The sequence below is a fragment of the Equus asinus genome, chromosome X (genome assembly GCF_041296235.1).
Source record: "Equus asinus isolate D_3611 breed Donkey chromosome X, EquAss-T2T_v2, whole genome shotgun sequence".
Taxonomy (NCBI): Eukaryota; Metazoa; Chordata; class Mammalia; order Perissodactyla; family Equidae; genus Equus; species Equus asinus.
In genome coordinates, this window is record NC_091820.1 from 45,735,159 (window position 1) to 45,806,179 (window position 71,021).

The window sequence follows — 71,021 nt, forward strand, 5'->3', positions numbered from 1 at the left end:
ATATCAGAGTATGCTTTTTTTTTAATATGCATATTAAATATCCATATACTTATATTAATATCCATATACTTGGTCCGTAATTCAAGCAATACAAAAGGGTTTATGGTTAAAGGTAAGGTCGCCAGCCCCATCCTCAGTTCCCCTTACTTCTCTTCCTGAGAGGCAAGCCTGCCAACTGTGTCTCGAGCCCCCTTCTAGAAACACCCTAGGCCTGCGCTGTCCAATATGGTGGCCACCAGCTACATGTGGCTGTCGAGCGCTTGAAACGTGGCTATTCTGAATTGCAGTGGACTGCAAATATAATATACACACTGGATTTCCAGGCCTTGGTGCAGAAAATAGAACGTGAAGTGTCTTATTAATAACTTCATACGGATTATATGTTGAATTGATAATATTTTGATATATTGAGTTAAATAAATAAAAGTATCTTACTAAAATTAATTGCACCTGTTTCTTCTTACTTTTTTGTAACGTGATAACTAGAAAATTCGGAATACCGTCTGCGGTTTGTGCTACGTTGCTCTTGGCCAGAGCTGTTCCACGCATATTGAGGTGTTTGTTTATGTCTTCCCCTCCCTTTTATTTACCCAAATGGTGGCACTTCAGGCCTATAGCAGGAGAAACACCCAACCACGCCTGTGATCTGTGCATTGCTGGGTGCCTCTGGGCCGCCCCACTGGCTGAAGCTAAACCTCCGTGGGCTGGGTTGCGGGCAGGGAGCAGAAGGCTGGTCACCAGGGCCACCTGTCCCCACCCAGGCTGGAGCTTCAGGCCTGAGCTGCAATCTTGCCTTTGGAATATCTGTAACATTTAGCTGCCCTAACTCGTGCCTTTTATTTAAAAACAAAATAACTTTTAAATCCGTATTGTCCTCTGGGCCACTAAATTGTCAGCCTGAGGCTCAAAGTGTGGCAGGTAGGGGACTTCCTGAGCCTTCTGTCTCACAAGGAGAGGTTTTGTCAGGCCAAGTCGCCTACATCCAGGGAGGCCAAAGTCAGTTTGGTCTAGGAATATGAGGTGAGCTGTCTGTCAAGATCAATGAAATAGAGAAACAAATGATTTTTTTTTATAATTGTCAGTGCTTTGCTGCAAGGTTACATTTTGTCCTAGAAAATACGGCTATTGATTTTTCCCTCTGTATATACAAATCCATTTATAATCTGACCATTGCAGAAAAGTAAAAACTTTGAAAAAAAAAGAAAAGAAAAAAGAAAAACAATTTGACTACCAGGGAAAAGATACAGGAAACTAGAATGTGAGGATTCCTTTAAGTTCCAGGGTGAAGCAGGGCAGGTGTGGAGTGTTAAAGCAGGAAAGACTGGCAAGGAAAGATCAATTGGAACCATCTGCTTCTAGAAGCCAGCCAGGTGCCACCCTGACAGTTGGGCACGAATGCTAGCCTGGCACAGGGCCAGCTGATGCTCAGCCTAATGGCAGAGAGCAGAGTCTCTCCTCAGCATGTGTGGCGACCACCCAACCCTGGTCCAGGGAGGGCCACAGGGGCCCGTGACTCCCGTCCTTCTGCTTTCTGAGGCCGTAAGTGGAGGTTGCTAGAAGGAGACAGGCAGGAGAGTGCTGTGGCTTGTTCACCTACGTGTTGTCTATGAAAGGGTACACTTGAAAAGCATTCTTGCTTCACACTCTGTCAGAATTGCGCCTTAGAGCTCAGTCAAAAATTTCCCATGACCTTTGGCCTAGGAACTGTTCCAAGAGATGGGGATGGGAAGTGGGTTGGCATTAGCTTGGTGTCGCCAGTTGAAAAGCTTTTCTCTCAGAATGGATGCATGCACTGATGACATTTCTTGTTTTTGCCCTTCCTCTCCTTTTCAAGAAAATTATTCGAGCCACAACTAGAAGGAGCTGCAACTAAGATATACAACTATGTACTAGGGGAGATTTGGGAAGATAAAGCAGAAAAAAAAAAAGATTGGCCACAGTTGTTAGTTAGCTCAGGTGTCAATCTTTAAAAAAAAAAAAAGAAAGAAAATTATTTGAATCCCCTCTTACCTGGGGTAGCTCACACAGACAGCCACAAACTCACCCCTCCTTTCATTCATGCCCTTGGCCATAGGACCTTGCAATGCCTTCCCACAGTGGGTGAGTTGATCCACCCCAGCTGTGGACGCCGGCTCAGCCACGTGACTTGCTTTGGCCAACAGGCCATTAGCAGGCGTGACACAGAGGCTCAGGATGGCTCGTCATTGGAGATCACACGCTCTTGGGCATGTGCCATCTCCATGATAATATGCCCAGGCTAGCCTGCTGGACCATGAGAGACATGTGGAGCCGAGGCCAGCCTGGATAAGCCCCGGACTAGCCATGAGTGAGTCCAGCTGAGATCAGCAGAGCTGTCTAGCCAACCACGCGGATGCATAAGTACTTATTGTTGTGTGCCACCAAGCTTCAAGTTGGTGTTAGGCTGCATTGTCGTAGCAGAAGCTAATATATCCAGAATGCTAGGGCTGAATTTCCCTTTGGTAAACATGGGAAGGAAAATCCATTTTTCACATGTTTTCCAGCCAATGCTGCCCCGCTGATAATATTTATAGAGGAATTGGTGCAAATTTGTCTCCAATTGCGCAGGCCCGACAGCAAAATCCTGGGAGATTTCGGTGACTAAGAGTTGTCATAAATTATGCCGTATTGGCCCTCTGTATGATTTTATAATATGATCACCCATAAAACCTTAAGAGCTCTTTAGAAAAATGTTCAAAAATCACGTGTGGGCAAAAAGCTCCATATGTGTAACTAGAGCCAGCTAATGTTTGTTTTAGCAACTTCCCTCTTTCCTGACTTGCAAAAGTTCACCCTTGCAGACTCAGCGGGGGAATAACACTGGCATCTGCGTTAATGTCCTGTGCCCGCAACGAGAATCTCTTGCCTCCACGTAGAAGTAATTTCAGTAGCTCTCACAGCAGGGTCGTAATTCTTAAATACTTAAAATATTATGTACATTGTCTCTCCTGATGAACAGAACATTTTTTCATCTCGCTGTTAACAAACTTAGATTCTCTCAAGTGATTGAAAAGCACTCTGCCAGCCTAAAGTTCTATAAAAACTCTAAGTAATAGCAACAATAAAACCTTATTAGCCATTTCGGGCTCTGAATCAAGATTTTCAATCCTTGGCATCTAATTAAACGTTTTACATTCTAAAGGAACACAGCATTTTACCTCTCTCCAATGCTTCCTTTCCTGATTGGGATTAGAAAATTGGTCAAGAGTGTGTGCAAAGCCCACAAATGCAACTGGAAATTAAAGATGTCTTTGGTGTTGCCTTCAGACATCGTGAGCCTGGGTCCTGGCTGATGTCGCTCACCCCTCCAGCGGTCAAAATCATTGTTTTTGGACACCCTCCGAGCATGCCAGCTGTTGACGGATGTTGCCTTGTGAAAGCTCACAGCTGCATCGCGAGGCAGGTATAGCATCCTCCCTAACTGATGGAGAATGAGAGGTGAGGACCAGCAAGAACCTTTGGGTTCAGGCTTAAAACTCATCAGTGCTAGAAGCGAAAGTGCTCAGCTTTCAAATCCCAGATTCTCAGACGCTGCAGTCTGCAATTCTCTTCGCTTACAACCTGTGGCCCTCTGTGCCTGCGCTGTCCAACACGGTCACCACTGGACACTTGCAATGTGACTAGTCCAAATGGAGACATGCTGTGTCAAACACATGCCAGAGTTCAAAGGCTTAGGATGAACAAAAAGAATTTCAAATACCTCATTAATTATTTTCCTATTGATTACATGCTGAGATGATAATATTTTGGCTATATTGGGTTAAGTAGAGTATATCATTGCCATCAATTTCACCTGTTTCTTTTTACCTTTGTGTGTGGCTTCTAGACAATTTAAGATTACATATGTGGCTTGAATTTTATTTTGATTGGACCGGGCTGTCCTATAGGAAGAGATAGCAAAGGTCAACACTGGACAACCTCCAACGGGTGTGGACAACCCCTCAGGCCTGTCTCCAGGTTGGAGGGACTGATGGGGAAATCATTGCTCAGAATTAAGCAGCAGGTGAGCTTGAAAACCAAATACAGCCGAGCCCTTGGAACTGGGGTTGAGAGCTACAGAATCCCAGTGCCGCTCGCTCGCCTGCCTCAGGGAGCAGCATCTTCCATGTGTGAGGACATCTTTGTGACTGGGTCCTCGGGCTTCTTTGATGGGTCTAGTTGCCAAGAGCTGGTGGGATCTGTAGCGGGCAGCTGTGAAAAATGAGCACCAGTGGAGCCCAGGGGTGGCATTAAACACAGCTCCCCAGCTTTCGGACAACCTCCTGACGCGGGTCGGAAAGGGTATTTCCCTTCCCAAGGTCACTGTCCCCTGCTGGGAGTGTCTCTCTTTAGGGCCTGAGAGCTGAAGGTTGTCTGCTGGCAGCACTCCCCACAGCTGGAGGGACAAAGTCTTTCATTCCTGATGGCGGATGCTGCAGTCACACTGCTGGCATCTGAATCTAGTCCCCTAATTCCCTGTCCAGCACGGCTTCTCCTGTCCTGCCCAAATGGCTGTCCAGAGCAGGCCACTTCCACAAAGCAAAACAGAATGACCAGGATCTGGAGCCAGAGAGGCCTTCACCATGAGACAAGCTTACAACTCAGCAAAGATAAACATTGCAGTCTCGACTGCCGGAGAGCAGGAGCTTGGGCGTCTCTACACTTAGGACAGTAGCCTGTTGCTGTTGAGCTGGGCCCTTTGCCCTCTCATTGTTGGCATGGTTTTCCAGCGAGAGCCCCCACCAATATGCCAAGTACATGTCCAGGTCAAGGGCCCTTCGCGACAGCAAGGCTCTCAAGAGAGGTCAAGAAGGTGGTCATTTCTGGTCACCGCCTCATGCTTTCTGTTCGATGTGTTCTGAGCTAATGGTGTTGGCCTAAAGGGTTGTCAAAATCTGGCAGGGGACGGAGGTGATAGTGTCCACTGCCAGCTTGGAAAATGGAGGATTGGATCCACGAAGCCTGACTCTGTCTACTTCTATCATTGTCTTTCTCAGGCAAGTTGCTTTGTTTTTTACAGTTAACACAGGAGTAATTCAGCCTTCGCAGGGCCCCAGTGAACCTAGATGGAACCATATCTCTCTCAGACAGACGGGAATGGGAGCTGCTGTTTCCGATAGCGCTCTGCACAGAGCCCTGACTGGGGGGTATGGAGAAATGCACACAAAATAGAAGCCGGGTAATGAAAATTCCAAGCATAGCAGCAAATAATCAGGCAATTATTGAGCTAAGACTATAGCTTTAAGTCCTGAAACTTCTGAGTCAGAAAATTCTTCTAATAATAGTTAATAAGAACATAATCCTTAACCGTAAGAAGCAGGGAACGTTGTCTAGAAGACGAACTGCGGGCCATAGTTGAGTTAACAAACAAAAATGCAGATTTGTGACGACTTTAACCAAAAAGAATGGAACAATAGTAAGTGCACTGAGGCTTGGCAAAGGGGGAAGGCAGCTGCAAGAAACATGAAAAACCCGCTTCACCTTGATTAGCTCTTAATGAGTTTTTGACGGAATGGAGGGCCCACTCTTCTACCTCCATCTTGTGGTCAAACACAGAACTGCAGCCTACTCCCCATCCTTTTTCGCCCCCTTCCTCCTTCTCTATTTGCCAAACATTCCTGTTCCCTCAGTCCCCAAAGTGGAAGCTGGCTGATTGAATCTGCCCCACGGTTTCACCTCTGTGGTTTCCGAGTCCCAGCTCTATTACGTGATAGAACCATAGGCTTTTTCACTCGGTCCTTTCTTCCCTCTGTCGGGAGATAACTCCCAGCGTGCCGGGCTGCAGAAATGGGTGTGGAGGGCGGTGGGTACCAGAACGCAGGCGTGGCACACACCTGTATGGGGTCAGGTGGTGAAACCAGAGGAGGATCCAGGCTCTGTGGGCCCTGAAACTTGTACAATTTTGAAGTCCTTCTTTAAGTAAAAGAATATAAGATTACAGGTTCAAAATTCGGTATGACAAGAAATCACAAGAAATTCCGATTTTTAAAGAATTGACAAATACTTAAACCTCACAAAATCCAGACAATGTAACATAATATTTTTATTAACTGCCTACCACACCTCTATAGTACTTTTTATCTTACAAATTTTGGCTGCATACTCATTGATTGATTTTTGGTTTGATCAGTAATTCCGAAAAAATTGATAAAGTTCATCTCAAATTAGGGCATACAAGAGCAATTCAAATGCCTTCTTAAATTGCCACTACATTGTATTGGGCTACATAATTATATAATCGAATTACTCTTATGGGATAAAAATTGACTCTTTGATAAATATGTTTCTTTAGGGTGTTTTGCTGTGTCAGTGGCAATTTTCCCTGCCGTTTCGTCGGGAACTGCCAGACTTCATCAGAACAAGTGGCATCAGATGCCTTTAGATGCGGTCCAATTCACCGGGGTGGATAAAACAGGCGACTTCTCATACAGACTTCCTTACCATTTGTTGTGCTGCTGTGGGTTTGTACCCTACAAACGGGGAATTCTGGTAAGTTCTATTCCATGAGAAAGGAAAAAAAAAATATATGGTACATTCATAATTGTATACATCACGTTGTGGAATATATTCCCAACAGGAGAGAATTTCTTTTGTCTAGGGAAGAATAAGAACGAAATCCCCTGCTGACAATTTTTCATGTCTGATGCCTGGAAGAATTTTCCACAGGGTAGCTTCTGCCTCCATGCCTTTGAAACCTTGTTTCTCCTCCACTCCCCATGTGCGTCTGGTTTGGGGCATCATGGGCTGTGTTTACATTAAGACACAACCTCTGGGCCTGAATCTTCATGTTATGTTCCCCTGGGAGTCAAGCAGCCGGTGGTGAGAGCGCCTGGAAGCTGTTCTTACACTGGGATGGCTAGCAACAGTTTAAAAAGACACACAAAGTATCCCACTACACCCCAATTAAATATATCCCAAACTCAACTTCCCCTTAGCTGGACATAAAAAATTCCCCTAGGGGCTGACCCAGTAGCGTAGTGATTAAGTTCGCACTCCACTTTGGTGGCCCGGGGTTTGCAGGTTCGGATCCTGGGTGTGGACCTACACACTGTTCATCAAGGCATGCTGTGGCAGCATCCCACATACAAAATAGAGGAAGATGGGCATGGATGTTAGCTCAGCAAGAATCTTCCTCAAGCAAAAAAACGAAAAAAAGAGGAAGAGTGGCCACAGAGGTTAGCTCAGGGCCAGTCCTCCTCACCAAAAAAAAAAAAAAAAAAAAAAAATTTCCTCTAGCTACTCCAGTGCTACGAGATCTGAGGGGATGTATGGCTGACAAGAAGTAGGAGTGGAAGGAGACAGCAGTCATAGAAGGATAGGTAGACAGATGAATGAGATATAGTACTGCCGTCAAGACCAGCAGGGCATTTAAGAATGGCATGTAAATGGCTACAGCACAAGATGAAAACTGATGAGGCCCTTAAGAAGGGTAAAGATAAAAAACAACAACAATAATGAAATGCTAACAATCATTGGGTACTTACTATGCACCATGTACTTTTTTTAGCATTTACGTGTGCAATATCTTTTAAACCTCACGGCAACTCTAACAGAGTAGGCACTATTACTGACAGCCCATTTTACAGATGCAGAAACTGAGGCTAAGAGAGACTCGATGAGTTATCCAAGGTCACATGGCTAGTGGAGGGCAGAGCCCAGGAGTGGGGAGACTCAGTGGGAGTGGAAGGTGGGACAGGAAAGTGCTAACGGGCCAGAGAGGAGATGGGTAGGAGGTTGGGTGACTCCCAGGGAGCTGGCTTTGGGGACCACACTGTTTGTGAGAAGGGAAATGTAGGAGGAGAAACCGGCTTAGAAAAAGGCAATGAGGTCAGTCCTACCAGGTTGATTTGAAGATCTGTGGGGCACCCACGTAGAGATGGCAGGGACGCAGGTGGATATCAGAGTCCAGAGCTCGAGTGAGATGGGGGCAGGAGACAGACAGTGTGGGTCAGCCCTGTGTAGGGGTGGTCGACTCCAGGGGAGTGACTGAGGTCCTCTGAAATGTGTTGGATGTGGGAGGAAGGCAAGCTATAATCCTGGGAGTGGGCAGTGGGGCGGGCAGCGAGAGGGTAGGAAACCCAGCAAGTCAAGGGAGGAAAACATTTCCAGAAGAGCTCATGGTCACAGAGGCACACGTTGCAGATAAAGCCTGGGGCTCCGGATTTAACAAAAAAGTCGCAAGAATCCTGGTTTCTGAGTTTGCGGTGTCTCCAAGAGCAGGACTTGAGTGCCAGTAGATTTGAGAAGATTCTGAGAATAAGGGGAGTGGGGAAGTGAGATGGGGGAGGGAAGGGAAGGCAAGCATGACCAAGCCAGTTCCCACTGTGGGCAACTAGCGCTCAATCCCGCGGGGACCTCTGGGAGACAATATGGGACACACAGCTCAGGGGTATCTGTCCCAGGTTAGGTTCTCTGGAGGCAGAAACCGAAATGGAGTTTCACATCCAAGATAGTTATTTGGGACAACACTTGTGGGAGGAGGGGAGGAAGTGGGACTGGGCAGAGAGGGCTGGGACTGCGAAGCTGGTTTGGCAAAGCCTGGAGCAACCCCCGAACGCTGAAGCAGATCTGGCCGGTCAGAATTGTCCCCTCAGTGGGTGGAATGAACAGTCATTGTTTGTGGGCTATCCCGGAAGGAAGGGCCTTGGGGCGAGGCGGTTCTCAGCAGTTGGAGGCTGTTGACACTGGGGCAACAAGTCCCTCCTTGGAGGGGACCTGGGACACATCTCTGTGGCCACCACATTTTCCCTTGAGGAGTGAGGAAGCTGGATTATTTATACGCCCCAGGGTCATGGTTGAAGTCAGCTAGAGGGGGCTAATCTCAGCATTGCTCCATGGCAGATGCTCCAGGCGAGTGGCACTCCATGGCTTCAGGCAGGCGGGCAGTCGGAAGAAGCCAGAGCACACGAGGAGTTGAGGCCTGCGCCATGTCAGGGGCTCGAGCAGGTGGACGAGAGGACACAGTTTCAGGCAAGTGCTGTGGTAAGGAAGAAGCCAGCGGAGAGACTGGCTCACGATTCCCCTCTTTGAGGTTTCCGCCTCCCATGGCCGTGGCTGATTGATCCATGGAAAGATGCCTGACCCAGGCTGGACCAATCAGAATCCTTCCCCAGGATTTTCGAACTGGAGCTAAGGGGAGCCACGGGGTACAAGGCTCTGGAGCAGTTGGGAGCCATGTGGAGGAAAGAAGGACATCACTCCAAAGGAGAAGCTGGGAGAAGAGAGCGTGGGGGCCACAAGAAAAAAGGTCCAGGCGTTCTGGTGGCCCAGCTGCATCCCTTTCCTTTTTTTCCCACAGCCCTGAGATTCCCAGCCTCCTGCCAATAAAACCCCCATTGTGCTGAGCGAGGCTGGGCTGAGTTTCCGGTCTTGGAAGGAGAGTTAAGGACTGAGTGGGACGTGAAGAAATACCGCAAGCGCACATGAGTCCCAAAAAGCTCACAATGGAGAGGAGGGAGAGAGAGGGAGAGAACCCGAAACGCGACAGGAACGTGGGGTCAAGGAAGGGGTTTTTATTTCATTTTTGTAAGCTGTGGAAAACTGAAACATGTTTATGTGCTGAGGGTAAAGAGCCAGTAAAAGTAGCATAAATCCTAACAACAGAATATACTAAAATGAGGCAGAGATACAAAGCTATAAAAGCCTTAAAGATAAAGAAAATATGCCCTCGATAAAAATAAGAAGAAAAAGCAGAAGGAAAATAGCCTTGCAGTGGAAAGCAGGCGTTGGCGCCGGGACCCCAGGTTCCCACGCGGTCCTAGGCGCCAGCTCTCTCTGGGGTGGGAGAACAGAGAGCCCCTTGCTCCTTCCACCTCTGGGCACTCGCCAGGGCACTGGGGAGGGGCCCTTGAGAAGCAGTGACCTCATGTTTGGGATGAGACACGTCCACTCAGGGCAGTACCCACAGCCTTGAGTGCTTACTCAACACCACAGTTGGGAAGGGGTCGCTGGAGAACAGGAGATGGAAGATGCAGGAGAGAACAATGAGCCCTGGGAGGTCCCTGCAGAGGAGAGGGGCTGGTGTCCAGAGCGCAAGGGAGAGATCAACCTCAGATCAGATCAGAGACCCTCAGCTGTAAGACAAGAGGGAAGGGAGAAAGCTTGTGTGTCAGTGAGTGGTGGGCAGGAAGTGGACTCCATTTTCTCTGCAAAGTCAAAAGCAAGGGCATCTACTGAGTTACCAGGAATGGGCTAGATATGTCAAGAAGGCTTTTGGCTTGGAGAACCCCCAAACCCAATTAATAGTGCCTTAAACCTTAAGGGTCTTTACTGCTTAACTAGCAAAAGTCTGGAAGTAGGCAGTTCCAGGGTTTGTCCATGGTTTGTTGATTGCATGGAGGACCCTGTTCTGTCAGCCACTCTGCCCTGCCATCCTTAGCTATTGGTCTTTTCTCTGGATGCTTGCCACCTCGTGGTATCAAGGTGGCTGCTGTAGCTCCAGGCATCAAGTGTCTGTTTTAGGAGAAGAAGTTATGGACAATCAGGCAGTGAGAAAACTCTCCCACTCTCACTTCTTGGGGAGAAAAATTCTCTTCAGGGGCTTCCCAGGAGACTCCCTTATTAGCTAGAAGTGGGTCACAAACCCATCATAGAACATATTACCTAAGCTTAAGAAATCTTTGCCTAATACTCAAATGAAATTGGGTTCTGCTGGCAGGGCAGAGGTTGGGGGACGCCTGGAGTGGACAGCCCCAGGGTCTGCTACAATTTGGTAGGGAGCTCCAGTAGAGGGACAAAGTTTTCAAATAGCTGGGAAAGGGAAAGGAGAGAAACAGAGCACCACTCAACAGCAGAAGGGGTCCTGCCGGGGGTGAGGCCCAGTGTGAGGGGGCAGGGCGAGAGTTGGGCAGACGGGAATAAATGCCAAAGTCCCCTTTTATACAGAAGGCCCCCAGCACAGCCCCAGAAAAAGTTGAAGATGTGGCCTCTATCAGATGCCACCACAACCTTGCATGCTGGAGTGATCAAATTCCAGAGCATCCACTGCCTTGCCATCACGTATGACTGATGCCCAGGGTTCAGTTGCAGGAAAAAGAAATCACTCCAGCTATTTGAAGCAGAAAGGGATTTAATTCAGGGTATTGGGTATTTGCAACATTGTTGTAAGGACGGGAGAATGGGGCTTTAGGTTGGCCCTCCAGGAGTGAGTGACTCTCAGAACAACCGCGCGGAAGCACTGGTCTGCCAAGAGGAGCCGCTCTCCCTCTCCCTTAACCAGGAAGCTTGGCAATTAGAAGGCTCTATGGGGACTGGTGGCTTTGAGAACATGCTGCCGTGGCTGTGACCCAGGGGTGGGGAAGACTCTTATGCTGTTGCCTCAACTGCTGGTTGACGCCTGTGAGGCTGGTGTGGGGCGCCGGGGAACGGCTGCAGAAACTCACTGGCCCCCATCCACGCTTGTCGATGGAGCGTGGCCTCTGCCTCCCCCGGCCTCCAAATCATCCACGAGAGCATCTCATTGGTAGAATCCAGTTCGTGCTCAACCCCAGCTTTCCAGGCTCTGCGGCGCAGAAAGACCCAGAGAAGGAGGGTGGAGGAGATGTTGAGAGAGCCAAGCATCCACGTCCACGACAACATCCTGGTAACTTTTCCTGCCCCCGAGGCTGCTTTGAAGAGCTCGTTTGTACTTCAGATCACAAAAAGCCTTGGCAAGTGATTCTTTTTTTAAAATTTATTTTTGTTTTTAACTGGTGAAAAAACCCCACGTAACATAAAGCTTATTATCACAAGCATTTTTAAGTGTACAGTTTGGTAGTGTTGAGCATATTCACATTGTTATGCAACAGATCTCCAGAACGTTCCATCTTGCAAAACTGGAACTCCATACTCAGCCCCTGGCAGCCACCTGTCTACTTTCTGCTTCTGTAAATTCGACCTCTCTAGAGACCTCGAATAAGCGGAATCGTACAGTATTTGTCTTTTCGTGACTGCTTTATTTCTGGTGAATGATTCTTTTAAGAAACTCAGGGTATGGAAATTGGCCATGAACAAATACGCCCCCAGATTCTATTACAAACCTCTGTTGTAATGAGCCGAAGCAGACAGCTTCCACAGTCAACAGCATAGCTGTAATGCTTCAGCCCAAAGGCAGCCCTTTAGGCAGATTCTATAATGATCTGTCTGTTTTTAAATTTTATAACCTGAGATGGGCGTGGAGCTCTCAACACAAGTGGTCAGGGCAGCCCTCCCTTCAGTGAGGAGAATGCTGCTATGCCAGCACACTTCCTACGTTACGCAGGATTCTGAGACAGCCCCCAGGGGTCTACACTCTGTAGAATCCCCTCCTCTTGAGTGTGGGAGGGACTTATGAATATGATGGCATAACACTCCTGGGATTAGGGGATGTGGATTGCACAACTTTAAGAAAGGGAGATTATCCTGGGTGGGCCTGACCTAATCAGGTGAGTCCTTAAAAGAGACTGGGCTCCTCCTAATAAGAAGGATCCAATAAATGAGAGACATTTGGGGTCCAGGAGATTCTCCATTCCTGGCTTTGAAGGTGGTGGGGGCCATGTGCCAAGGCCCTGAAAGTGGTCTCTAGGAGCTGAGAGGGACCCCTGGCCAACAGCCAGCGAGAAAATGGGTACCTCAGTCCTACAACTGCAAGGCACTGAATCCTGCCAACAACCTGAATGAGCCGGAAAGAGGAGCCTGAGCTCCAGGCGAGGCTGCGGGCCTGGCCAACACCTTGCTTTTAGCCTTGTGAGAACCTGAGCTGAGAATCCAGCCGTGCTGGGCCCCAGCTTCTGACCCGCAGAACATGAGCTACTAAATGCCTGTTACTCTCAGCTGCTAAATTTGTAGTCATCTGTTACACAGCCCTAGAGAACGAATACATCTCGATTCTAACACTGGTTCTGCCTGAGGTTTACTGTGTGACCAAGGGTATGTCGCTTACCCTCTCTGAGCTTCAGCTTCCGCAGTTAATGAAAACAATAACTGCTTTCCTGCCTGCAGGATTAATGTGAAAATCAAATTAAGTAATATATGTGAAAGTACTAGGAAGGTTATGAAGTGATTTATAAATGGAAAGTTTATTATTGTCATATAAAAAATAAACCTCCAACTTCAACCACAGGAAATGATTTAGAATCAACCAACCCAGGGCTTTGGAGTTAAATGATCGTGAGTTAAAATCCTGGTTCTGCCACAATTCACTACGTGGATCAGCTGTATAAAATATTTACAAAACACTTAAGCGTTGAACAAGATAAACGCTGCGCAGTGATCCAATGGGAGCACAATATAACTATATCAGGAGCGCGGGGCAGAGAAGGGCGGGAGGAGAAATGACAAAAGTTTAAAGAAAGAAGATGGATTAGTGGATTAAGTACTATGCTCTAATTTGATCATCATAAATGAAAGATATTTTAGTCTGTTAAAGATCTTAACTTGTAAAAAGAAGATACCGCGATAATCATATATTAAGAGGACAGCCACCACAGGAGTTGGGGTGAGCTCAGAGTCATCTAGACAGGGCAGTATTTCCGCGTCAGAGGGGGAGCTGCAGGCCTAGAACTTTCTAGCAAGTGAAAAAGAAAATTCCTGTGTATTTTACTTTGGGAAGGTGAAAAGAAATAGTAGTAAATAAAGGTGAAGGCACCTGCCTGTGTCAAATCTGTGGCAGGGACAAAATGGGACGCAGGCGGCAGTGTTCAGAAGGAGTGCGTGTGACATCATTCGGTCCCCACACTTGCCAGATCCAATGCTGAGCACGCCCACATCCAGCTGACATGGTGGCTGAGGGCCTATAACAAAATGGGCGTCATCAGCCCTGGGTTGGTTGATTCTAAATCATTTCCTGTGGTTGAAGTTGGAGGTTTATTTTTTATATGACAATAATAAGCTTTCTGTTTATGAGCTGCTTTATAACCTTTCCAGTGCTTTCGCTTACATTACTTAATTTGATTTTCACATTAATCCTGCAGGCGGGAAAGGAGTTACTGTTTTCATTAACTGCGGAAGCTGAAGCTCAGAGAGGGTAAGCGACATACCCTTGGTCACACAGTAAACCTCAGGCAGAACCAGTGTTAGAATCGAGATGTATTCGTTCTCTAGGGCTGTGTAACAGATGACTACAAATTTAGCAGCTGAGAGTAACAGGCATTTAGTAGCTCATGTTCTGCGGGTCAGAAGTCAGGGCTTCCCCTACCCCCCCCCCCCCCACCGCGCTACTAACGTATAGTGTCCATGCAAGAAAGCACAGATCTGAAGTGGATAGCTCGCTCACTTTTTATATGGGTGTATACCTATGTGATCCGCACTCAGATCAAGATACGGAACATTTCCATCACCCCTAGAGAGTTCTCGTGTGTCCCTCTCCGGTCAACACCACCCCACTTCATCTCCCAGAGGCGAGTGCGACCATGACTTTTACTACCGTAGATTGTTTTGCCTGTTGTTAACCTTAACACAGCTGGAAGCGTGTAGTATTTACCCTTATATATCTGGCTTCTTGGCAGAATGTCTGTGCGACTCGGTCACATGTTGTGTGCAGCCGTACGTTGTTCTTTTGTGTCCCGTGGCGTGACTATCCGTTCTCCGGTGCCTGGACGGGTGGGTTGTCTGAAGTCTGTGCTCTTCACTAAGCTATGTCTGGGGTAAATCTCCTCCTCCTGTCGACCGTCTTTGCTTCGACTTCCCTTTGCCAAGGCCGGTAGGATTGCTGGAGGGGACTCACTCTCAGGGACCAGGCAAGGGCCTCGGGGATCGCAGGGAGCGGGCCCTGGACCATGCTGGCCAAGGCAAGAGGCCAGACACCGTCGCCCACTGGAGACAGGAGAGCCGGCTGCATCTGAAGGCTGGCTCACCCCTCAAGGGCAGCCATAGCTTTCCCCTGGGGCGAATTGTTTTCCAGTCTCCGCGGAGGCCCCCGGGAGCCCCCCCAGCTCCCCAGGAAGTCCCTGAGCTTCCACGGATCAAGGAGTCAGGGTTAGGAGGGGTTGTCTGGCCTCAAAAGCCATTTGTAAAGCTAACAAACAAATCACAAGGCAAATTGAGTCCGGTCTGTTTCTGGGTGAACCCAGCAACAGTTTTATTGTGGGCTTAAGGGTGGGATTGCTAAGGCGCGGGCCCGGGGGGTCACCCGCACAAAGCCTCGGGAAGTTTTATGGGCCCTTGGTGGACTTGCGTGCCTGCTACAATGAACATGCCCAACAATGGGGCCCTTGAAAGAAGAGAAGTTTTATGGCCTTCGACAGCAAGCTGGGGCTTGTTCTCTGACTTCGGGGAGGAGGCAAGGGAGGGGGTGATTTACAGCAGCTGGGCCACCTCCCCTCCTGTGAACTTCCCCGGGTGAAAACATACATCTGGTGGTCTCCAGGAGCAGCTGGGGGTGACAGCTTACAGCCGCGAAGATGATTAAAAGCCTGGAAAACGGGGCTGATGGGCACTCTTTAAAAGAACCTGGCTTGTTCGGCCAGGAGAAGTAAAGATTAATACCCACGCTCCAGCATACAGGGGGTTCTTACACCAAAGGTGGTGGTCAGCTATTGGCCATTTCTCAGAAAAAGAAAAAAATCGTAAGATGATGAAGTGGTTTTAAATTCCAGCAGGACGGACTGAAGGTTGAGAATGAAAAGCAAAGGTCTGACACTGAGAATTGAGCACTGGACTGCTTACCACGGAGGCTGCCGGAACCTTTTCTGCGGAGCTGTGCAGACAGACCGGAAGTGCCTAAAAGTCAGGAAGAGACGGGATGACTTCTCAGCTCACTTCCTTTCTGCTCTGTCGTCTTAGTGTGGGTTCCCCGAGAAGCAGACCCTGAGACAAGGATGTGGCTGCAAGTGGTTCACTTGGGAAGAGGTCCCCGTAAGCGCCGTGATGGACGGGGGGAGTGAGACAGGGGAGGGAGGAAGGCCAGTCAAGGGTGAGCTAAACAGAGGGCGACCTCTGTGGGCAACTGGGATGCAATGGCACTGGGGACTCTCTGGGAGACGGTGCGGAACAGAATTGTTCTCCCAGATGAGCAAGGAAACTGGGGTACTTAGCCATCAACTCCCACCACTCTTTGGTTGAGGCTCATTTCTTTTCTGAAGAGTCCAGTGGCCATTTACTTGGGTAACAGAGCTGTCGAAAAATGAAACTATGCAAACTTTTCAAGGAGCGTTGGTACAAACATTGACGCCAGGGACACAAAACTCCACCATGGGCCCCCTATTAGAATGGGAAGCATGTGGGGGCCAGGTAATAAATGGAGTCCTGGCTCAGGACGGACAGCTGTTCTCCTGGGTCCATGAACCTGCCCAGCGGTCATTTCTCTGGTCCCTGAATGTCTAATTGGAATGGACACGCTTAGTGGTTAGCAGAACCCTCAACCATATTGGTTCCTTGGCCAATGGCGTAAGGGCAGCCACAGTGAAGAGAGCAAGGTGGAAGCCTCTGAAACGTTCCACTCACACACCAAGCCAAGAGTGTGAGTCATCAGCAGTACCATGTCCTGGGCGGGTCGCAGAGATTAGGGCCAACCTCATAGTGTAAAGAATGCGGGGTTGGTGATCCCCAGCATATCCCCATTTAATTCACCAGTCTGGCCTCTTAAAGAACTGGAGGGACCGTGGTGAATGAGAGTGGATCCATTAATCAAGCAGCAGCCCCAACTGTAGCTGCTTTGCTACACGTGGTATCTTTGCCTCCAGCCCATGGTTTGTGGCCATGGATCTGGGAAATACATTCTTTTCCATCTCTGTGGTTTGCATTTGTGTGCGATGGACAACGGTAGACATGGATGGTCTTGCCCCAGGGCTATGTTAATTTTCCCACCCTCTCATAACCTAATCTGAAGGGCTCTGGACCATCTGGACATTCTGCAAAACATCACAGGGATGCACCATGTCGATGGCGTCATGTTAATGGGACCAGACGAGCAATAAGTGTCGGAGGTCTTGCTGAGACATGTGAGCGTCAGAGAGTGAGAGAGAAACTCTATGAAAATTAGGACCCTGTCACCTCAGCGAAGGTTTGAGGGACCCAGTGGGCCGGGGCATGCTGGGACATCCCCTGCAAAGTAAAAGGCCACTTATTGCATTTCGCCCCACCACTAACAAGGGGTTGCCGTGTTTGGTAAGGATCCTGGGGTCTTGGGGTAGCACGTTCTGCACTTGGGGATACCCGTTAACTGGGTGATAACAGAAGGCTGCCAGCTTTGAGTGGGGCCCAGAGCAGGAAAGAACTCTGCAGCACATCCAGGCTGCGGTGCCAGGCCTGAGGCCACAGGCTTGACCTCTGTGTCCTGGAAAACTCGGGAAGGGAACTCAGCAGGCAGGGCTGCCTATGTAATTTGTGGGACTCAGTGCAAAACGAAAATGCAGGGCCCTTTGTTCAAAAAGCAGGAAAAAAGTACCGTTAAAGTTACTTAAGTATAGCGCTTTTTCCTTTAGAAATGTTTTACTACTTATGAAACATAATAGGAGTAATAGTGATACATGAATGACAACAGAAACTTACAAATTGCAAAACTATTTCTGGTGTCATAATTTTATATAATATAGTAAATAATACTTTATTAACATGATACCTTGATTGATCATATTTTTCTGGCTCACTTTTCTACAAATTCATTTATTAGGTTATCAAAATTTATACTTTAGCAACTTCATTTTTAATTGATGTAAATTGAAAGCACCATCAGTCGCTCTTGGCAAATGAGAGATTGCAGGTAACTGATAATTTTTAATTTTGAAAAGGATCTTTCTGCTGATGCAACTGTTACTGGATCTGTTAAGAGCATTTTTCTAAGTTGTGACAACATTAGGGTAAATTTCTGAAAAATTATTTCACAATATGTTTTGAAATTCAAAACTTCAGTGTATCTAGAGCTGATGTGTCTCATGGAACATTGTTTCTTTTTCTTTTGCTGAGGAAGATTGTCACTGAGCTAACATCTGTGCCAGTCTTCCTCTATTTTGTATGTGGGTTGCTGCCACAGCATGGCTGCCAATAAGTGGTGTATGTCCATGCTCGGGATCTGAACCTGTGAACCAGGGCCGCTGAAGCAGAGTGTGCTGAACTTAACCAGTAGGCCATGGGGCCAGCCCTGGAACATTTATTGTAAAAAAATTTAACTCTACACAAATCAGTTTCATGTAAGTCTGAATTCAATTTTATTTTATTTATTTTTTTGAGATTGGCCCCTGAGCTAACATCTGTTGCCAATCTTCTTTTTTTTTCCTTCTTCTTCTCCCCAAAGCCCCCCAGTACACAGTTGTGTATTTTAGTTGTGGGTCCTTCTAGTTGTGGCATGTGGGACGCTGCCTCAGCTGGCTTGATGAGCGGTGCCATGTCCGCGCCCAGGATCCGAACCCGTGAAACCCTGGGCCGCCGAAGCAGAGTGCGTGAACTTAACCACTCGGCCACGGGGCCGGCCCGGCCCCTGAATTCAATTTTAAATATAAATTTATACAAAGCCATTTTAATATTTTCTCTGATATTTCCTGTAACTCGTGGAGGTCACAGAAGAAACTGAAAGTGGCTCCATGATTTATATGTAATTCAAACTGCCTGTTTATGCATTTTACTATTGTATCTTCGATTACAAGGAAAAATTAACTTAAAAGTTCTCTTTGTTAATAATTGGCTCATCTGAAACTTCCGAGGAAAACAGTGTTCTTTTCTGCAGAATTGGACGATCTTTAAGTTTCATTTCTATTTCTAAGCCTGTAGATATTGGTCCTGCAATGTTGCAGTGGCTTTCAAAACCCGAGATTCTAACAACTCCCTGATATGCTGTATTGCAACACCCATTTGTATGCTTTTGTTTTTAAATAATTTATTGACAAAGTTTACTGGCTGAGCTCTGGCAGTTCCTGTCTGGCGCTCACGCCGGAGAGTTATATTTGTGCAGACACGGCAGGGGTGGGGTCTGTGCACTGACGGGCAAGCTGGCTTCCCGCCGTGGTCCCAGTGCTAACGCCTCGCGGAGGAGCTTCTCTTCCCTCTTCTGCCGCAGCCATTGCCACCATCTGGGCCTTGGGGCTCTGTGGCGCCGGGGACTACCCTGAGGCATGCCTGTGTACCCGGGGTTGCTAGGGAGTCCTTGGGGCTGCGCTGTCTGCAAGCCCGGGCTGCCACCCTGGGTTATCTGTGCTGCTCACAAAAGCATGCTCCATTGTCCCACCTGATGTCACTTATGAAACGCAGGTTCAAAGATAAAATCATTAAGAATTTCAAGATGGAGACAATAGAGCAGTAAAGCACGCAAAGGGCCCTTCTGAGAGCGGGCCTGTGCCACTGCCTCCTGAACGCAGGCTTCAGGCAGTGCCTCCCGACACACTCCCTGGTCAACTGGCACAAAACTGCCTGTGTTGCTTTGAGTTCCCCTCAAAGCAGAGGGGCCCTGAGGCAAAGATGTAGGGGTAGGCTGTTATTTGGGAGGGCGATCACAGGAAGCACAGTGACAGGGGTGGGGAAGCGAGAAAGGGAAGTGGGGAAAGCCAATTAAGGTCTGTCAATGGGTGGATCGCCCCTTGGGTAACTGGGGCCCCGCTCTGCGGGAAGTCCTCTGAGGGACCATGCAGAAGACACTGGAAGCATCCTTTTAAGATGGAGAGGCCAGGAAGCTGGGGTGGGTACCTTCGACTCCCGTTCCTCACTGGTCCAGGGTTGCTCCTGCATTCCTAGGGCATTAACACCCAGCCTGCCCCCTCGCCCCGCAACCCAACCCAAGCACGCCCCTGGGCCAGAGAGTGCCTTCTGGCGAGACAGGAAGCTGCGGGCGAACCTTTCACAGATGACCTCCTAGGATGTGATTGCTGCTAGATGGGCCCCAGTGCCTCCTCTCACCTCTCCCACCCCTGCCCTCTCCCTAGCCCCCCCCAACATGCATGCACACACACGCACACACATGCACAAACTGCGTGGGCCTTCTCATTTATCCTTAAAGCTATAATTAGCGCTTAATTTCCTCCTTACATTAGTATTGCAAATGCCTCCAACAACTTTATTTTCTTGCTTTATTTATACCAGTGAAAAGGCACTTAGAAGCAAATTATGCTTGCCTCCATATATCTCTCTACCTGTGTATCTCTGTGTTTATGGGGTGCCTATCACCGTGGTATCTGGGCACTTAGACAGCCCCATTAGGTGAAATTCATTACCTAGGAGAGGATGAAAGCCACACTCCTCCTCCAGCCCTGCGCAGAAGGCGCTTGGTGGCACACCCAGGGCTCAGGCTCCGGGAGACTCGCCAACCCGGAGCCTCTTGTTTTCTGACTCAAGGAGAGGAAGATTTTTGGCAAAGAAGTGAAGCCCCTCCTGGAGTGAGGCATGGAGAGCTTGCAAACCGATTTGGAAGATCTATCAGAGGGTGGGTCTCAATATGTTGGGCATTTAAAATTTGAAATGATTTCAATTTCATTGCTCTCCAAATATCAAATTGAGCCCATTTTTCACAAATGCGGCTCCAAGCTCTGAGCAGCTTCCACCGGAAGATTCTGGATGTTAACTCCTTCTTTCTCACTTTGTGCTTCCAGAGGGTGCCAAGCTCAAACAGCCCCGAGCAGCTCTTTGTGCTCGGGCCCACGCGGCTGCTATAAGGCCCCAGCTCCCCAGCACCAACTGGGCACGATGATGGAGACCTCTGGCCCTCACTGCTGGTCACAGCCCCAGAGTCCCTGTCCCAACCCTTCCTTCCAGCCTCTGCCTTCTGCCCTCGGGCCTCCCTCTGACTTTATGGCCTGGCCTTGCCCCAGACAGTAGTGACCACTGCGACGCTCTTTCACTGTAGCTGCCATTCTGTCTCACAGCCGCTGTGGGCCATCCTGATGAAACACCTGTCAACCCGGGACTCTCAGGGTCCCCACTGTGGGCATTTCCCCCAGGGGAGCTCACGTGGGTCCAGATAGAAGAATCCAAATACCATTACGGGTGAGGAAATACAGGTAAAGAAACCCTTGCCTTTTAAAATGACCTAAGTAGTACATGTTAACTATATTTTTTAAATTAAAAAAACCCCACAAACCAACAACATAGATGAACGACATGGTGAAAATTGAAACCGTGCAAAGTCCCACCTCCCCAGAGCTAGCCATTGTTAACACATGATGGTGTACACTGTGTCGGGCTTTCACTCTGCACGTATATACATGTGAGCCTGTTTACTTAAACCAAATTAGAATATGCCATATGAACTAATTCAGAAACTGCTTTATTCACTTAACAATGGATCGTGAGTATTTTCCTAAATAAAAATACATCTACATTGAGCTTTTTTTTTGCTGAGGAAGATTGGCCCTGAGCTAACATCTGTGCCAATCTTTCTCTCTTTTGTATGTGGGACACCACCACAGCATGGCTGACAGTGGTATAGGTCTGTGCCCGGGATCTATACCTGTGGACCTGGGCCACCAAAGCAGAGTGTGCCGACCTTAACCACTGTGTCCCAGGGCTGGCCCCTATGTTGAGTTTTTTAATGGTTGCCCAGTGTTCTATTGTATGAAAACATTATCATTTATTAAACGTACCTCCTGTGGTTCATTTAGGTTGTTGGCAAGTTTTCACTATTATAAACTACACTGGGGTGAGCTCCCCCGTGTCAGGTATTCCACTGTGACCACTTTTGACAATTGCTGGGTCAATTTGAAAGCTTTTGACCCATGGCCAAATTGCCCTCCAGAAAGCTTGTGCAGGTTTACCTTCCTGCCAGGGATGAAGGGAAGAGGGCACGGGCAGCGCTTCCAGTCTCTTCTCTGTCCTCCAGTCATCGTCTCCCCCTCCTGAAGACCTCTGTGGCTGGCCCCTGCAAGCCAGACGAGCCCAGACGAAATGGAGATGGCTGCCTGAGGGGCTCCCCAACCCCTGGCCCCCAGCCCTGCCACGTGCCTGTCTGGGCCGATAGCCTGTGGAGGATCCCTGCAGCCATGGTGGAGCCTGGCCAAGGCTTTGGGCATGTGAGGCCAGGACTGGGGATGGGCTTGGTGGGGAGGAACTCCCAGACACAGGGGAAGTCACCTGGGACCCTCCTCTCCAGGACACTGTAAATCTCTTCCCACCTCCACCTCTGTTCCTGTGATTTGTTGCCGGAATCCCCTGCCTCCATCCCTGCATGACCCCAGTGTTAATGCCACTTCCTCCACAGAGCCTTCCCTGATTCCAGACAGAAGGGGTCCCTCTGGCCTGTGGCTCGGGATCCCCTTTTCACAGACGTTGGTTCAGTTGTCTTACTCCTGCTTCTAGGCTGAGCTCTCTCTTAAGGCGGCAACTGCATTTCATTTGCCAAAGGCAAGCGTCACTGTGTACCATGTAGTTTCCAAGCCCTCCCTCTCCAAGGGGCCACGTCACAGACTCACTGGGTGGGGAGGAGGTGGGTGTCTGACCAGAGAAGGAAGGAGGAGAAAGAAGGAGAAGTTCTAAGGTCCGTCTGGAACCGTCTATGTTCTCCGCATACGACACACAGGACTTGCCCCAGCTGAAGCAGACCTTCTAGGGCTCTAGGGAGCCCAGACTTTGCAGTGCGCATGGCTGCTGTGATATTGTGATTTATAATGAGAAATATATATTTGGTCTTGGACCAGTTCCTAGCACAGAGCTCCAGAAACCCTTGGAATTTCCTGTGATAAGGGCGATAAAGGTATCTTTTGTTGTGTTAATGAGGTGACTTTTGGAAAGCCCTTAGGTCACCAAAGGATGGGGGCTGGTAGCCAAGGGAACCAACCATGTGATTACAGAGTTGGAATTTTCGGTCCCACCCCCTGGCCTCTGGGGGAGAGAAGAGGGGCTGGAGGTTGAATCAATCACTGATGGCCAATGATTTAATGGAGATGCAGGGAGAGTGGTGTGCCCTGAGAGGACGTGGCAGCTCCTCGCCCTTTCCCCACACCTTGCCCTGTGCATCTCTTCCATCTGGCTGTTCCTCACTCATATCCTTTTGTAATAGACTGGTGATCTAATGAGTAAAATATTTCTTAAGTTCTGTGAGTCGCTCTAGCAAATTAGTTGAACCCAAGGAAGAAGGGAGTTGTTGGGACCTTTGATTTATAGACGGTTGGTCAGAAGCACAGGTAACAACCTGGGCTTGCGACTGGCGTCTGAAGTTGGGGTGGAGGGAGAGTCTTGTAGGCCGGAGCCCTTCACCTGTGGGATGTGATGCTATCTCCACATAGATAGTGTCAGGATTGAGCTGCATGGTAGTACACCCGGCTGGTATCCGGAGCACGGCTTATTGTTGGTGTAGGGGCTCCCCTCCCCCCCCCACACACAGTGGAATTGGGTTCAGGAACCCCAAATAGCTGCCATTCTGAGCGACTCCAGGACAATGAGGAGAGCTTCCAAGGTAAGAGAACGAGCATCCACCAGCACGATGGAGCCCAAGGGCTGGGGCAATATGATGCCAGAGCTGTGACGGTAGTAATTATGGCAACAATTACCACTGCCATTACAACTCTATTACTGTTACTATGACTACTGAACCTTTGTGTCAAGAGGGGAATGTGGAGGAGCTGCAGTTCCCAGGTCCTGACTGCTGTGGCCCGAGAGCCCAAGGAGCACCTTGGTCCCATCTTAAGCAGTGGATCAGGAATCCCCTTTTCACAGGCGTTGATAGTCTCATCCGTGCTTCCAGGCTACGGTCTCTTTAAAGACCAGAATTGCATTTTATTTACCAAAGGCAGGGGTTGTGTCCTTTTTTTTTTTTCTGCTTTATCTCCCCAAACCCCCCTGTACACAGTTGTGACAAATAAAAATGGCAAGCAATAGGATATATTGGAGAACATGAGGAAGCCATTTGGTATAAACCTAATTCGGCCTGACCTTGTCTTTCCAAAAGGGCCTGACCGAGACCGTTGAGCATGCATTGCATATCTGCTTTAGAGATTCCCTATGGCAAGAACAAAGGCCCTTGAGATAAAGGTGCAACTTGCCTCCCCCTCCCAACGTTGGTATCTCCTTAAGGATTAAGTATCTTTCCTTAGGCTAGAAACTGATTGCTACGCTCACCTGTGACTGCCCAGCTTGAGACAATAGACTTGCCTCCTGCTACGCCCACCAAGATAGCAGACCCACTACCTGCTGTGTCCATCAAGTGCTGTGACGACAGGGCAATCTTGTGACTATTGTGGGAGGGACATTTCAATTATATGTGAAACACCCTGTTTGGGGGTATATAACCACTCTGTGCACCCCACGTCTTCGGTGCCCTTTCTTCCTTTGGGAAGAAAGGCCCCGGGCCACGGTCCTCAGATTTCAGCTCAGAATAAACTCACCCAAATTTTCATTTATAGATTGGTTATGGATTATTTTCATCGACAGTTGTATATCTTAGTTGCAGGTCCTTCTAGTTGTGGGATGTGGGACACCACTTCAACGTGGCCTGACGAGCGGTGCCATGTCCGCACCCAGGATCCGAACCCTGGGCCGCCGCAGCGGAGTGCTCGAACTTAACCACTCTGCCACGGAGCCGGCCCCAGAGGGGTTGTGTCTTATTTGACCTTGTAGTCCAACAAGTGGAGCACAGTGACTGGCTAATAATAAATGTTTGATGAATTATCAGCACTGCCATGACTTGACTGCTTACCCCCATCCTACCTCCTCTGGTCCACACAACAGCAACATCAGGAACCTATGCCTATGACTCTCCTCTTTTGATAACTGAGGAAACTGAGGCTTAGAGAGGGTAAGTCATTTGCCCAGGGTCCACAGCAGTGAGTGGCAGAGCTTAGACTTCCACCTGGTTTTGCCCAATCCCAACACTTGTATTCTTAACCACTGTATGTTTCCTATCGCTGCTGTAACAAATTACCACAAATGTAGCAACATAAAACAATACACATTTGTCATCTTACAGTTCTGGAGGTCAAAAGTTCGAAACGAGTCTTCTGGGGCTATAATCAAGGTGTTGGCAGAGCTAGTTCCTTCTGGAGGCTCCAAAGGAAAATCTATTCTTTGCCCCTTCTGGCTTCTAGAGGCTGCCAGTATTCCTTGACTTGTGGCTGCATTACTCCAATCTCTGCTTCTGCGGTCACATGACCTCCCCTGACCTCCTGCCTCCCTCTTAGAAGGACACTTGTGATTACATCAGGTCCATGGAGAGAAGCTAGGATGATCTCCCCGTCTCAAGGTCCTTAACGTCATCATATCTGCAAAGTCCCTTTTGCCATGTAAGTTGCCACTTGCAAGTTCCGAGAATTCAGATGCTGGTATCTTTGGGGAGCCCATTATTTGGTCTAATACAGCCACTTTCTGCACCACCTCCCTTACAAATGATGATGGAATGAATTAATGAAGGAATGGGTGGTATGGAACAGTGTGCCCTTAGTTTGGGTGCTCCCAAAAGCAGACAACAAATTAGGTACATGTGGTTTACTTGGAGGTGATCCCAGGAAACCCCAGTAGGGCAGTGGGGAAGTGAGACAGGGAAGTGGGAAAAGCCACTAAAGGTATATACGTGAACTGGTTGCTCCTGTGGGCAATGGGGCTTGGTCTCGTTGGGGACCCTCTTAGAAACTGTTTTGAACACATCTCAGAATCGTCCCGCTGAAGGTAGCTGTGTTAGTGTCCTAGGGCTGCCATAACAAAGTACCACAAACTGGGGGCTTACAACAGAAATGTATTCCCTCAGAGTTCTGGAGGCCGGATATCTGAGATCAAAGTGTCAGCAGGGTTGCTTCCTTCTGGAGGTTTTCGGGGAGAATGTGTTCCAGGCCTCTTTCCAAGCTTCTGGTGACTGTTGACAATCCTCAGTGTTCCTTGGCTTGTAGACACATCATTTCAATCTCTGCCTCCATCTTCATGTCACCTTCTCCTCTGTGTGTCTTCTCCCCTTCTCTTCTCTTGTAAGGACATTTGTCATTGGATTTAGGGTCCACTTGGATAATCCAGGATGATCTTGTAGGGATCTATTCCTACACCCTCTAGGCCCTTCTGGTTGGCCTGAGAATTAAATTGGCATGAGGCAGAGTAACAGGAGACAATCAAACAAATTTAATAACATGTATACATAGGAGAAACCCAGGAAAACTGAATAACTCACCAAAATGGCTGAAGCCACCACCTTAAATACCATCTTTAGTTAAAGAGAAAGGAGGATGTTGGGGGTAGTGGTTTGGGACTTCAAAGGGGAGGAAGGCAATTTACATGGAGATGGAAAAGCAAATGTTTGGTAAACAAATGTTTGCCATGCCTTGTAAAGACAGTGAGACATGGGGAGGACTTTGATTAAAAGGCCCGTGGTAGGTCCTCCCTATCTATTGCACCTGGTTCATATGATCCTATAGTTATCTTATGGTATTAGCTTCTTCCTTAAATTCTTTTAGGCAGTTAGGGGGGAAGGTCAAAGTTTCTTTCAGAGTCTTTTGTTCTTAAAAATAAGGGCCGGCCCGGTGGTGCAGCAGTTGAGTGTGCACGTTCCGCTTCGGTGGCCCGGGGTTCACCGGTTCGGATCCCGGGTGTGGACACGGCACCACTTGTAAACCAAGCTGTGGCAGGCGTCCCACATATGAAGCAGGGGAAGATGGGCATGGATGTTAGCTCAGGGCCAGTCTTCCTCAGCAAAAAGAGGAGGATTGGCAGCAGATGTTAGCTCAGGGCTAATCTTCCTCAAAAACATAAAAAAATAATCAAGCCACATTTTGGGGTGGCGAATTCTGATCCCCCACAATCTCATCTTGAGATCGTTAATTTGATTATGTCTACAAAGACCCTTTTTCTAAATAAGGTCATGTTCACAGTTTCCGGGTAGACATATCTTTTGGGGGTCACCACTCAACCCACTACAGATGTGAAGCTAAAGTATTTATCCACAGACTCTCATCCCTCGCTGGCTGGGGTTGACCCTGGTGGTGTCAAACCCTAGCACTGGGCCTTTCCCTCTTCCCAGCAAGCTCCCATGTGTCCACAGAAAGCCCCAGGCAGGGAAGCAGAAGGGGAGAGGCAGGCACCTGAGATGGGAGGCGGTCAGCAGGCTCAGGCACTGTCTACCGAGGCTGCGGGTGAACCCAGAGATGGGCCCGGGGGATGCGGCGGGAAGCCTTGTCCGGGGATGTGCAGAATCTGCCTCAGGGACACGGATGACAGAGAGCCTTCCCGCGTCCCAATATTTCCTTCCCCTCCCTCCCCCCACTCCTTAGGTGCCCTGGCCTTGCCTCCGCCTCTGGAATAGATGAATCAGCAGGAAAAACTCTTGTCTGCCCAGAAAGCCGGAGAAAGATTGAGGCCCAGGGTGTTTCACTGCCCTTCCCACACAAACGGGCCCGGGAGTTTGGCTTCGAAGCAGCGCAGCCGGTGAGGCTGTACATCTTTCTGAGCAGGCCAAGCGGAAGGAGGGGCGGGGTGGGGGCGGGGGTGGGGGAGAAGTAATTAGTTTGATGAATCTTCTTTTTAAGTCGCTCTCTACATGGGGCTCTCACGGCGTTATAGGCTCAGTGATGCATTCCCTAAGTTTTATGAATCCTTAAACATGGGCCATTTTTCAAAAGAGAGAGGTGAAAGTAATCATCTGTCGCACAAGCCCTAGGTGTCCCTGATCTGGAATAAGGACACCCGATGAGGCCCCCAGGCCTCAGAGGGCTTTCGAGACTCAGGATGAGGCTTAAGCCTTCTCACTCCCACCTCGCTGCCAGAAGGGATGTGTTCTCGGCAAGGCTCTCTTCTACGTGGCCGTCCGGTGCTCTGATCTGGGGCTGGGGAACGTAAGTGTGACAGGACCCTGTCCTGCGTAAGCCCACAGCCTGCTCAGACATGTGGCTTGGGGAAGACTGTCAGTAGACCCTTCTCGCTAGCCTGGGTGGTAGATTGCAAAATTGGCCCCAAATTCTTCCCTGCCCTTTGGCAGCACCCTCCTATGCTAACCTTGAACTTGGTTATTCACTTGCTTTGGCGAGTTGCAAACCTAAGGTAAGCCAAGGCTTAAAAAGCGCTCGCACGGTGCTTGTGCGCTCGCTGCTCTTAGAATCTTAGGCCACACGAGAACAAGCCCAGGCCAATCGGTGGGAGGACGAGAGCCATGGATCAGCTAGCCCTTTGCTTCAGCCGACAGCCAGCCCCCAGAAGCGGAGCTTCCTGGCTGAGCACGGGCTGGAGGCCAGGGATGGGACGCAGTCGATAAAGGAAACGTCATTGAGCAGGTAGGTCCGCACTGCGGGCACTTGGAGCGCAATCCTACTGGGGACTACGAGGGGACAGTGAGGACCTCACGCCTCAGAGTTATCCCCCCAGGTATATCCCCCAACTCCCTTCAGTCCCTGATTGAGGGCTACTCCTGGAGACCCGTCAACTCGCCACCAGCCTGACCCAGCCCACATTACCTATTGTAGACGCAGGGGCCAAACAGATGGCGTGTCTCAGCTTTTCGTGGTCCCCGTGAGGAGCCCCCACTGGAGCTCCCGGTGAGACTACTCGTGGTTTATTCTCAGGCTGATTCCCGGCCCAGAGCAGTTCCTGACTTTGACCCTAATGCTCTGCCAGCAAAACTAAGCTCGCTTTCTACGCCTTTTGGGAGCTTTTTGCTGATGGGACTAACCAACAGAACTCAAAAAGCTTTGATCTTCTTGTTTCTAATTTGAGGTCAGTCCCCAGACTGTAAATTCGTTTTAATGGATGGAGAGGCCTCCCTGGGAGTGAGTTTAATGCAACAAATAGAGCAGACCCCTGCGCTGGGAGGTAGCTGGGTATTGGGCCAGTGCACAGGCTGGTGGCTTCTCCTTCTGCTGGGCTAATGGACAGTATCATCGAGGTGGCCCAACCTGGCATGTTCTAGACTCCATCTCTACTCTCCACCCAGTGCCAGCCTGAAAAACCCAGGGTGCTCCCCCACTGCAGCCGTCCAAGAGGAGGAAACCTGGAACAGTAGAATCTAGAAAAAACAGCCCCTTCTATCCTCACCTACGATGAGACACCAGCGTGTGTGGTCCTGAAAGCAAGGCTCCTTTGCCTCCCTTTCTCTCAAGGACCACGATCTGTCTTTTTCCCCTTGGCCTTTGGCCATCTCCGGAACTGCCAGCCCTAGAACGCCCATTTCGAGGCTGAAGCCAAATTGGTAATAAAGGCTGCAGGTCCTTTCTGAGCAAAGCTGACCTGCCCATTGGGTAAGGCCAGATGTGTGCCGGGCACTATGTGCCCATGCTGAAGCCACAGCCACTGGCTAGGAGCAAGGACCAGGAGTGGCCCGGGCCATGTCTGATGGGCAGACACGTTTACCTCTGAGTGTCCTATGAGGAATTGCCAACCCGATTGGTCAGCACTGGCCTGGAGCCCGGAGCATAGCCCTGCCCAGAAGAGGCCTGGCCCAGAACCTTGTTCTCGCCTTTCCCTTGCGTGGAGAGAGCCCCTGACCCGGGGGAGGGCACCTGCCGCAGCCACTGGGCCTCTAGCTCATGTTCTAGGGGAAAGCCCCTCACTTCGGACGCCTCCCGAGCTGCGTGATTGTGGGAGAAGTGGCAGAAACCAGTACGGAGCCTATCTCCTGCCTAGCTCTTGGGGGCTGAGAGGGCGGGCGGTGTGGGCAGAAGGGAGGGTACAGACTTCTCACAGACAGGGGCCAATTCCTGTTGAAGAGGTCACATCCCCAGGGCTGCCCTTTGAGACATTTCCTGCCTGATCGGATCACAGAAACCAGCAGAAAAGGTGAGTATGTGTGGATGAATGAATATGTGTGTGCATGAGTGTGTGCCTGTGTGTCTATGTGTGGGCACGTGTTGTGAATGTGGGGGATGTGTGTGTCTATGTATATGTTTGCAGGTGTGTATTTGTGTATGCACGTGTGTGCCCATCCACACTATGAAATCTCCGGTGTGGAGGGAAGATTAATTTGGGGCCACAGTCAGAACGCTTTAGGCCTAGGAATGAGAGGTGGAGACTGGAACATGGAGTCGTTGAGAGTCATTCAGTAATTCTCTTTCCCCCTTGAGTCACACACAAGGGCTGCTGCTTCCTTCTGATCACCTCCCCTTTGTTCTTCCCACCTTCATCTTTGCCATGTCACTGTTGGTCAGGGCTGGGTGAGTCCAGCTGCCAGCATCTCCATTACCATTAATATCACCTGTCCCCGCCCCCACTCCCCAAGCATCGGGATGGTGAGGCAGCCGAACTGCCACATTCTGGGGTCATCCATACCTGCCTGCAGAATGAGGGGCGAGTGAGAATGACCGTTTACAGAGCACCTAGCACGCGCCAGGCTCTGTGACTCTTGGCCCTTGGCCACATACCCTCCCCATGTTTCCTGGGGTCCCCTCCCAAGTACTCCACTTGCGCTCACACCCTGATCTCAGGGGCTACCTTCGGGGGACCCAGATAAAACAAGTGACTTATCTGATTGATGAGTTGGGGCAAAGAATCCAGGCCCAGCGGGCTTAGCCCCTTCTGGGTCCCCTTTGGAAAGCAGCCCCCCCAGAAAAAGCACATCATCTCAGCTCCCAGTGGTCTTCGGTTCTGCATGTAGCTGAGTGGGTCAGATCAACGCTGGGCCAGTGTCAGCAAGACAATTGTGACAGATCTCGAGCCACATCCGCGAATATAGCCTTTTCTGTAATAAAAGACGTTTTGGACTTCCATGTCTATTTCTCAATTGGTCAGGAGGAGAAAGGAGTGTTATTAATTGACCCTCCTGAAACCCCAACGTTTATCACTGTATTCCCAGAACTGAAAAGTGCCAAAAATATAATAGGAACTCATTAATATTTATTGAGTGGAAAAAAGTGACAGAGCAAGATTCAAACCCAGTTCTGTCTTCCTCCAAGGCCACGCCACTTTCTCTCGACCCTGTCCAAGAGGGGAGGGCTAGAGAGAGACTGAGGGCCCGAGGAGCAGTGGAGCGGCCCTCGACGCCTGCCGCTCCTGCCCTTCTGCAAGGAGAACGTTCTCTGTGGGCCACAGCCCAGGGGCGAGGTGCGGTGGCTCTGCCGGGGAAGCCAGGGCCCAGCGGTGGAAGGCCATGTCCCCGCGCATCACCCTGCCAGCCTCGTCTCATCACAGCCCCGTGTGTTTTGACTGAGAAGCTCTACCTGCCTCTCGGGATTGATGTGAAGATTAATGCCTGTTTAGCAAATTACAGCTTCCCCAGCACCTCCCGCTCCCGGGAGAGCAGGAGCCTTGGAAACGGAAAGTGGAAACAAACCTCGCGCTCCGTGTCCAGGCTTGGCCGCAGCACTACCAGCTGGGCCCAGCTCCACCGAGCATGGGGGCTTAGCAAAGGGGGCTGAGGCCTCGGGCCCGCCAAAGCGAAAGCCGAGGGAGTGCCAAGCCCACCCTCGGGCTCTGGGGCGTGCAGGGCCATTCTGGAAAGACAGCCAAGGGCAGCTTGAGGACAGAGCCTGTCTCTAAAGGGCGGAACGGGGGAGAGAGGGGAGTCCTGTCCACACGCAGGATGGAACCGTCTGCCCCTCTCCGAGGCGGTTTCTGCCCTTCTCCAAGGCAGGGTGGGCTGATCCTGCTCCTTTCTTCTCAGGACCTCAGAGGGGAATCTGCAGGATTATGGCGACATTTGCTCAATTTGAGGTTCCGGAGAAATGGCTGTAGAGATGGTGGCAAGGAAATCCTCAGCTGATAATGTGTGAATGAAGAGCCGAGGGACGAGGCTGGGAGGCAGGTCTGAAGGGAGAGAACCTGCAGCAGACACAGGGGTTGTCGCCCGGCCCAGATGTCCCCGGCACTCCCAGTTTCTGTGTGCGCAGCGGAGTGACTGTGAGCTCGGGTGACCTCCGCCCCGGGGCTTGATCGCCACCTGCACGCAGGCCAGGCTCGCAGCTGGAGACACACGAGTCAGAAGAGAATCGCTCAGGCAGGCGTGGTGGCCCTGTGGCCCCTCTTTCTTGATAGCGCTTTGCTCCCTTCCCCCTCTCGCCTCCCCTACTCCACTGTGTTTCCTCCCCAAAAAACCAGCTATGCTCAAGTTTTGGTCTCAGAAGTCTGCTGCTGAGGGAGCCCAAACTAGGTCAGCTTTAAAGGGAGGGATTTGAGGAGGCGAGGGAAGGGAGAGTCTGGAAAACACACCAGGGGGAGTGTAAACTGACCTGGTGGCTACCACTTACACAGAAGAAAAAAGGTGTTCTGTTCACGTCCATCAAAGTCACCTTATTTTTTTTAAACTCCCAACTCCACCCTCTCTCCCTTCTGAACAGTCTCTTTCCAGAACAGCAACAGTATGTTAACAGAATTTACCCATCTGTGAGTGAAAAGATTTCTTGATGACTGGAGGCCTCCGGGGTGGGCCCACCCAACTCTGCCCTGTCCTGCCCAGCCCAGCCCAGAAAGTGTCTCCTGCTGCCTCGTGCTACTGATGCCCCTGGGCTGGGCCTGGGGCGGAGTGGCATCCGGCAGGCTGGGGAGAGAGAGCCTTCCCCAAGGTTCAGGCCCCTGCTCGCTCCCTCCGCCCCTCCATCCTCTCACAGACCAAGTCGGGATCTGGATCCCCAGATTCCTTATCAAGAAGTGGGTTTAGAGGACTTTTGATTGCTTTACTTGATTTCCTGTCCTAGACCCATATGACAGCTCTGTTTCAGAGGTCGCCCAGAGAAGAAATGGAAAACCCGAGGCGGGAAACAACCTGCTGCTTCTGCAAATCAGAGGCCTGTGGCCCGTGGCTCTCTCCTGAGAAGAGGGCCCTTGGAGGGAGCCTGTCTGCACTGGGGGATGAGCAAGGAGAGGCTCGTGGATCCCAGGGAACACTCACAAGGGTGTGGCCTGGACACCTCAGCCTCCTTGCCTGCGTCCCCCAGAGGCATCTTCATTCCACCACCCCACCACAGTGACGGCGGGAAAGAGAGGACGTGCAGGAGAAGGAGCCTGGGAGGGCGCTCCCCCGGGGGGTCCTGTGTCACCGGTGACGTGGAAGGGCCATGGAGTAGGAAAGCGTCGCGACTAGCTACCCCGAGGAACTCAAGCGTAGATCCGGATATTTTAGCTATTTTTCCAAATTGTTTCTTTTCCTTTTGTTATGCTAAGGAATGCAATCACCAACCTCCTGAACCAGACCAGGCCTCACCACGAGAGCCTACCCTATGCCCTTTGCCTCATTTTCATGCTAAGATCTCTCCAGGAGCAGCTTAGGCCTCATTACCATCACCTGCAGTGTGTGTGGAAGCATGTTTTCCAACTGAGCCTGCGCAAGCAAATACCCACCTCTCCTTTTGAATATTCATTCCCATCCAAAATAAAAGGGCCCTGCTTCCCTTTGTTTGGGGCCACCGTGACTCTGGAAATGGTTCCTCATGGGCTCCCATTTGCCGTAAATATACTTTACTTTGTGAGACAACTACTTCTGGTGGAGAGGCTGATTTAACTCGCCAGGAGGGAACCCACTTTGGTTTCAGTAACAGAAGGACAGGTGACTCTTGTATGTGCCAGGGCTGTCCCATATGCCATCTCATGTAACTCTCACAGTACCCCTTGAATGGGATCTGCCTGTTGTCTGAGTCATTCGACCCAAGCCAACAAAACCGAGAGGCAAAGAAGCCAGGTCTTGAACCCACGCCCCTCTGGCTTCTGAGCCCACGTCCGAGCTTCTTGCACAAAGCCTCACACTGCCCCTCCAGGGGTCTGCAGAGCTGGAAACCGGGTCCTGTCCTGGACCCCAGGCGGACCGCAAGTTGCCTTGCATCTCAGAAGCTCAGTGTCCTTGTCTGCAAAGGAAGGAAGCAGGACCCGCCAACATCCTCCTCTCCTACCCTGCACGTGCAGAGGCTCCTGCGGGGTAGCGGCGCAAGGCCCCGGTATGGGCCAGAGGGGCAGGTTGCAGGTGGGGGCTGGGCATTCTTTCTGGGGACTTGAGGTAGTGGGTTTCTGACGGATCAGCCTGCTCTGGTAAGAGTGTAGCTCCCCACCCCCACAATTCCCAGAAGCCTCTCTATCTGACCCTAGCAGACCAGTTCCGGGCGCAAGGTTGTTCGAGTTCTTTTTCTGCATAATAAACTACCCCAATCCCGAGTGGCTTTAGACAACGGTTTTATTGTATTTTACAATTTTATAGATCAGGAATTCGGGCAGAGTTGGACTGTACAACTCTTCTGCCCCTCGAGGCATTGAGGGAGGTCTCTCAGCGGTAGTCAGCTGGCAGGTGGATTGTTCTGGAGGCTTCACTCACCTATTTCGAATCTTGGCAAGGGCGGTTGGCAGGCCAGGCTCAGTTAGCACTGTCTTCCAGAGTAGTCTTTCCAGCACGGAGTCTCAGAGTAGTCGGACTTCTCACACGACAACCCAGGGCCCCAAAAGCGTGTTCCAGAGAACCAGGAGGAAGCTGCGTGGCCTTTGATGACCAGAAAGGCTCAGAGGTTACATTGGGCGCCTTGGGCATCCTCTTTTGGTTGAAGCAGTCACAAGCCCACCCAGATTCAAGGGGAGAGGCCAAAACCCCACCTCTCGTTGGAAGGGTGTCAAAAATTAATGCCACGTTTTAAAAGTGTCATAATGGTCCAGCTGTCTAACTTCGCCCTCAGCTCTCCATGCCCCCAGCTCTTCTTCCATATGTCTCTCCTGCCCCCAGCCACACTCCCACCAGCGAGGCAGCCAATGTTCACCTCCTTTCTCAGGAACAATCTGAAACACTCATTCATCATAAGTGTCAGAGTCTTCACGTGTTACTCTCCTAAGGGGCATTTTCACTTGAAAATTGTGGCCTGAGAATGGCATGGCATAACCAAAGGAATGCATTGCTAATGGTGGAATTTCAGGCATTTACCACAGGCCAGTAAGAGATATATTTTTTGGCCAAGGGACTTTCCGGCAGCAGACAGCTGGTTGTTCAGGCCACCCTGAGCCCATAGACACCAAACTGTGGTCCCGGGGGCTCTGAAAGCAGCCTGGACAGTAGCTTCCGCACAGTGGCTCCCCAGCCATTACTGAGAATCAGTACCCAGATGACGCAGAAAGGGAGGAGGTGATGTTTCTGGGCCACACTGGTGGTCAGCTCAGAGCTACACAGATTTAGTGCTCCACGGGGGGAAGGGGTGGGGATAAAGGGTTAGCAGCATGCACAGAATTCAGGTTTGTTTGAAAGTTAACATATTTATGTAGCCTTGGCTTCCTCAGAGCGTTCCACCTTCTTTTCCTCATTATTTTATGTCTCAGCACTAACCTGTGTGTTAGAAACAAGGAACATTTCAAAACAAGATGGAATAATGACCGGATGTAGAATCATGCTGATTTCAAGCAGGTGGGGAACCTCCCACAGCTCCCTCTGCTACACACACACACACACACACACACATATACACACACACACACATACATACACGTTCCACATGGCTTCCTTTAAATGTAGCCCTCACTCCCTTTGAAACCAAAGCTTGTAGTACTCGTTTTACGGGAAGAGGTGAAGAGATGTCTGGGAGCTTCTGAAAGGAGGCACCAAAGGCATCATGGGTAACTTTAAGTGAGCACTCACGACGTGGAGGCAGTGTTCTCAGTGTTTTCCACGTACTGACTGCATTTTGCTGTCGCAACAGCCCAGGAGGCAGGTGCCAGAAGTATCCCTACCCAACAAATGAGGATTCTGACGCACAGAGAGGTTAAGTAAACAGCCCAAAGACACACAGCTGGGAGGCGGCAGAGGTGAGATTTGAACCCAGGCAGCCTGTTTCCAGCACTTGGTAATGCACGAGACCACATACTGATGCTGGTCCTCTGCCTTTGGCCTGTGCTTCTGTGATAAATTCAGATCAAATTTAAAGCAGGGCTGATCTCAGGAAGTGAGGGGTCTTGTGTGGGCTGGTGAGGACTAAGGAAGCTGGCTTGATGGCTATGGCCGAGGGGGGCTCTGTCTTCGAAGGATGAGGGGTTTGGGCTGCTTGGAAAACAAAACTAATGTCCCTTGCTGGAAAATTCAGGAGCGGTGCCTGTCTGGATGGCGACAACAGTGAGTTTTGCTCAGGTCTCCAGCCCGGGCACCCTACAGACCCTGTAGCCATAAGGGAGCCCCATGGCCTCCTTTTCTAGCCTAAATGCTTCTAGGAACATTCCTCCCGAGCCGCACAGAGGCTGCCTGTGTCATTAACCCCGGAAGGGCCAGGCCCCCGGCATAGGCCCATCTCTGTGGTTTAGCAAAGCAGAGAGCTGCTGCCTGGACTGCACTTTGCAAATAGTGCTGATGTTGGCGTGAGAGTTATTTATGGGTCTTGGTGTGGCACAGTGCAAAGGACATTGCTGGGGGCCAGGAAATCTTGGGTCCGGTCCCAGCTTCGCTGTAACTTGATGTGGGATCTCGGGCATCTCACTTCTTTCTCTCTGAGTTTCTGTTTCTTTATCTAGGAATTTGTATCATTTGATCTCGAAGGTCCCACCAGACCTCGGAGAAATCTAATGATCCTTAGGTGAATCATAAAGATGAGTGAACAAAACCCCTTAAACCCTAGGAAGAGGGAAGAAGTTGACCGAAGCTAGACAATTTGGAAACAGGGCAGGTGGATGAAGCTGTGCGATTTCCAGTCAGTGGAAGCATTGTAGCCCCCAAAATGTCTCCCTGCCTCGGTGGATTAGGAATCAAAATCCCTTTAATGGGGATAAATCTCTCATGGACTAATGATTTCCATCCAGAAAGATTTAAATACAAATCCTCCTGGGAGAGAGAATGATTTCATTGACTTAAATTCATACTAAGGTGTAAATGACTGACTAGAGATTTATTCCAAAGAGTAGGTTTCGAAGGATGGGAGCTTGGGTCTAGGAGCCTGAGGACAGAGGGAAGAAAGAGAACCCCAAAGGAAAGGGGCTGTAAGAGAGTCCAATAACGTGATTAGTCTACCACTCAATGTCACTTTGTCCACCACTGTCCTCCCTCCCCACCCTCTGACACAGGAGCCATGTTGGTGAGATGTTTGGTTTCCAGAACCAGAGAGGCAAGGCCAATCAAGCTGAGGTGTTGGGGAGGCGCCTGGAGGAGCTGTCTGCCAAGCCTGCCTTGTGTCCGGGTAACAAGCCAGAAAGACGACCTTGTTTCCCTGAGGGCTGAGGAGGGAGTCCCGGTGCCCAGTCGGCCTGGAGCCTGAGGCGGAGGGGCGTGCGAGGGAAGCAGGACGTGCTGAGCCGGCAGGCAGCCTCTGCCCGTGCACAGCCCTGCACACATTTTGTGTCTTTGATGTCCCCACCTTGTAGGAAAGCAGTAGCTTGTGTTCTAAGCAGCTGTCCCTGTGCGTGATGTTTCACATGATTTACTAAAGTGGGAGAACATTTGTTTCTCAACACAGATGTCCAAAGGGGCGCCCGTGATGAATGGCAGGGGGATCTGTACCGAGGCTGCTGGGAGCCCTGGCCCTGGTGGCCACGATAAGGCTCTGAGCCTCAAGGAGGGAGGGGAGAAGGGGCCAGAGCCCAGGCGCCACTGAGGGGAGACAGAGCCGAGGCTGGTGGAAGGACAGAACCGTTTGTGCTTGTCCCCACGCTCTGTCAGTCCTGGCTCAGGCGGGGGCCCGCGCCACCAGCAGGTCTGAGAAATGTGCAGCAGGCTGGCAGTCGTGGTGGCCTGAGGGCATGCGCGGGGGGAATGAGACTGCATTTCCTCACGGTGGGTGGGGCGCTCCGCCGTGTGTCTCAGTGTCCTCGCTGAACAGGCAGGAATAATTCATGCTGCTGGGAGGCCCGGTGCGAAGACACATCTCCAGCACATAACACACAGTGAGAGCTTGACAACCGATGGCCACTGGGACTCTCACAGGAGGTGCGAGTCTTGAGGACGGGGCCCGTGGGTGCTCCAGCTGTCCTCCTCCCACCTTCCACAGCCCCCGCCCACCCGCTGGCTTCTATTCCTTGCCTTTTGTTCCTTGGAACACACTTGGAGACCCGGGCTTTGCTGTGTTCCCTGGCTGAGCCCCCAGCCCTGGGTGATGCTCAGGGTGGTGGGGATGGTTTCCGGGCCACACTGCCCATGGGGGAGCACTCTGGCTAGTGGGCAGGGGTTTGAAAGGATCTGAAGGCTAGTGTTTGATAGGAGCCTTCTGCCAAGGCAGCTGTCAGAACCGGGGCTGGGGACCGTCCAGACGGGATGGTGAGCGTGGCCAGGCCCCAGGCTCCAGACACTTTCCGCCTCCGCAGTAGCAGTGAGTAACGGTGTAGCCAGCTGGGCAGGTGTCAGGGGCCCTGCGTAGCCAGGCCGACACAGGGGTATGCCCCAGGCCCCATGAAGAGGATTCAGGGTCAGGATTCTGCAGGCATGCGGAAATCAAGGTGGCCCTCCTGTCCTTTTGGAAGTAGCCAGGGGGTGGAGCAGGCAGCAGAGAGGCAGAATTCCCACCAGGAGCCCATGTCTAAGGTGGGGGCTCCGTCACGAAGGCCGAGTTCCAGAGACCTGGCTCAGTGTAGGAGGGACGGAGCTGGCCTGAGCCACTAGCAGCTTCGCGACCCCCTGTCTTCCGCCTTGCCCAGTGTTGATTGCGCCACATAAGGTGAGGAGCTTCCTGAGGGCCCGAACAGGGCTGGAACCCATTCCAGTGGCTGGAACAGCTCCAGGTGTCCAATGCACGCTTCATAAATAACCAGCAGCACAGGCTCCCCAGGGAGTTTATCGAGAAGCTCTGCGGTGATGTCACCTTTACCGGCAGAGAACTCCACGGTTTTTATTTTGACCCCCCACGCAAAGGCCACGAGGCGCTATAGCGCCCTGGCTTAGGAGCTCCACGGATGAAGCAGGTCCACCCGGGTTTCCATGGAGAGGCGTTCGCCTGTCCTGGTTTACGTGGTTACGCTTGCAGAACGAAAGAAGGACTGTGCCCGAGCAGTGTCATTCCCACAGCATGATGGTCAGAGCAGCACGAGACCCTCTCCAGCCTCCTATTTATGAAAACAATCGCCCAGGTTCACGGTGTTCACAGTAACCACGGCCACTTCGGTTCTCCCAACACCTTCTCTGCACGCACATATAAACACACACACATCCAAACACAAACACTAACTCACAGAAATGCACACAGAAACGCACGCACAGACGCACAGCTTCAGAGACACCCACGTATACACACCGACTCATGTCAATGAAAATGTTGAGGCCTGGTTTGGAGAAAGAAAGCAAACCAAGACAACTTGCCTCTCAGAAAGTGACGGTGGTTGGAGTCTCTCACTGGTATTGGGAGAGACTCTCCATCCTGTTCTGGTGGCTTCTGGCTCTTTGTTAGACTCTGTGGGATAACGGAAAGAGGCGGCCGCTGCTGGGCCCTGCTTCGCTTTGCGCTCCCAGACTGTGCATGTAGTGGGCTCCCGGTGGAGGTGAGCCCAGGAGCTGGCTATAGAATCATTTAAAGTAAAAATCAACTCTTGTTGCCACACTAGCAATAAGGAGACTCCATCAGGACCCGTGCTCCCAACGAACCGGAGAAATGCACCTGCCTGTGAGGCTGACAGCAGAAGCCCGGATGGTCCCATTTTATAAGCCTCAAACCTGTGTGTGTCCGTGGGTCCTCCTCCCAGTCTGCGTCCTGGCTTGCTTGGTCTTCCATTTCCTGGATGGAAAGGGAGTTGTATCACTCAGGGTTTAGTGCAAGAAACAGAAACCACTCCAGAGATTTTAAGCAGAAAGAGATTTAATACAGGGAAGTCAGTGCTTTACAGAATGACAGGAGTTCTACTTGCTCCCTGACCCCTGTAATAAGTGATCACAAACTGGGTGGCTTAAAACAACAGGAATGGATTCTCTCACCATTCTGGAGGCCAAAAGTCCAAAATCAAGGTTGAAACATGCTCGCGCTTGAGGCTCCGGGGGGAGAATCGTTTGCCTCTTCCAGCTTCGGGGCTGTCGGCATTCTTTGCGGCTGCACCCCTCCAGTCTCCACCTCTGTCTTCACATGCCTTCTTTGTGTGTTTTCACCTCTTCTGTCTGTTATAAGGACACCCGTCATTGGATTTAGGGCCCACCTAGGTAATCCAGGATGATCTCATCTCAAGATCTTAACTTAATTACATCCGCAAAGACCCTTTTGCCCAGGTTCCAAGAGTTAGAACGGGGACCTAGCTTTTGGGAGGCCACCAGTCAATCCAATCCACTCCAGAAGGGCAATTATGAAAACTCTAGGCTGGTTCTCCAGGAACGACTCCCAGAACCCTGCGGGACCGATCTGCAAAGGGAGCCGCCATGTTTGCCACATGCAGGAGGTCAAGAACCACCAATGGAGCAACTGTGTTTAAAACCCCACTGCTGGAGCTGTGAGCCTGGAATCAGGAATTGGCTTCTGCTGCTGCAGCAACCGTCTCTGGACGCTGACAAAACTGCTGAGTGGACCCTGGGATGCTGCTATAAAAAATTCCATGTCTTCTTGAGCCCATGAGTTGCCAGGTAGAGTTGACTACATAGAGCAGATGGCTGAGGTGGACTCTTGTTTGTTGTCAATCTAGCACCCACTCATTTAATTTCCAGGAAAACCTCCTGATTTTCATTTGGGGAACCACCCTGTGTCAGCTATCCGTGGCTGTGTAACAAACTATCCCCAAAGCTTCATGACTTCAAACAATAACAAGTCATTATTTCTCATGGTTCCACAAGTTGACCAGGCTTAGCTGGGTGATTCTTTGGCTCCTTGTGATGTCTGGAGGTCCAGCTGGTCTGGACTGTCCAAGATGGCCCCACCCACACAACTGGCAGGTAGTGCTGGGTGCTGGCTGGGAGATAAGCTAGGAATATTGGCCAGGGCTCCTCAATTCTCCCCAACATGGGCCTCTCCACATGGCTGCTTGGGCTTCCTCACAGCATTCCATGTAGGTGTGCTCCAAGCACACAAAAGCAGAATCCGCAGATTTCTTCAGGCCCAGCCTTGAAATTTACACAGTGTCACATCTACCATATTTCATTGGTCAAAACAGAGCACAAGGTTAGCCTAGCTTCAAGGGGAGGGGAAATGGACTCTACCTCTCAATGAGAAGAGTGGCAAAGAATTTGGGGCCAGCTTTAGTCCACCATTCGCCTCTGACTTCTCTCAAGCCATGTGGTTCTGATGGAGCTGACACCCCTACCTGGAGTGGCATGTGACCCATGCCCGGCCTATCAGAACATCTTTTCCTCAGCAACAATGATGGGATCAGGGATGGTTGCATGATCCAAGTCAGGCCAAAATGGCAATCAGACTCACCGTGGGGACTTTGTTAGAGCCCTCTGGATGGCTGCCACCGCCTTGCCATCACCAGGGAGCGTAAGAATGAAGCCAGAGCCAGGAGGAGAGAGAGGGTGAGTCCAGAAGACATGGGTTAATTCTGAATACGGCAAAGCTTCATCCGACTTGGACAGCTCGGGAGCATCCCCGAACTGATGCTGCTGCCGGCGAACACGCCGGGGAACCAGGCTGGGGCTCTAGCTGTCCTTCCCCGCCACCCACTGCCGGGATAGCATATGAGAATGAAGGCAAACCTCAGATGGAATTCGACCAGCTGCAGGATCGTTTATCAGGAAGCAGGTACAAGGACGGTGATGAAACGTGTTCCCGTAGGCTTGGTCATGTCCCCCTCTGTCCTCAGGCCCTCTGATAGGCACTTCCACGCACAGTTTGCTCTGAGGCAGATGCAATGATATTCTCTTGGTGGGGTCAGCCAAACTCCGGGGGTGATCAGGTGTCACAGCCCTCTGAAAATGGGGAGATGACAGAGGACCAAATGGACCTCCAGATTAGCGTGCTGCCCTGAGAGTGCCAGGTGGCTGCACTAGCCTCCGTCCCACCGGGGTGCAGAGCCTGTCATCTTAAACCATGTCGCTTACCATTTCTAAGATCTCGATGCTAATTAAGGGGTCCTCTACAGTAGATTTAGATATGGATATTTAAAACACTTGAGTAGCCACTTCTGGAGTGTGGGTTCCGAATTAGTTTCTTCTAAATGCTAAGCAACTGCCTTTAGGGTAAGTACACTTACACACACACACATCACTGTACGTATAGGGATGCTTTAGAGTGAATTGTCACGCAGGTAACATAACACCATTCCGGTAGGATGAGACGCCACATGCAGCCTTTTTATAAGAAGCTCTCTCTTTCCTTGATTTCCCTGGAAAGGAAAGCAGACGACTAAGGATGAAATCTTGGTGCCAATCAGGGGAAGCTTCCAGATGCGAGGGACATAGGGAATCTCATTCTGGGGTCCTTGGAAGACCGTGGAGAGGCCCCAGGGTATGTAGGCGTCCTCTGAATCATAAGGAAAATGATTTGTGTCACTGCATTTGTGTATCTGGGGTGTGGAGGTAGGGAGAGTGTGGCAGCTTCTGTCAGATTCTAGAAAGGGTCCTGAGACCCCCCCCGCCCCCCCGCAAAGCGTTAACAGTCTCTCTGAACTCAGCGTGGGTGGGGAGAAGAGGTGTAAAGAAACCTCTTGTTCGGAGAGAGCCTGGAGAAGCTTTAGCAATTTCCTGGTACAGTCAGCTCTGTGGGTCCAGGAATCATGTTCTACAAAGGAGATTTCAAACTAATCATGCAAGGCCAGCGGCTGGGTTAAATGTTGAGCATTTCAGAAGCAACAGTGTTTTTAAAATTTTATTTTTAATTTTTAAAAGTTTTGAATTGTGGTAGAAAACACATAAGATAAAATTTACCACCTGAACCATTTTTAAGTGTACAATTCAGTAGCGTTAAATATATTCACATTGTTGTGCAACAAATCTGCAGAACTTGTTTATCTTGCAAAACTGAAACTCTGTACTCTTTGAACAACTCCTCTCTCTCCCCTCCCCCAGCCCCTGGAAACCACCCTTCTACTTTCTGTCTCTATGAATTCGATGACTTTAAGTGCCTCATACAATATATGTGTCCTTTTATGACTGGCTTATTTCACTTAGCCTAATGTCCTTAAGCTTCATCCGTATTGTAGCACGTGTCAGAATTTCCTTCCTTTCTAAGGCTGAGTAATGTTCCATTGTATGGATAGACCACATTTTGTTTATCTATTCATCCATTGATGGACATTTGGGTTGCTTCCACTCTTTGGCTACAGTGAATAATGCTGCTATGAACGTAGGTGTGAAAAATATCTCTTTGAGTCCTTGCTTTCAATTCTTTTGGATAAACACCCAGAAGTGAAATTGCTGGATCATATAGTAGTTCTATTTTTAATTTTTTGAGGAACCCCCATACTGTTTTCCATAGTGGTAGTAGTCATATACTGTTTTATCTCAACCTAGAGCAGAGTCACTCAGAGACTAAGGCACAGAAATTTTGGTCTCCTTTAAAATAGCTTTTTTGTATGTGAAGGCAGTACAGGATGGTGGTTAGGATCAGTTAGACAGAGCTGGGTTCGAATCTCAGCTCCACATCCAATTGGTTTTGTGACAACCTCTTTAGGCCATTATCTACTCAGCTGTGACGTGGCTAATAGCACTACTCAGCTCACAGGGCTGTCACAAGGATTAAAGGAGAGCCTGGATAGGTCGCAAAGGATGGAGACCCAGGGTAGATGGTTCTTTTGTTCAAGAAAACACATCAACGTCTTCATGAGGAAAGATTAAAGCAGGGCTGCATCTGGAACAGAGAGCTTGGAACAAAGGGGGATAACTTGCTCTGGGAACAAAGTAATAAGAATTTTGAGTTTTCCATGTGCAAGCTAGACTCCCCCAGACTGAGGCAACAGAGTTGAAGGGAGAAATGTGTCAATACAGGGAGAGGAAGAAAACTGCAAAATGGTGGCCCCAGGAGGCTTAGATGAGAGAAGGCCAGAAATGGATGCCTAGTGAGGGGAATCAGCCAGAAAATTGTAGGACATCCAATTTGAAGTTGCTTCTTTGCACAAGCTCTCTAAGAGGCATTTCTCCATTCATTACAGCTCTTTGGGTCTCATGGACATGAGCCCCATTGGTTTTCAAAGCCAGATGTTTGGGGGGCTCATCTCTCAGGTGCAGGTCTTAAAAGTTGAGGTGCCCAATGTGGGGTACGAATCCACTCCTCAGGGAGGAGCTCTGGGTTCGTGAGCTCCCTCCGACTGTGGGTCACTGCGCTGGGGCCGGAGTTTATCTCAAGACTGTCTCAGTCTCTCCTTTCCGCCTCTCTGTGGCTCTTACCTCATTTGCCAACGTGAAGGAGCTGCTCAGGTAGTTTTCAGGTCTTTTTCAGAGGATGTTGTTCCATATGCAGTTGTAGATTGGGTGTGTCCATGGGAGGAGGTGAGTTCAGGATCTTCCTACTTTGCCATCTTGGACTGTCTCCTGAAGTTTCTTCTCGCCCTTTACTGTACTGTAAGGTCCCACCATCATCTTCAAACCTTCAGTAATAGGCAAAGAGGACGTGCAATCATTTGTATTTAACAAACACTTTTTCAGTGCTGACCATGTGCCAGGCACGGTTAGAATCCCTTCCCAAACATAGACCTTCCCAACAATGAGAAGAGGAAACTGAGGCACAGGACAGTTAAGTAACTGGTCTGAGGTCTCAGAGTAGGTCACTGGTAGTGCTAGGATTCCAGCCTAGGCCATCTGGTTCCAGAATCCCCGCTCACAGCTATTCTGCTATGCTGCTTCTCAAGAGGGGGAAGGCAGGAGCGTGAAGGATAGGCAAGAGGTGCTGAGGGGACAGAGAGAGCAGGAGCTGGGGAAGGGAGGTGATTTGCAGTTACCTGGAGACCATGCATGTCTGAGATTCCTCAGACACACCCTTCAGGCACAGGGGCCTCACCTGGCTATGAAGGAAGAGAACTTGGGGCTATCTGATTACATGGGCCTGGCATGGGGTAAGTGCTCAATGAAGAAGAACGCTGGTCAGCATCACCACTCCTCCCAGTCGCTTCTGACTATATCCTGCCTTTGAATTGCACACCTTCGGCAACAAGGTCAGAATTCAAGTTCCCACTTCTGCTGGGGTGCTTGGGAGGACCACTTCCCTTTGTCACATCTCTCTCCAGACTCCATAACTCACACCTCCAGGAGTAAGATTGTCCCCATGCAGCCTGGAGAACCTCCCCGGAGGCGAGGTGAGTCCCGGGCCCTCCTTGAGGACAGGGAGGGCAGACCTCTCCCCAGCTGCACCTCCTAAGTGTGGTCGCTGAGGTGGCTGATTAACGGTTCTGCTTTTCCAGGTTTGACACCATGGGGGGCCTTGGAACTGAAGTCAGGTGGGGTGTGGGAGTCAGAGACTCTTACCAGGACTCAGATCTTGAACTTGTGTTTTCCTCTGTGTGTGTGTGTGTGAGAGAGAGAGAGAGAGGGAGAGAGAGAGAGAGATGTGGCACCCACATCTCACCTGCACAGAAATCCAACAAAATACCCTTTCTCTTTTGACAATTCTTCACAGATCCCTTTCCTTCCCAAAGGTTTTCTTAAGGGGGTGTGTGTGGCATTTCTGCCTTTTCCCCCCACCTCCAATGACAAAGGAAAACAGCAGATGAAAAGGAAAAGCAAGAGAAGGAGGATAAAGGGAAAGATGAATCCTTTCCCTCCTCTCTATCAATAACCTTGACTTTCTGGATGGTTCCCGCCATTGCTGCTTCTAGCCTTTGTCCTCTCATCTCCGATAGTTCAAGTCCCCAGAGCGAGGTCTGGAGCATCTTTCTCTGCATCTTAAGGTGAGATCAAGTAGGTAGCCAGCAGGCAGCAAATAACTCAAAAGAGGAACAAAGAAGTATTTTGATGCTTTTAAAAATTATTTTCTGAACCAGCTGATGATCAGGTAAACACTGTAAGTGTTCACGAGTGGGCAGAGCAACGAAATTATAGAAAATACTCCCAGTGTGCACCGTGAATCCGTCTCCAGTCTCCTCACCAATTCCTCCTACCCTAAAAATTAATTTCTTCTCAACAGTCAGCTCTAAGGAAGAGCCTGAGGATCTCAGGAGTGCATGCTCTCAAAACAAGTTGTTTTTCATCTGAAAATTGGAGACTTTAGCTTGAAAAACGACTCTCTCTGTATGGCACAAACGTGGCAGTGGGGTATGGGCATGTGATATGGGTGGTGTGGGGGTCTTCTTGAAGGCAGCAACTCTAGGGGAAGGCCCTTCTGCTGCAGTGGGCGCACTGCCCAGCACGCAGTCAGAGCACACAGAAACCCCCAACAAATGCACAGAGACCCCCTAGGCAGAATCTCCAGGTGAGCAGACCCACTTCAGGAGCGCTGACTCCTCACTGAGAACAGTGTCCCCAGGCTCAAGCCACTCTACTCCTGTCATCTCCAGTCTTGAGCCCCAGAGCCACCCCTGGGTCCTGATCAAAACTGTTCCCTTAGCTTTTGACCCAGCAATTGGACTTCTAGAAAGTTATCCTTCTGATATACTTGTCCATTTGCAAAAAGATACATGCACAAGGCTGCTCATTGCTACATGGCTCAAAACAGCAAAATCTTGGAAGCAATCTAAATGTCCATCAGGGGAGGACTGGCTAAATTAATTATGGCGCACCCAGACGATGACGTTGTAAACAGTCTTTCAATATGTGCTGATAGGAGAAGATCTGCAAGCCATACTGCTGGCTGATAAAAGCTCATTGCAGACCAGTATGTGACTGTATCATCCTAGTCTTAGTTGGGTTTCCCAAAAAGCAGACCCTGAGACAAGAATCTGGGTGCAAGTCATTATTTGGGAGGTGATTCAGGAAGCACAGTGAGGGAAGAGGGAAGCGAGATAGAGCAGGGAGGATGCCAATAAAGGCCATGTCAATGAGCAGGTTCCCACTGTGGGCAACTGAGGTTCAGTCCCATGGGGACTCGCTGAGAGCCTGTGTGGAACATGCCTCAGGATCATGCCGCCAAGGGGCAAGGAATCTGGGGTATTTATTCACCAACTCCAACCCCTCATCGGTTGAGGGGCATTCATTCCCTGGCACTTCCAGCCAGCCCTGAGGGCCAGTGAGCATCTCCTTGTCCAGAGAGCATGCTCATGCAGAAAGATTCAGGAAGAGGTAGGCTTTGAGCAGAATGTCTGAAGGTGCCTCTGGGGGTGGGTGGGGTAATCCAGGGGACACTGTGAGTGGGTATGACAGCATCTGCTGTGGTCCCATTTATGCATCCGAAAGAAAATTTTAATATATAGATATTATAAATATGTTTGGAAAAATTCTAGGAATGTGGGCTTAGAGACCTAGGAGATAGATTGTGGAGAGGTACTTTTTACCCTGAACCTTTCTATGGTGTTCGCATTTAAAAACATATCCATATGCGACTGAAATAATTGAAAAACTGATCAATCATTTTAAAACTGCTCTCTCTACAGTTATTAAAGCCCTGACAATGTTTCTGCCCTCCTTGAGTCTCTTCCAGGGCCAAACAACAATTCCTTGCATGTCTTGTGTGCTGTCCGTGCACCAAGCACAGCACAATCCTCTTTCTAGGCATTATCGAAGCGGAGCTCTGTGACAACCCTGGGAGGTAGGAACAGGAGTCCCAATTTAGAGATGGGGAAATTGAGCTTAAAGAACCTAACTTTAACTTGCTCAGGGTCATCCAATGAGAGTGTGAGTCCATGAGTGGAACCAGAATTTGAACCAAACCTGTCTGTCTCCTGAACCTGTGCCTGCAGCCGTGATGGTGTTTCCATAGCTTCTCCTCCTTTGATCTCGGGGAGCCTTTCATTCTTCTTTAGGTCTACTGCTTTTCCCTCCCCAGGTGTTTCGGAAGCTGCTGGTCCCTCGTCAGCCTCTTCCAGCTGATGCGCTCCAGATACGGGGAGGGAGTGCATACTTGGTGCTTGGAGTGGAGGAGTCATTCCCCTCTGGTATGGGCTGAATCGTGTCCCCCTAAAATATATGTTGAAGTCTTAACTCCTGAGGCCAGTACCTCAGGATGTGACCTTATTTGGAGATAGGATGCTTACAAGGGTTATCAAATTAAAATGAGGTCATGAGGATGGGCCTCAATACAGTATGACTGGTGTCCTTATAAAAAGGGGAAATTCAGAGAAAGACACACTCAGGGAGAAGGCCATGCAAAGATGATGACAAAGATCGGGGTGATGCCTCTACAAGCCAAGGGCTGCCAAAGATTGCCAGCTAACCACTAGAATCTAAGGGAGAGGCCTGGAACAGATTCTCCCTCCCGCCGTCAGAAGGAACCAACTCTGCTGACACCTTGATCTTGGACTTTGGATCTTGGACTTCCAGCCTCCAGAACGGTGAGACAGTCCATTTCTGTTGTTTATGCCACCCAGTTTGTAGTGCTTTGTTATGGCAGTGCTAGGAAACTAAAACACCCTGTTTCAAGCCTGTCACTACCTTGTCACCTTCCATTCTAGCAGGTATTTTCCCCCAATCCAGGAATCTAGGGAAAAGGGGAGAGAAGGCAGTTTTCACAGCAGTGGCAGTGCCCATCCCACCTCTGACTTTTTCCCCAAATGAGCTGAAATGTCTTGTTGCTGATAAGAGGACATCTAGAAATGAATAGTTCCAGCCAAAGGCTTCCAGAATCACGTAATTCTTCCTGTCTTTGATGCTTGGAATGAATGAATGAGTGAATGAATGAAGTCATAAATCTCTATTGCCCTTGGCCTTACTCTAAATAGAAGCTTCTCTGCTTATGAAATTTTGGCTCACCAACTGATGGAAAGCTCAGCACTAGAAAAAAAATATATACTCACTCTGCCGCCTTGAACAGGTGGAGTTAGTGGTGGTCTCTTCAGATTAATGAGCAAATGGATTCAGGGACAGTTGTAATCCAACCTGTTCACGAATAGAGACATGTCTGTGTTTCCCTCATTCTTCCTTCTCCCTGCTTTATTGCAAACCTTTTGTGAAGCGTAATGTATGTACAGTAAAGTGCACACGTCATGTATGTACAACTCCATGAATTTTTACAAAGTAAACTCACCAAGACCATTACCAGCACCCCCAGATGGTGCCTTCTCACCTCCCAGGTAGTAGGTCACCACTTTTCTGATTTGTGTCACCATAGATTACTTTAGCCTGGTTTTGGACTTTATATAGATGGAATCATCCAGAATGCACTCTTTAGTGTCTGCCTTCTTTCCCTCCACATCCTGTATGTGAGAGTTCCTATGTGTTGTATGGACAAGTCGTTTGTTCTTTTTCATTGTTGCATAATATTCCACAGCAGAAATGCACCACAATTTATTTATCCATTCTACTTCTGATGAACATTTGGGTTGTCCTCAGTCTTTGGCTAATTGAATGGCATGAGGAACATCATTTTGCAGGTCTTTTGGTGAACATATGTGCTGTCTATGGGTATTTAGCCAGGAGGGGAATTGCTGGGTGATAGGGTGAGCATCTGTTCAGCTCTAGTGATTAGTGCACAGTTTTCCATAATGGCTGTACCAAGTTATAGCCCATCCGCGGCATATGAAGTTCCAGTTGCTCCACATCCTTACCAGCATGTAGTATTTGTTTGATTAGTTTTGATGTACTGGTCATTCTGGTGGGTGTAGTGTTATTTCACAACAATCTGAATTGACATTTCCCAGCTGACCAATGCTGTTGGGCACCTTTTCCTTCACTTACTGATTTGTCCTTCCTTTTAGTCTTTGCCCCATTCCTCCCTCTCTTACTTCTCTCTTTCTTAAACTCCCTCCTTTTCTTATTTTAAAACCAGTCACCCAAGCCCAAGAGAGAGGTCTCCTTGGAGCTCAGTAAAGGCAATCACGTCCCCCTTTGCCTCTGCTCTCTGTTAGTTTCAAAGTGCCACAAATGTCACTGCCCCAACACAGATGGGCCCCAGCAGGGCGGCTGCGCGTGTGTATCAGGAATGCGGTTTCTGTAGTCTGGCCTTGCCGCGTCTGCCTACCTTGCAGAATTATTTTCCATTACATAAGACTCTGCACAAGGCCTTGAGTTGCCCAGAGGAAAGGCACCGCATAAAATGCAAACTAACAAAAGCATTGATATCAAAGAATGGGGGCCATCCATCACACCCTTGTCACTGGAAGAGGCCCATTATCGGATGGCTGCTGGCAGACTCAGCCCCATCTTACCTAAAAGGCAAGATCTGCCAGCTATAAACAGCCTCCTGGCCCCCAGCCTGGCCAAACACTCAATAATTTGCCTATCAATTAAGCCCAAGGAGAGGGGAAGGGGGGCTGTGAGCAGGAGAGAGGGAGAAACACAGGCAGCTGAGCAGAAACTGCTGGTTTGTCACAAGCTCGCTTCCATTAACCTTATCCTCGGCTCTCCCAAATGGCTCATTTACGAGTGCTCAGTTTGTCCATCCATGAAATGGGTCCAACTGAACCGAGTAGTCCTCATCTCATACTTGGCAGAGATTATAAAGATAAATCTCATAAAAAGCATAGAGCACTTGTAGTTACAGAAAGAAGTAACGGGGCAAAAGCAAGATGCTCGGGGCATATGTAACAGTGGACCTGAGGCAGGCACAAGGAGCCTGTGATTTGGGGAGACGTGGGGTGAGGGGGGATCAGGTGAGGTTGATGGGCTCTGCAACTTCCAACCTGCTAAAGGCACCCGAATCTAATTCACACATCCGCCCTCAAGAAAGGGGAGTCCATCGACTCCCAGTGCAGAGGCACATCTTTACCATTCCAACTCCATCAGTGGTAATGCCCCAGAAACTGGGTTCGGAGGTGGAGTCACGTGATCCAGTGCTGGCCAAGGAGCCGTGAGCTAATTCTGTTGCGGGGCTTCCTTACTCTTAGGAGGGCAGCCCTGGAGACCCTCCTGATCTTCAGCAGGCCTGGAGCGCGCAGCTGGGGTTTCTTCTCACGGAGCAGGGCCCTGCTGTGCGGGCTGTTGAATGTGTTGAGTATCACCCCTGGCTGGAAGGGACAATTCTTTGCTCCTAGAGGTTGTGTGTATGCAGGCAATGCCTGAGACGGCAGTAGCCTTTTTGGGACCGGTTGGAGAGGAGCCTCAAAGTACCATCTTGCGGACCTTCCTGTCTTGGGGGTTTCTGTCACTTGTAGCCAAGAGCATCTTAAGGAGGCAGCCTAGAGATCTTTTCAGAACCAGAACAGTTGAAAAGGCCCCGTAACCGAGGGCAGTTGGAGCTGTAAGGCTGGCCTGTCTCAACACACAACCAGTCGTCAGAGTCTACACAGAATAGGGTGTGGGCATGAACCGGTGAATGGAGCCCCATGCTCTGCCCACTTCTGGCCCGAGGCATCTCAGGGCATATGGGTAAGCTGGGGGGCTGGGGGCGCTCTTCTCCGCTGTCAAGAAGAGACGACGAGAAAAGCAGAGCTCTCAATGTGGGTTTCATGGAGTAACCAAGGACACAGAGATCCCGCTAGGATTGTGGGGGCAGGGCGAGAGTGCGTGGGGTGGAGGGCTCCTATGAGGGGAGAGCAAGCAGAGATGGAGAGCTTTCAGTTTATACAGTACTTTTAACTCCTCAGTGGTCACTGACACGCATCGTCTCACTCCTTCCTCATAGAATCACAAATCACAGCCGGCAGGGGTTTCGGGGGCCTGAGAGATGGTCCTAGATGGGATACAGAAGCTCAGAGCAGGCAAGTTACTTCCTCCAGGTCCAGCTAGGGAATGGTGGAGAAGGGGCTCTGAACTGGGGTGCAGGGCTTGACATCTGGCGCCACTTCTGCCCCCCCAGGTGACTGGGGAGTAGAGAGAGGAGGGCCATGGGGGGACTGGCTGACCAAATGGAGCCCGCGGAGGGAGAATGAATCTGCTAACTTGGTCTGGCCTCAGAGGACAAAGGACCTCCTTGTGTTTCTTAAGCCCTGGAAGACACAAGAGGGGGTCCCAGAGGTTGACCTCGTGTTTCTGAAGGTGCTTCCTTTCTCTTCTTCCTGGACTCTGGGCTGCAAGGAGACAAACACAGGGTAACTGCAAGTGCCACCTGTCCCGCCTGCATCTTTGTTTCGGCCCAGCGCCCACCTTGACTTAGGACTCAGCATTCTTCATGTATCCCCGGGAGAATCTTCTGGCTCCTGAAGCATTCGTGAGCCATGCAGGCTGTAATGATGTATTCGCGGGAAGGTGGAGGAGGAGGATGCCAGGGGGGCATCCTTTGCATGGAATACAGTGTGACGGGTGCCCCCTGGAGGTGGGTGAGGCAGAGGCCCCATGCGTATCCCAATGCAAAGAGAATAAGAATTCTCATCATAGACTGTCTCAGCAGGCCCTGTCAGGGCTTGCCCATACCCTCTTAGCCCCACTGGAGGCCACCAACCGGCAGCTCCTGGACACAATGACTGTCCTGGGTTGGTCACCGGTGCAAAGTAGGGCAAAAGTGCTGGGAGCTTAGCGCCCTGGGATCAACTCCTGGTCAGTGAGGGAAGGGAGATGGTGCTACACAGCGCAGCTGCCCTGCGCTTCAGTCCACACCTCCGGAGTGGGTCCCACAGAGTCTCCCAGGGGCCCCAGCACCACTGAGCCGCAGATGCCCGCCTGCTCCTCAGCACACCTTTATTGGTTTGCTTCCCCTCCTTGTCTCACTTCCCCAGCCCCTCACCGTGCTTCCTGTGGTCACCTCCCAAATTAACTTCCTGCATCCCAACTTTTCGTTTCAGGTTCTGCTTTTCGGGGCAACTCAGACGAAGACAATCTCAAGGTCTTCTCTCTCCCCAACAACTGCCAACAGCGCCTTCCTCTCTGCAGCCCATTCCCAGCCCCCCTCTTCTTAGCTGCAGTTTCTTCTCTCCCGGATCTCACCCCCAGCCAACATCACCTCCAGAGAACAGCTGTGCCCTGCACAGATGCTGTCTCCCTCTCCACCCCACTCACCCCCCAGCAACGTCAGACAGAGTTTTTCCCGTAACTTAAGGAAATGGGAAAGCCTCTCCCCGGATATGGACTTAACCCAGAGGAGGTAAAGCAGGAATGAAATGACAGTACTCGTGTTATTTGATCTTTTATTTAACGGCATCTCTCCCAATTCCCAGCAGATAGGAGAGGTGGCAGATTAAAGATGGCCACCAATGCTTTCACACTCCTCCCATCAAGAGGAGGGAGTCTAGATGCCCCCTCCTTTAAATCTGGGTGGGCTCTGTGATGTCTTTGACCGATAGAATATGGCAGAAGGGACGCTGTGCCAATTTTGGTGCCCTGGCCTTAAGAGACGGGCAGCTTCCACGTCCTGCCTCTTGGAACACTCACTCCTGGAGCTGCCATGTAAGAAGTCCCACTCACCCACTACAGACACCACATGGAGAGGCCCTGAGTGGCATGAAGAGGGAGAGCAGCCCAGTGAGCCAAGCCTTCTAGCCTTTTCTGCCGAGGCACCTGACATGGTCCACCTTGACCCTGCAGACCAGCCAGGCTGCCAGTGAATACCACTGAGTGATGGCAGCAGATGCTGCAATGAACAAAAGAATCACCCAGCTGAGGCCCGCCCTCATTCTGGTCCCCAAAGTTGTGAGATAGAATAAAATGGTTTTCTTTGGAAGCCCCTGGATTTTGGGATCGTCTATTATGCAGCAGTAGATAACTAGAACAGGAGGCCTTGAAGAAATGTTCATTGAATGAAAGAGCAAAGGAAGCGGGGAGGGGTGCATAGAGGAGGAGAGGGAGGAAAGGAGGGCAGTCCAGCTGTTCTCAGGAGGCTGCAGCGGGGCCGACTAAATGGCAGGCACTCGAAATGCTTGTGACCTCGTTTGGAGGAAAGCCAGGTTCCTTTCGCATAAGCTGCCACCTGTGTTTTGTGTCATTGAACTCTGTTACTCTTTCCCCGTTGATTGGATGAGGAATCTGCACCCTGGAAAGACATGAGGTGTCCTGGCTTGAGAGCTCTGTCCAGCCTGAACAAGGCTGGTGGGTCCATGCAGTGTGGTGAGGAGCCCACCAGATCAGATCAGCTTTGGGCAAGGTTTCCAATTCTGGACACCTCGAGAGGAAGTGGTAGAAGACAAGCGAAGCTGGGTCTCCAGAATGGAGCTGGCCCCAGAGGCTGGAACAGCCAAGGATGAGGCCTGATGACAAGTCCGGTCGTGGCTGCTGACGTTTCCAGAACCAAGGCAGGAGCTCTTACTCATGCTCAGCTCTCCAGGGGCTTCTGTAAACCCCAGCACCTGTGCTGCCTCATTGTGTCTCTGTGCCTGATAACATGGGAGAGCCTAAGAGGACGAAAAAGCCAGGGGGCAGCGTGCCTGCGTGCATATGCTCCAGAAGTGCATTTGTGTGTGTGTGCAGGTTGTGTGTGCGAGCATGTGAGTAAGCAGTTTGCTAGGATCTCTGGGCTTAAACCTGGGAAATAAAATATTCCTTCTCCTACGTTTCCTCTTAGAAAAGACATTTTCTTTACAGTTTCCCCTGTGGTGGGGTAAAGACCTGGCCACTGTTGTTAACTGAAGGGTAAGGGATAAGACAGTGGTTTTAAAATATTTTTAAATCTCATAGCCTTTTGTTTCAAACAGAATGTTAGTGAGAAGCCAATAAGGCAAATCGGCTAAAAGCCACGATGCTGTGACTTGGGTGGGGGAAGGGAGCCAGGGGCGCAGAGCCTAATCATTGGCACCCTTGGCTTTGAAGAGGCCCCAGGGGTGGCCTAAGACTCTGTAGAGTTCAGAGGCAGAGAATAGTGCCCTGATGGAACTGGAACCCCTGGATTCGAACTCTGTGACCTAAACTCTCTGAGCCTTAGCTTTCTGAACTATTAAATGGGGATTGTACCCATTAGGATGCTCTCAGCTGAATATCCAAGAGAAAGTATTTTAAACAATAAGGGTATATTAATATCTCATATATAACAAGAAGCCCAGAGCCAAGTGGTCTTGGCTTTGATAGCCAAAGAGGTCATGAAGGACCCAGGGTCTTTCTACCTTTCTGTTCTGTCATCCTCTCATGGTCACAAAATGGCTGCTGCTGCTCCAATATTTTGTATCCTTACAGCAGCATTCAAAGGCAGGAAGAACAGGGATAGGCGATGGTGGTAGCAATCTCCTTAAGCATTTCTCCTTTTTCAGAAAGAAACATATTCCTGAGAAATGCCCCACCAGGATCCCTGTTAGGTTCTATTGGCCAGGACGGGGACGTCCCTCAATTAAATCATCAAAGAGTGAAGTTTATATCATGACTGGCTTAGAGTAATTATGAATCATCTCCTGAGGTTGAGCCCACCTTCCATGAACACATTGCCATCCAATATCAGAATTAAACTGGGCTCTTGTCAGCCAATAGCAAGGGAGGTAGCTATTGGCAAGCCCAAGGAGAGGCAGCTGTCTGCCCTGCATCTCAGTCTCAGCGGCTGTAAAGGGCCAACCAAATATTGACAGTAAAAATGCTTTGTCAACTGAAAGGGCCAAAGGACGCTGGGAAGAAACCTTGTGCTCTAAGGTCTTGAGCACTGGGGTTTCCCTCACACACGTGAGCACATTATTGCTGGCTGAGGACCATCCGTTTCCCCAGTGACTTTGACTCTGCCCCTCTGGGCCAGGCTGTAGGGAGAGAAGACCGAACCCAAGTTGCGAATGTAACTCACAGCCCTGGTTCCCCTCCTTGGTAAGCAACCAGCACTCCGAGCCATCAGATGTAATTATCGAATCAAATCTCCTTGTCGATGTGTTTCGTGTTATCTGATTGCGTGCAGGACGTGTGTGTGGCCGGCTGCTGCTCCTAACCTAGCTTCACCGTGCCATCATCCAGCCTGAACCGTAAATGTGGAGACATGAGGGACTATGTCCTTGCAGTTCGCTCTGTACTATGCCTGTCCCAGGGCCCGAGCACACCAACCGTTAATAAAGACTTGTGCTGGTAATGAACGCCAGGGGCTGCCTTGCTGTGACATTGACAAGTACAAGAAAAGCTGTGGACACTTCGGAGGGCCGATTTTTTTTACCCCCCTCCCCCGACATTATTCTCCAATTTGTGAATCCAACCTCTTTTGGAAGGATTTTAGAAAACAATACTTATAGTCCTTACAACATTTTATGACAGCGAACACAACTATTAGACCCCTATTATACCCGTGAGAAAACATTGAAGTACACGGTGCTTAGTGATGTGGGGAGGTGGGAATTCACAGCTGATTAAGATTTTATAGAGGCTCTGGGGTGGGGTTTTAGGCTGTGGCAAATTGATCTAAGCCAGTTTGGTCTTGCAAAAATGATTAGGTTCTTTTTGGTAAATCTCTGCAGCCTTCAGTAATTAGAGCCCGGTGAGGGCATAGGGCCCCTCCCCACCCTGAGCCCCTGGGTTTCTGTGAAAGGAAGTCCTCAGGCCAAGTTCTGAGCAAGCTGCCCAAAGCAGTCACAGGACTCCTTCTGTAAATTCCACGAGGTTCCAGCCCTCCGTCCTTTTAAGAGCTTCAACAGCGCCTCGCCTGAGGCGAACGCGAGGGGATTCTTGCAGCACGATTCTCTAACCTTCTAGTCCGACTCCAGGGGCGCAAAATCCACCAAATCAGCAGCTGGATGCACACAGGACCGCTTAGGAACCAAGCCCACGGGGCCACTCCTGCAAGAACCAACCACGGAGCGTGCCAGATTTTCCGTCTCCGCGCCTTCACGGGCTGGAATGCCGCTCCTATTCCCAGCCAACCGACCCCTCTGAAACGCCACTACTTTCACCAGTGACAACTCATTTCTAAGGTCCTCTATGCTAAAGAACAAAACCTCTGGTGCCGATTGAAGCATAGGTCCTGGTGGGCTCTGGAGTGTGGACTTGTGATAAAACGCTGATGGATCGTTCCTAAATGCGTGTCCCCAGTTAGGCCTGCTACCTTCTCCTAAAGTAGCTGAAACCTACCACATACAGACACACACCCCCAAAACGACCCACAAGGAATTGACCTTACATTACCAACCACAGAACAACTGTTTCCCTCTCCTGCTGACACACATAAACCAGAAGAGCCTACGACAATTTAGCGCCCCCTGTGGTGAAGTTTGGAATCGCCCAATTAGAGAGGGGGCTAAAAACGCTCCTTGTTCAGCCAGCCAGCTCTTTACAGATTACAAAGTGTTTTATAGCAAGACAACAGTGGCCAGAGGGAGGGGCTCCCTGACCTTCCACCTCAATTAAGGCAGTTCCGCTTTCTTGTAAACTTGCACTGGCCCAGAAGATCCCAGGGCCTTTAAAACTTTGAAAACCTCTGGGATAGCCCCTGCAGGGAAGAGGGAAGGGAAGAAGAATGGGAGGGGGGATGGGAGGAGGGTAGGAGGAGGAATGAGAGGAGAGATGGGAGGAGGGATGGGAGGAGGGATGGGAGGAGGAGTGGCAGGAAGGATGGGAGAGGGATGGGAGTGTATGCAGCAGGAAGGGAGGCCAGGCTGGCCTCTGCAGGGAGGCAGGAATCCTGAGGAAGGCCCCCGTTGTGATTCGGAGAACTCTCAGTTCACCCATCCTGCCGAAGGCAATCGTGGTGGTGGTGGTTGTGCTTCCCCTTCAGGAAGGAAGGACTTACATCCTCTGCTGCTGGGAGTGCTGCCTGCAGCCGGCCCTCAGCTGTCAGCCCCCTTCCCCAAGGCTGAAGAACCTGCCTGCCCAGGGCGTGCCAACTTTGGGGGCAGCCCTCACCCAGGGGCTGATCCACGCGAGGCTCCTCCCTCCAGCCCAACTCCGAACAACTCGGAAGGGTCATCCCGCTCCAGAGTTCTCCGTGGGGTCAGCTCAGGCCTCTGTCAGGCTAGTAGTTCTGTGTCCCCCTCTGCCTGCTTTTGCTTCCAGCCCCGCCCTTCTCCAGGAGCGGATCCTAAGGGTGCTCCCTAAAAAATGCCCTGAATGCTAATCACCGCCTCAGCATCTGCTTCCCCAGGAAACCCGACCTGCAACATCACGGGTGGGTCGCTCTGCCCACCTGACAGTGTGGAGCTGGGACAGAGCGTGCTGGCGCTGGAGCCCAGGACCCCTCGAGGGGATAAAAGAGGCCATAACCAGCTTTAACGACCAGCTAGTCTGCAGACCGTCCCTGGCCCCCAGCTCCAGCTGCCTCTCCCTCTCCCCACCCCGGAGGCCCTCTCTGAGGGCATTAGACCTGGGTTTCGGGCTGTGTGCATTCTCAGATCTTCCTTTTCTCTGTGAGCACAGATCCTCCCATCCTGTGGCTTTGCCTGCTTAGAACCTGAGCGGGCAGGAGAACAGAAGAGAAAAATGCGGACACCGAGAGGGGGAGGGGAAGAGGAGGAAAAGAGCATGCCTGTGTCTAATATGTAAAGAATGGCCCCTCTTACGTGCAAAAATGTGACAATTGACCCCCCAAACAGCTCCCTCCTGCCCTGAAAGTGTTAATCCACCTCGTCGGGGGGAGGCTGGCCCCCCACAGGCTCTTTCCCTGGGCCTGCCTGGCTGGGGATCAGGCCCATTGTTAATAAGTGATGACAGCCCAGCTCCTCCGTGGATTCCCCTGGGGTTTTGTGTCAGAAACGTCTTCCCTCGCTGCCGCCGCTCGAACTGACAGGCTCCGGCTCCCGGCAGGCAGCTGTGAACACAGGCCAGCCTCCGCCAGGATGCCCCACGTCACCGGGCCCAGAGCCGCAGGGCGACAGAGGGAGCGGCAACCCCAGCCCTCCTCCCTGCTCAGGTGAGGATGACCTCAGCTGTCTGCCGGACCTGGCCTGGAGGGGAAACTCGTGGCCTCCTGCAGCAAGGGGTGGGGCCGTGCCCTGGTGAGTGGTAGGTTCAGGAAGCCTTCAGCCAGCAGGAGATGTACTGCATTGCCTGAGTCCCCGCCTCTGCTCTGTGGGGAATCAGCTCACGCGAGTTGCTGTTGTTGCTGTTGATGACACTGCTTTAAAGATGCTCCAGGAATGGGGTTATTCAGGTGGCCTTGCTTACTAGCAGGAAGTCCTTTCTTGTGTCTGACCTAAGTAACACAGCACGTTTAGCACTTCACATTCGCCCAGGAAGAGTTCACAAACGAAAGTGTTCTGGAACCTTTGGGAGAAAAAGAAAATATTTGTTCCGCCTTGCCAAGGCTAGGTTCCGTTTTGAAATACAGGCTGTATTATTATTCGGGTAGGGTGAGGCCAACAGATCAGGAGACGACTGCCGTAGAAAAAATAATTGGCTATACTTACAAATCCCAAGAGGACAGGGCATGCCAGGCCATGGGGGGCCACACGGGGTGGGTCAGGGGCCAGAGGGAGAGGGGGAACCGGTGGGTAAGAGCCTTGATTGTGGTTTCCACAGGCAGGACCAGGCGAGGCAGGGGGAGCAGGTTTAGGATTGGCTAGTTCGAACAAGCTCGGTGGCTCTGGGGCACACGGCTGTCCCTAGCTGTCGGATTAGGGCAGGTGGATGTGAGAGCCAGATAGAGGAGGTGGTTGGGGGTCTGGGCTCTGAGCGGTTGGTTTGCATTTGAAAGGTGTGCTCAGGGGTGAGTTGCTTCCTATCTTTGGGAACTGGCTAATCCTGGGAGGGGCAGCCCCTCCAGGGGCAGCAAGGCCCCGGATGTCAAAGCATCAGACCCCAAAAACAAAAGGCATGGTGAATACAGGTCCGCTTTTAGCCTTTCACTGTGCATGGTTTATACTGCCTGGAATCACGATGTTCAGTGTATTATTATTATTATTATTTGAAATCCACTTATGGCACGTTCCTGCTAGCATTAATAATAATAATAGAAAATAGAAACAACTCGAACGGCCATCTGTGTAAGACTGGTTAAGTAAACAATAAGCTCACTCTGCTATGTATGTTATTTGCTGCCATGTATACAGTGAAAAAAAGTTCACACTGATGTCTACTGTCCATGGAGAGGTGCGAAAATTTTAGAAGTTGTAGAGTGATTCATATACACACTACAGTCCGATTTATGTAAACAACGAATAATAACAAATCTTTAGGTGGTATAAGTACACACGGGTACATAAATGAAGAGAACAAAACGTATGGAAGAATACACATCCAAGAGTTGGTAGGTTTTACGTCTGGGGAGGGTGGCTTAGGTTGGGTTCTCTTGGAAGCAGGCGCTGAGATAGAGTCAGGGAAGCCAAGGGTTTATTGGGAGGAGCACCGATGAGAGGAGAAGGGTGGGAGCGGGGGCGGGGGGTGGGGAAGAAGGAGCCAGCGGGCAGCCACGCATGTCTGAAAAGGGTGCCCAGCAGAGCAGCCCCTCCATGGGCAGAAATGGCCAGCCCTGAGTGTCCCTGCCTTCCTTGGCTGTCGGCCAGCGGCCACCCTGGGAAGGGCTGGGTGCACCGTAAGGTTGTCAGCTGATCACCCCTCGCAGCGGCTGGAGGGGGCTCAGAGCTGCCCAGCTGCACGGCTGCCACAGAGGACACGGGGTGTGGGGAGGAGGAGATGACAGGGAAGCTTTTCTTTTCCTAGCGCCTGACTTTGCACTTGGAGACAGTATCCATCTACCATGTAAGTTATAAACAGAGGGGCAGACAAATGCTGTAACTGGCTCCTATCTGGGACTCCTCCTCTTTCTGCTCGCGAGTCCTCGCGTGCTCTCAGCAGCTGCAGCGGCCCAAGAAGCCACCCAGCTGCGGCATTTACCCTGTCTCCCTGCGTCTGGCTTTAGCTAAGAGGCCCACGTGCTCGTCGGCGCTTTCTCCTCTCTGACTCTGCCGTCCTAGTGTCATCAACGTTCCTGTCTAGGAACGAGTTTGCAGCACTTCACAGACTCAGCGTGCCAGGTGCTATACTGGGAATGTGAAGCCGGGGACAGAAGCAAGAGCTGAGGGCCTCACAGGGGACATGGAGGGTCACAATTTCCAGCTTCACACTTTTCAGGTCAGTGAGTGCTCCGCACCAGGAGGGGTTCAAGTGAAGGATGTTAGCATCCCAGAGGAGGGGATATGGTTCTGACCATCCCCAGCATGGTTCAGATCAAAGCAAGCTTCTGAGAGGGGTGCCATTTGAACTTGGCCTTGAAGGATGGAGAAGGAAGGAAAGAGCATTCCAGTCGAAGGGAACAGCATGAATAAAGGCAGTGAGGTGGGAGTATGCAATATATTTGTAGGCTCCAACAAAATTCAAAAGTCCAGAAGTCAGATGGCCTTCAGGCAAGCCCCACTCCAGTGTCTCTGGTAACATCTCCCAGGACTGAGTTTCTCTTTTTCTTGCCATGTGGCCTCCTATGGTGTTGGATTCATCTCCAAATTCCAAACAATGGCTCCCCTGCAGCTCCAGGCTGCTTACAAAGCAGCTGCCACTGTTCCAGACCTCACAGCCTCACACCACACTGGCCAGGGTAAAAGAGAACTACTCCTTCTGACAGCTACCAAGGAAGACACTGTTAGCATCATTTTTTCATAAGGTTCCAGCAAAAGTCTCCTGACATCTCATTGGCTCTAACTGGGTTATGTGCCTATCTCTGGACCAATCACTGAGGCTGGGGTGGGTTTCTAGCCCCTGGAGGGTCTTATGGGTTGGAGATAGTTTTAGCTTAAAGATAATGCCAATTTCTGTGGGAACAAACAAGCTTCAGAACTTACCATTTACTCCTAAATCTAGAACAGGAGTTGAGCTACGATGTAGCAGAAGCCTTCAAAAGCATCATTAGAGGAAAAGACAGGACAACGGAGAGATCTATAATTTTTTTCCCTGCTACACTTTAATTGCCCTTCGCTGGCATGCACTGCATAAATTAAGAGCTAGTTAATGCTGTAATGCGTAAAACAATTTCATGCATCTTAAATATTGCACTTGTACTTTAATTCCACATTAAGTGGTCCCCTGAAATTTTTAAATTTACAAAGTCACTGCTGTGCTACATGAAAAAGGTGCAAATTAAGTGTTAATCAGTAGCCAGATAACCTTCCCTGAACCCTGCCCAAGGTCTCCAAAATGACCCATTGCCAGAGAACGCGATGTGATGGCGACAGAACACAGAACGCAGACACACACGCAAAATGGTTTCTTAGCCACATCCCAGCCAATTAAGGCAGATTTGCCTATTATGCAGTTCTAATTAAATGACATCCACCATAGTGGACATGAGGCTAATAACAATAATAGTATTTAGTCCTGGCAGAGCTTTCCGTATTCAAAACACAGGGAAAACACTAGGTAATGAACAAGTGGGCGTCCCTTTCTGGGCAAGGAGAGGGCCTCCTTTTGGGTGGTCCTGCTAAAAGTCTGAAGGCATGCACAAGAATGGATAAAATGAAAAGAAATGGTTTCTCCTTAAAGGGGCTCACCTTCTTATAGACCAGTGCTCCTCAAAGTGTGGTCCGTGGACAAGTGCTGGTCTGCAATAAGATAAGCACAGGCATTGAGAGTAACCATTCTGAAACCTTGAAAGCAACTTGACCTTGCTGTGACATCCAAGTGGGTGATCAGTGGACTCTGGTTGAACAGGAAATAGATAAGTTCAAACTTCCACTGTGAGTGGCACGTTGGCCTGAGCTCTGTAGGACACATCACTTTATGATGGACTGGAAATTACACACATGTACACACACATATGTTCCTCACCACAGATGGTTTGAGAAACCCTGCCAATTGCACCACTGCACTTTCCACATGACCCTGTGTACATTTACGCCGCTTTGGCCGACAGGACTGAGCAATCCTTGAAGGTAGGGCTGATGCATTGTGGGCTTTGAATTTCTAGTGTACAGCATACTGTAGGTGCTCATTAAATGTTTGCCAGATTCAGTTTTTAAAAATTGTGTAAAATAGACCTAGCATGAAATTGACCATCTCAACCATTTTTAAGTATACAGCTCAGTGGCATGAATTACAGTCACATTGTTATGCAACCATCACCACCATTCATCTCCTGAATCTTTTTCATCTTGCAAAACTGAAGCTTTATCTTCATTAAACACTGACTCCCCATCCCTCCCTCCCCACCCAGCCCCTGGGGACCACTCGTCTACTTTCTGTCTCTGTGAATTTGATGACTTTAAGTGCCTCGTACAAGTGGAATCTTATAATATGTGTCATTTTGCGACTGGCTTCTTTCACTTAGCATGTCTTCGAGGTTCATCCATGTTGTAGCATGTGTCGGAATTTCCTTCCTTTTTAAGGGAATTCAGTTTTGAAATCTTTAAAATTATTAGACAGTAAATGCACTGAGGGAGGAGGGCATTCCCCTCCTAGTTCCGCTTGTATTTGAAGCAGAGAAGAGCAGAGAGAAAAAAAAAGGGTGTTGATGGTCCAGGAGGTGGCAGCAGAAGGCCAAGGGGCCCTGCGCGCGGCAGAGTCCTCGGGGCCAATTCCGGCCGCTGCATGCTCTGGTTCCTGCTTCCTCATCCTCTTGAAAGTTGGAGCTCCTAAATCCGGACAGCACGCCCAGCAAGAAGGGAGCCTGAGAGACCTGTGACAATGGGCTGCGGGGCGCAAATGGCAGCAGAAGTGGACTCAAAGTCCTAGCTGTGGTCTCACCAATACCCGCTGGGTGACCTGGAGCAAACAACTCGACCACTCTGAGCCTGGTCTGTAAAACGGGGAAGATAATATGGTGCACCTTACAGCGTTGTCGAGGGGATCTGAGGAGATGCTACATGTAAAACACTTGGCAAGCTTTAAAGTCCTGCATGTGCCAGTTACGGTCGCTTTTATGATTAGCATAAAGGCTATAATCAAGAGGGAGAAGACTGCATGGCGCATGATCCGCGCTTCCTGATGCGAGAGCGAGGAATAGCGACAGCATCGTTCGGCCTTCATCTTTGGGGCATTTCTGATTTCTTTCTTTTTACTCTCTTCCACCCTCCAAAGCTTTCCCTTTGGAGGAGTTCCTGGTCCTATTCCGCTGCATGCCGTTAACTGCCAGTGTGAGAAATGAAGAGGCACCATGGAATTCATTCATTCATTCGGGGCCTCAGCAAACACGGGGTGGAAGCGCGAGCTGTGCAGGGGGTGGGTGCTGGCCACAAAAGGCGAAGGAGCCCAGTGGTTTCCTGGAGGAACCCACAGTCTAGAGCATGCCCTGCGTGGGAGTAGATGTTCACAACATCCTCCATTTGCCTCTCCGGGTCCACGCTCCGCCCTCCTCCTCCCTGCCCTGTCCCCAGGAAGCCACCCCCTGCACTCGTCTCAAAGGGCTCCCCACCCTCTGGCTTCCTGTTGGCCAGCCTCTCAGAGAGCTCAGAGGCCGTGGAGAACAAGGCGAAGATTTATTCCCCAACTTCCTCCCTGTGAAGTCTCCTTGGGCTGACTGACCCCTCCTCTGAAGGTCCCTGCTTCTTTTAAGGTGGCCTTCTCCTCCATTTGGATAACTACGACCTCCCCTTGTCCCTCTGGGCCTGGACCGGTAACAACTCCACTGCTAAGCGCTCCTGCTTCTTGTGCTGTCCCTGTGGTTCCCCCGCACCCACATCTTTGTTGACGGTCCCTTTGTGAAGAAATACTTCTCGAACTATCTTAACTGCTTCCTGTTGGGGCCCTGCCTGATCTATCTACCGTGAGGTCAAGGCCATTCCAAGCTGGGCAGGCGCTGCTCCCCGTCTCCCACAACCCCTCTGATCCAGCTCTTTTTGTCCTCTTCTCGTTTCAGGCTTTAGCAGAAGGAAACATAGGAGTCTGGCTACATCCAAGAAGATGGGAGTTGAGGCTGTGGAAATCTCAAGTCAGGCGAGGCCCTGACGAGCTCTTTGGGTGGCATCCCTGGGCTTGCTGGGTGTGCGGGGTGTGTGGGGTCTGGGGGGAGAGAGGGGAGGGAGGGAAGCACAGGAAAGTCTCATTTTCGGGAACGCCTGTGGCTGCACGTTCCTCACCCGGCGTGGCCTTCATGGAGTTGTTTACTGACCATCGTTAAAGTGGAGCCTGACCTCCTGAGTCTCTTTCTGTTGCAGGCAGATCAGGGGCCTGCAGCTTGTCTGGAAGGTCAGAATAGGACAGTGACCACGTTCTCTTCTTCAAGAATCTGCTTGGGACCCCTTCCCAAAGATGCTTCTCCCCAGCCCCCACTGAGAGGCTTGAGGGCATAAGACCCTCCCCTTGGCCACAGCTGGTTGGATAAGGGATGGGCACCTGAACCAACTAAACCAATCAGATGCTCTCCCAGGAATTTGCCGTTGGGACCTCTTGGCAGTTCTTGGCCATCTTTGTCGGCTGCTTAAATGCTTTGCGCCGGGCACAGTTGTGGGGCCAGGGGAGACGGAAGTGAACAGCCCAGGGAGGGCCACCTGAGGCAGGCATTTTCCACCATGTGCACAGAGCCACAGAAAAAGCTGAGAGAGAAGAAGGAAGCGATCTCGGAGGAAAGCAGAGATCAGAGACCTCAGAGCAGCAGAGACGAGAAGGCGAGGACGGAGCTGCCAAGCCTCCTGCTGGCTCCCCTGTTGCTGGTTCCCGTCCTCAGGGGCCGGCTGCACTTCCTGTCCTTGAATCTCTGAGATAGCCACATGTCCTTCCCATAAATTCTCCCTTTTTACTTAAGCTTGCGCAAGTGGGCTTCTGTTTTGTGCTGCTAGACTGTCCCTGCCTGAGGCACACCACGTGACACAATTAGCTCACGGTCCCTAAGGGGCAATTTATCCTTTTTGCAGACTCTCTGCCATAAATTTTAGATCTCCACCTGGCTTCCCCTTGCCAACCAGTGAGTGTCCTTCTGGGCTAACTTTTGTTCATGCAGGCGGCCAATGAGCTCGTGTCACTAGATCCAATGGCCTTTCTGCGCCCCTTCCCTTCCTGTCTTCTTGCTGCTGCGCCGCCGGCTGACCACTCCTTCCTCTCTCACACTCTCCGCCACGAGGTTCCTCTTACCCCCCTCTCTCCTGCGTCTCTTCCTCCCTCTCCTCCTGCTCTTCGTCTGTCTCCTTGTTTGGCTTTTCTGGCGACTCAAGTGCCCCACTTTGTTTGCTCCGTAAGCCTCTTCTTAGCATTCTTTCTCGCTCTCTCAGCCATCCCCTCCCTCACCGTGCCTTCCGTCATCTAGTCTCTCCAGATCCAAGTTTGTTCCTTGGGTTGGCCCTCCCAGATTCTCATTCCCATCCAGCTGCTGGAAGCTTGATTGTGGGCACCCCACTGGCCCCTCAAACTTTGGGTGCTCCAAAGTAGTCTCAATATTTCCCCTCCCAAGCCTGACCCTCCTTTTGTGTTCCCTAGTTTGGTTAATGAGGCAGAAAATTTCTATGCCCTTCATCTGTGACTCTCAGAGCCGGGAAATTTTGGCAGGGAGTTTTGGCCAGGCTTCTCATCCCTTTGCCAGGAAATACCCACCTTGGGCCTCACTCACATTGTGATTCCAATTTCTTTGACTTTCTCCTTGCTGCTCACATTAGAATAAGTCACATGAGATCCTTGGCACCAAGGGGCTCCTTGTCCCTCACGCTGAGATCTCTGGTCCCACCTGAGGACCTTGGAGAAAGGAAACCCCGTGTGGCCTGTGTGTTATCCACATGGAGGCCGGAGGCCATCAGCTCCTCTGAGAGGTTGTTCTGTAGGCCTTTGCTCCCTGAGAAGGATTCCATTCCTTTGTGGGCATCAGTTACAGACCTTCCATTCAGCGACCTAGGAAAGCGAGTCTGTCAGGCCACAGCCACAGGGAGGGCAGGCTGTGGGGAGCAGGAAGGCCCGACGCATACTCAGTCTGTTCTGAGCTCAGCACAGGTGTCAGACGAACATCACTGCCTTCACCTTGTGGTCTGAGATCTCAGATGACAACTGACAAGACCACGTGGCCCTTCCTGCACTGCCAGAGTGACCCCAATGCTCACCATTCACAGCATGAGGACCTGTTCAGGAGGAAGTGTGTTTCCTGGGTGTGTAGGAGTCAGGAAAATGCTGGCTGCTGTCGCAGAGAAATCCTCAAGGTGCAGTGGCTTACCACAATGGGAGGTTATCCCTGACATAAACCTCAAAATCGGTGTTCCTGAAGGGCAGGACTCTCCTCTCCAGGGGGGACTCAGGGATCCCTCCATCTTGGAGCTCTGCTGGACTCCTCTGTACCAAAGTGTGGAAGGGAAAAGAGCGCATGAGAGGTTTCTATGGGCCAGACCTGGATGTGCTGTCCGTCTTTTCTGCTCACGCGCCATTGGCCAGAACAAGATCATGTGGCCACACCTGGGACGTACAGTCCACAAAACCAGCTGGGGAAGTAGCTCACTCATTTCTGTCCCAGGGGCTAACACATTGACCACAGTGGACCACTGGCCTCAAGGCTTATCATCCGCTGCTGCAGAGGGAGACTCTGAGGGCCTGGGGCACAAAACAGGACCATCTTGATGGAAAGGTCTCTGGGGGAAGAGAGTGCAGAGGGGGAGATGGGAGGCCTGGGCTGTCTCTGAGGAGGTCCCTGAAATCAGAGAAGTAGGCTTTAATTTGAGGTTACAATGTTCCCCGCCTTTAGCCTAGTCACCTGACTTGTCCTTTGACTCCCAGTACACATAGGCCCTTGCGTGGGGAGCCTCTGAGGGTCTCCCTGGGCCTGCTGTTATGAGGGAGCAACTACTTAACTTCCAGCTGGGGCCAGGCACCCCAGTCCCCGGGCTGCTGTGTCCTATAGCTGGGCAGTGACTTGAGGAGGTAGCCACTGGGATAAGAAAGAGATGAGCTGGGCTCTTAACACACCCAACAAGAGACTCATCTGTAAAGAGAGGTAATGGATCAGACGGTCGAACGACTGTGCTGTCCAACTCAGTAGCCGTTACTCAAATGTGGCAATTTCGATTTAAATTGATTAAAATTAAATAAAATAAAAAATCTAGTTCTTCCGTCTCACCGGCCACATTTCAAGTGCTTAATAGCAACGTGTGTCTGGTGGCCACCGTCCTGGACAGCGCAGATATGGAACATTTCCATCACTGCAGAAAGTTCTATTGGACGGCTAATCTAAAAGGTGCCTTACAGCCCTGACTGTCCACGACTTTATGAAAAACAATGCACATTAAAAATGTAGTGTCTGCTTAGCCAGAGCACTAGATGGGGAGAGAGGGAAATAAAAAGGTGAGAGAAACAGAGGAAGACATGTAGAGGAAAACATCTAGAAAGGAGAAATGCCCAGATGTCAGACAGGGGCCATCGTAGACAGCGGGGTTGGTTTACAAGATCAGAGGAGACTCGGGAGCTCAAGAAAAGGGGGTTTGGCTGTGAGGCAGCATGAGGTCTGGAGCTGGACAGCTGGTGGGCGCTGGGGGAGTCCTAGTGTCTCCCTACTTCTCTCTTGGCGCCGTGATGTAGTTCTGCTTCTCTCTCTTCTCCCTCCACCAGCCGTCCTCTGCCCCTCACAACTTAACCAGCCACTGACAGACCGGTGCTGCCTCCCGTCCATGGCTGAGTGGCTCGAGTTCTCTGTGCAGCTAAGTGAAACATTGCCCAGCAGGGAGAACCGGACTGGCCAGCTTGCCTTCCTCACCAGACCATGCCATCCATGGCCCCCGATCAGCCTCTGATTGGCTGGTGCTGGGTCAGGGGCCCTTTCTAGACCAATGGGCTGCAGTCAGTGGGGCGGGATGGACTACATGGAAAAGAATACAGCTACCTGGATGGCAGGGCTGGAAGGGCAGACAGGATCCTAAGAGGGGAGCATGGGGGCACGGGGGCCACCTAATGAGGCTTGGCTGGCCCACAATAGAGGGAAACCACACGCTCATCAAAGATGAGCAGACAAAGAGGTCCCTCCACTCCTTTCTTCCTATCTCTAACAGATACTAAGGATGTGCTTCCGTCCTCAGCAGTAAGGCAATGCCAAAATGAATCACATGGCTATTTGACCTTGGACAAATTACTTAACTTCTCTGTTCCTCAGTTTTGCCGTCTGAAAGGGTGGATAATAACAGTACCTCCTTTGCAGGGTTGTTGTGAGCTGCTTAAAATAGTGGCGGGCACATAGTAAGCATTATGTAAATACTGACTATGATTATTATTAGCCTGCAGGAGTTTATGGTCCTGTGTGGACCACAGATGAGCAATCAAATTGTAATGACACGTGATGAGTGTGATAATCAAGGTGGGTGAGAAACATGCGTGTTTTCAACAGTCAGGCAGTTTTTTCAGGCTTATAAAGAAAAAGCAACAGCCTCCTTGGCTCTACCCCAATTTCCGCTACCCAGAAGGAGGTGCTTTTGACTCTGATCTGTTTCTTCTCATATTTACCTCTGTATTTCTAAGTAACGTGCTTATGCTGTTATATCTGGATTTATTAATCTTGGACATTAGCCATCTGTTATGGGTTGAATGTGTCCCTCCGAAAGACACTGAGGTCCTAACCCCCAGTACCTGGGAATGTGACCTTATTCGGACATAGGGTCTTTGCAGATGATCGGGTTAAGATGAGGTCGTTAGGGTGGGCCCCAATCTAGTATGACTGGTGTCCTTACAAAGGGGGAAATTTGGACACAGAGACAGACACGCACACCGGGAGAACGCCGTGTGAAGGTCGGAATTATGCAGCCAGAAGCTGAGGAAGTACCAGAAGCTGGGAGAGGCCTGGACCAGATCCTTCGCTCGCATCTTCAGCGGGAGCACGGCCTTGCCACACCTTGGTCTCGGACTTCCATCCTCCAGAGCTGTGAGACAGTGCATTTCTGTTGTTTAAGCTGCTCGGTTTGTGACACTTTGTCATGGCAGCCGTGGAAAACAAATCCGCCATTGTTTTTTTTCCTTGAAAATCAAGCTGAACTCCCCTCCTCCCCACTCTTAGACTCTCTCTTGCTCCTATTATCCTAATAAAATTAAATCACAATTTATTGTTAAATCAATATTCAGTGTCTATAAGTATGTAAATTTATTCACTGCTGTGTTGTATAATATGCTTGGAATACATGTCCTTTACTGTACAAATTTTTGTTTTCCTTGGAGTTAATATTCATCTCTCGCCCCCTTTTTGTTTGTTTAGCTTCTGGATACATTCAAAGAGGCCCCTTGACTTCTCAGTTTTTTTCCTTGGAGACCTCATCCCAGAATCCTGCGGGCTCCCACTCTGGGCCTGCTGCCCAGGGACCCCCGGGATCTCCCCTCAGCATCCACGTGAGAATTCTTCTCGCCTCTCTCCAAGATGTGCGTCTCGAGTTTTCTGAATCCCATGCTTTCCACGGTCAGTGCTTACTTTATTAGTTATCCACTGCTGCATAACAAATCACCCCAAAACTTAGCGGCTTAAAATGACAATAATCATTTATTAACTTTACTAATTTATTAACACTCCCCCTTTTCAGGATGGCACCCTTGCAGTCAACTGAGCCTGCTGTCCTGAGTCTAGGGTCCTCTGTGTTCGGTCTCTCCAGAGAGTGAGTCCCCAGACTCTGACAGCGTGGGGATGGGGGTTGACATGAGGTGACCTGGCTGGGAGAAGTGGAGAAGTCTAACGGCTTCTCAAACAGACACGCCAACAGCTCTGTGCTCAGCTCAACTGTGCCTTCCGTAGTACCTCGTGCCTCTGATCCCTCAGCCTTTCTGGGGTTCTGCTGCCTGAATCGGCTCACTTCTCGCAGCTTCTACCCCCATAGACGCTTAGCCTCCAGCATTCTCTGGTCTGCTAAGTCAGTTACCTTTTGTCCATTTGCTTTCTGGCTTCCAAAATGTTGATGACATCTTTCGATGGCTGTATTTTCCTCTGTTGTTTTTTGGGATTTTTTGTCCTTGTGGATTTAGGTCTTTTTTTTTTAAGCCTGCTACTGTCATTTTAGTGGTAGTTTTGGGGGAGACGGCGAAGGCATATGAATGTGCTCAATAATTCCATGCTAATTGGAAGTCCTCTATCCATTTTTCTCATTCAATAAATGTTGAGGTGCTCCAGCAGTAGAAACCGTGTCTTCTCCTTTTTAGGTATCACTCCACCAGAAATACTCACAGATTTGCGTTGAATCCTGCACTGGTGGGATGACAGTGGTAAGATGGTCAACTTTGAGGTGACATTCGCGGGGGCCTGCGTGTCTCTACCATCCCTCTCCAGGATGCAGGCGCGCTGATATCTGTTGCCCTTGCAAATGTCAGGCCAGCTCAGAGAAAGTTCCCTGCTTCCCAGCTCTGCCCTCGCCGGCAGGGCTGGCAGGAAGGTCATTTGCTGAGTGACTCATCCACCCGTGCCTTCGTCTGTGGTACTTCACTTCCTGTTGGCTTCAACATGCAAAGCAGCACCGGGAGCTCCTCAGGCTGCCTGGGAACAGGTCAGCTGGTGTTCGTTCGTGGACCTGTGTGTGTCTGCCGTGGGCTGATTATAGGAAAGGGAAAGTAACTCAAGTGGAGAGAGACAGGCGGAGAAAGTTGAGAGATTCAATCAAAACAGCAAATGTGTCAGGAACCCAAATTAGCAAAGTTTAGGAGCTCCGGGAAAAGGTTCTGGTCACGTTGCAGCTTTTTGCTGCAGGGAGGACGCAGTGGAGAAAACACCAGCAAAGGTGTCGCCTTAGAGCAGGAAGCAGCCTCGGCCCTGAGCCCCAGCCCCTCGAGCCAGCCTTTGCCAGTTGAGGCTCCGCCAGGAGGGTTTGTAATGGGTCGCAGGGCTTTGTGGCTGCTGTGCTCAAGGGCAGCCCCACCCTGAGCACTGTGGACAGGAGAACTGAAGTGAGGGACCCGTGCCAGCACAAGGGGCCTTTTGAGA

The 71,021-nt window shown here is 50.5% G+C and overlaps 2 long non-coding RNA genes across 3 annotated transcripts; both read left to right on the forward strand.

Annotated features, from left to right (window-relative positions):
- Positions 1 to 28,671: 28,671 nt before the first annotated feature.
- Positions 28,672 to 53,907, forward strand: LOC139042711 (uncharacterized). Of its 2 annotated transcripts, none has more exons than XR_011499770.1 (4): positions 28,672 to 29,547; positions 31,367 to 35,466; positions 36,709 to 36,821; positions 52,219 to 53,907. It is a non-coding gene; the product is annotated as an uncharacterized lncRNA (long non-coding RNA). The 2 variants fall into 2 exon arrangements; XR_011499771.1 differs by having other exon boundaries at positions 28,685 to 29,547; positions 31,367 to 33,629.
- A 9,686-nt stretch (positions 53,908 to 63,593) lies between these two features.
- Positions 63,594 to 69,273, forward strand: LOC139042738 (uncharacterized). Its single transcript, XR_011499805.1, has 3 exons — positions 63,594 to 63,731; positions 64,035 to 64,106; positions 64,333 to 69,273. It is a non-coding gene; the product is annotated as an uncharacterized lncRNA (long non-coding RNA).
- Positions 69,274 to 71,021: the final 1,748 nt, after the last annotated feature.